Source organism: Hypomesus transpacificus, chromosome 16 (genome assembly GCF_021917145.1).
Source record: "Hypomesus transpacificus isolate Combined female chromosome 16, fHypTra1, whole genome shotgun sequence".
Taxonomy (NCBI): Eukaryota; Metazoa; Chordata; class Actinopteri; order Osmeriformes; family Osmeridae; genus Hypomesus; species Hypomesus transpacificus.
This window is the reverse complement of record NC_061075.1, coordinates 5,873,468-5,945,556: the sequence shown is the minus strand read 5'-3', so window position 1 is coordinate 5,945,556 and position 72,089 is coordinate 5,873,468. Positions and strand designations below refer to the sequence as shown.

The window sequence follows — 72,089 nt, the reverse complement described above, 5'->3', positions numbered from 1 at the left end:
ATCAACAAGTTAGCTGTCGCTGATTTACTAGGCTATGTTACGTTGTTTGTGTGGTCGGATTATAATGAACACACAATAATTCAGATACATCCAGTCAGTCAAACTTGATTGCTGTGTATCGTTTTGTTTTCTCTAGCTGGCTTCCATCTCGTAAACCTACTAAGTTGGCAGCACATCCCGTGTTCACAAAATAAGTAAGGAAAATAAAACGATGCATTACAATCCTAGCAAGTTAGTCTGTCTGGAGGCACCTGCATTATTTCGTTTTAAACTGACCACACAAACAACGTAACATAGCCTTGTAAATATCAACAATGTCAACCAAATTGAGCCATACAGGCGAGGCTGGAAAATTACTTCCAGACCCCTCGACCAAAGGCGATCAAGCAAACTCATGCTGCTTGGATACTTCCCAACCTTTATGGTTGGCCTATACTTTTCCAGGAAAAACCTTTCTGGTGAGTAGATTATTTATACAAGTTATACACATACCTGTGGCAGGATATTGAGATGAAAGCATGACCTGTTGTTGATTTCCACAATCTGATGTTTTTGCTAGCTAGCTCGTAGTAACTTGCTATAGTCTAATTAGAGCAAACACAATAATGCAGACATCCATTCTAAATTGATGGCTATGTTTTTTTTCTCTTGCCACCATCTACTGCCATTCATTTCCTTGTTGATGGAACATTTATTATTCCTCAGGCCACAGTTCAAGTATTGCAAAAATAAGGCAAATGTAATTTGTTAAGAAAATCTAGGTTAGAGCTACTTGATGGACGACATAGAATAAACCAGACTTTATGCTTATTCAATATAACAACCTATTGAAATGACAAGACAGTAATGTATGACTGTAATGTTTCATAGGGTTATGAACACACCTCTTGTCATACCACTTGACTGCCTGCTGTTGACCATTTTCTATCTATTGAACATCTCCCTTTCTAATTTTACAGGTGAATGTGAATGTTGGCCCGCACAGGCCCTGTTCCAAGAGACAGAAAATGTTGAAAGAGGGTTGCACTGCTGTACAAATTGTCCATGTATAGTACTAAATTGCCTTCTCTCAGGTGTGCAGAGCAAGTAAGGTCAGCACAAAGCGACCCATCTCTGCTGAACATCAACTAAACCGTTGCCATCCCACATCTTCACCACATACATAGAGGGACTATAGAGAGCATCCGAGGAGCTGCATCACGGCCTGGTTTGGGAACTGCACCGCTTCAAACCGCAACTCTGCAGAGGATAGTCAGGACAGCCAAGAATATAGTTGGGGTCTCTCTTCCCTCCCTCACAAACATACCTAACGCTGCATCCGCAAAGCCACACGCATTGTTGACAAACCCATGCACCCCACAGACTCCACTCAATATTTTAGCATATGGATGCTACCTCAATAACTGATGTTCACATATAGTGTTAGTATGTTATGTTTACATTCACATATTGTATATTTAGGATGTTCCCTATATTTTTGCTTATCATAGATGTAATCTATGTTCTGTGTACTTATATGTTATCTTATGCCAGGTTGCCTTGCGTTGTCTTGTCCTAAGAATTTCAGTGCCCAGTCTGACCTTGTGGTGTTCTGTACACCTGACAATAAAAGACTTGAACTTGAAGTATCCCCACCTCTTTGTGTCTTGGGGAATTTGTCACAAATTGAATCTCGTCTTGTTGGACCAATTTTATTTACCTAATTTTATTTAGTTGTAGTTCTGGAAGAATGTTGTTTCGTTTCATTTTGTAATGTAAGGGTATGATGATAATAAATGCCAGTTGACTTGCCAAGACAACAGACCCAGATATCCCAAGCCCATCATGATCCTGGATGTCCATAGTGGATCCTGTGTAAAGGTCCTAAATATAGCCAGCACATCACACAACTCAAACATGCTGTACATGTTTGAGTTGTGATATGATATTCCTTGATATGTAACATGAGAGTGACGTGGTTATACCCTTTCCTGGACATGTACCTGAAACGAATTCAAGGATGCTGTGGTAAAGATTAAGAAACGTGTTTCTGTGGGTTTTTTATAGGTTTTTGCGAATTAAGGGTATAAGTTATTACTGTCATTACTGTTCCGAATTTGAAATATTCATACAAGTGAATCCACAGTGATCGAATATGGTATAGGATCGTATGTAGCTGTCGACAAGCTAACTTTGCTATAACCGATAATGTGGGCTGCCATGTTTTTTGTTTTGATCAGTACTCAATGCATTGTGGGTGTCAAAGGGTCAACGAGATAACCTACTCTTCTCATGAGAAAATATTGATGTGTATGGGGTCAAGTGGTACATCCTCAAAGTTCATCTTTGTTGCCGGAACACTAAAACATCCAAGATGGCCGCAAGTAAATACGAGACGGAAGACAGACGAATGTCGGATGATTTAGATGCATATTTGTGAATGTATATCTATTATTTTCGATCTATGGTTGGTTATACAATAGTAAAATATGTTGTAAGTGATAGCCAAGTCAAGGAATACGGATAATATTATGGTTTACTAGGTGGCGTGAGTCAAAGCGTGAGTTATTTTTGGTTAGCTGTTAGCTAAGATTAGCTAAACTACATTGTCTGAGCGTTTACATATAGATAATAAAGGCAAACTTTCTCAAAATATACAGTAAATTGAGTCTTATGTTCATAATATACACGTAGGCTAATGTTGAACTCTCTATTATGACTTTTTTAAGCAAAACTGGACGTTCTAAGGACGCGTTCCTGTCACACCGGTGTGACAGTACGCTGTGGGGCCCAGCCAGCAGCCGTCACACCGGTGTGACGCTACGCGTCAAAGGTTTAAAAGGAAGGAAGGAAGGACGCATTTTAAGAAATTTCGAACACAGCCAGGAGCCTGTAGCCTGGTCCTAACCAGACCCTCGTACATTTCATTTGTACAGAGGGTCTGCTATCTCTCGATTGACAAACGTTAACTTCCTTGAAGGCGGGTCCTCTGTTGAAGTTTAAAACTATTGGATCCGCCCAGAGCCACTCTGATTTGCCATAACCAATCGAAAGCGTTCGCCTTAGCCAACTCCTTCACCACTACTGTAACGGAGCTAGCTGCTGTAGCTGGAAAATCAAACTTTTCCCGAACCCCGTGGGGAGGAGGGCCACAACATCATGGCCACCAACAAAACTCAGCAAGGAATGTTCTTGCTCCGGCTTTAACCTATATTCGGCAGCGTTGCCACAACCGCAGAATAGTTTCGCTCGCATCTTTCTCCGCCGCCATTACTGAACTACTCAAACAAGTGCACGACATTAACGTCATCGTTCTCAGCCACTCCCTCTGTTCGCTGATTGGACCTACAAAAAAATTGTTTCTGGAAACCAACTTCAGAACCGACATCCCAGACCTAGTACAGAAGCAAAATCCAAATTGAGCGGAAGTATGTAGGAGGGCAGAGCCAGGCTAAGGAGCCTGTACAAAGTATCTGAAATAAGTAACCATAACAACAGTGACGGAGTCAATGCCTCCATTTACAATATTGAAAGACTTTAACAAGCTAACTTGTATTTACAACAATGAGTGACTTCAATATTTATTTTAACCTATTTGAAAAAAAATATTTTCTGAATGTAGTGTGTCAGTGTCACGTAACCGCTCATCTCACATCCCATTCGCTATTCACCTCGTTAGTCAATCTACTTCAGACAGTCTGCGGCCAACACGACAGTAGCAGCAACTCTACACATGGCCGATTATTTTCTTCTTAAAAATCTTGATTTTATTTGGGGACAATGACATGGCTCGATAGCTGGCTAGTCTTGTTGTTAAACATACTGTCAAATTATAATCACTGTTTGGAGAAATGGTCAACTTTGATGCGATCATCTCACATCCATTTGCTATTCAACTCGCTCCACAGCAGTAGCGGTTAGAACCGAAACTGTACTGTCCTGTAGCTAGTGGTCCAGGACAGTGTAGCTAGTGGTCCAGAACAGCGCCTCCGCTGGCACAGGACAGCGCCTCCGCTGGCACAGGACAGTAGCTAGTGGTCCAGGACAGTGGTCCAGGACAGCGCCTCTGCTGGCACAGGACAGTAGCTAGTGGTCCAGGACAGCGCCTCCGCTGGCACAGGACAGTGGTACGTGACAGCGCCTCCACTGGTACATGACAGTTACTGTTCTGTTGATAGTGGTATGCAACTGTCTCGTAACAGTTGCATTGGTTGTCTTGCAGCATTTTTGTTGACTGTCGCATAACATTTTAGAATGGGAGAACAGGCTATAAACTTTTATTTTCAAAATATAAGTTAAACTGTCTCTAAACCATACTTAACGTGTCGCTACAAGCTTACCATACAAAGAAGTCAATTTTTACATTGTGTGTAATGTAAAGCAGACTGTTACGTATTGACTTAGTAAAAACGTATTTTACTCAGAGTAACTGAATTTAAACGTCTATTAATTGTATATTACACATAAATCTGTTTATGTAAATATAAAAAAGTAGGCTACAATTGTTTCAGTATCCACTTAACAAAACACACAGGATTCAGAAAGATCCGTCTTATATCTTAGGAACTGTTTTGTTTAAAACGTTAAAGCCTATGGCTATAATGTTAAAGAAGGCTATTTTAACTGTCTCGCAACACTCACATAGCGTATCCTGTTGTCTTGTGACAGTGTGTCTCTAAGTTAATTGGTTTAAACCAGAGCTGGTTTCAACCAGAGTTGGCCCTTACAGTTCTACAAGATGTGGCGATTTGTAAGAGCACAAATCCCCGCTGTCCTGTTACCGTTGTCTCTGCAGACTGCCACTGCTGCGCGACACTCACATGCTATTAAGCCTATCTCATAAAATATATTTTTAGCACAAACTGTATATTAGTCTATTGTAGGCTATAGGCCTATGTATTTGGGTTCGGGTTAGAAGCGTCGATTACCGGTCGTATGTTTACATTGAAGAGTGAAAAATATTTGCACTCGACAAAATTTCAGGAGCCAGCTTTCTTGACTTTTCATAGATATGTGTTTTATCATCCAGTATTTTTCATTTTCAAAATCACACTGGGAAAAGCAGTAGGCAACATGAGTGTATGGCGGCTGACCTGAATGTCTTTGTTTTCCAGAAGCTGGGGACAGAGGGGTAGGAAATGTATTTACTGAGCATATGCCTGCATGAGGGAGTATGTGTTGGTTGTAGGTGTTGTGATTTTCTTATATTTATTCCACCTGCAGTTCACTCTATCCAGAGGTAAAGACTCTCCTCTGGCTACAGTGTGAAGACTGCAAAGGATGGCTGCACACAGATTGTGCTGGTGTCGCAGAGCAATCCATCAGAGATCCCTACTGGTATGGTGCAAGAGACCTTTGCCTTTGAACTTTGATGGGTATGTGGCTGGTTTGGTATACTTTCCTACTTTCACATTACAAATTAAATGGATGTCAATGACTTGTTATTCTTTGTAGGACACTAAGAGTTCTGCAGCAGGATGGAGTACAGGGTCTCATTGGTGACGATGAGCTCCAGGTAAATCTGGTTCACTAAACAATAGTAATCAACAATAATAATAATAAACACACATTATTGTATTGGCTTGGGTGTTTTATGGTCTGCAAAAATATGTCCTCACAGAAAATACATCAAGCACTGGTGTCTGATGAAATTAAGTCGAGCCGGATGTATCTTTGGAGAAATCCCGGAACCTCATTGAAACTGAAGCAGCTTTTAAGACCAAAGCGTTTCCTTTTCAATGAAGAAAATGTAAGTTTAATGCCTATGGTTATTAACAAAATATTCCACAAGTGCCTTGGATTAATTTATTAGTCATTGGATTCTGCTATGACCATTACATATCTTTGAACAAAAATATATACTGCATGCGTTTGCCAAAGTAGCCTATGTGGTCAAATAATGTACATATGTCAAGAAGACAATTAATGATCCGGACATTACATTATATAATCTTCACATATTAATATGAAAACTCATTGTGTGCTTTAGCAAGAAACATGCATTTTTATGATAGACTATTTCTCTCTTTTCTTAACATTTTGTATCCATCCCCAGAGTATCAAACTACTTGACAGAATAAAGGGTACTTTGGAGTTGGATGGTGACCTGGAAACACTTGATTTTCTGTTTGATGTGATGATGCCTGAAGTAAGGAAATATCAAGTGAATTCATTTCACACCTTTTATGTAATGTATATGTCTAAATTGGCCCTGGTCAAAATAATTTTAATAATATATTCTGTTACCGTTGTTTTTGATGAGCATTTCAATTGTTGATGTCTTTGTTAAGGTCACCATCCACATCATCAGAAAGAACGACAGCGTTTGCCGGTACATGGCTGAGATGTGCCTTGCCTCAGGAACTGTGTTTGAGTGAATATAAAGTGTACTACAGTGTTTTGTACATGTACAAAAAGTGTTTTGAATTGTATTATTTATGTTTTCAAATACATCAATTTTTATTGAAAATATTAATGGTATGTGTTGATTTTTATTTTATTGAGAGAAATGCTTGTAAACAAAGAAAACTAATGTAACCTGGCTGTGCTGACTGACAGGGAACTGCAATTTAACAGTGTATTGGAAAATGAAAATACTCAAACCTTGTTATTATAAACACATTCATATTTCATTTTGTCTTTAAAATAATAAAGAAAACATAATTCTTCATTATTTCCATATGAAGAACAATGTCAATAAAACACACCCCTTGACTGCAAAATGTAGGTAACCTATAGCCTATGTTGACTTTAATTATTAAAATTAATGATATACACGCCGTCACTAGGAGGCGCTGATAACAATAATGCAATAATAACGTCTCCGGCGGTGGCTCATATGCATTAAGTTGCTCTGAGTAAAATACGTTTTTACTAAGTCAATACGTAACAGTCTGCTTTACATTACACACAATGTAAAAATTGACTACTTTGTATGGTAAGCTTTTAGCGACACGTCAAGTATGGTTTAGAGACAGTTTAACTTATATTTTGAAAATAAAAGTTTATAGCCTGTTCTCCCATTCTAAAATGTTATGCGACAGTCAACAAAAATGCTGCAAGACAACCAATGCAACTGTTACGAGACAGTTGCGTACCACTATCAACAGAACAGTAACTGTCATGTACCAGTGGAGGCGCTGTCACGTACCACTGTCCTGTGCCAGCGGAGGCGCTGTCCTGGACCACTAGGTACTGTCCTGTGCCAGCGGAGGCGCTGTCCTGGACCACTAGCTACTGTCCTGTGCCAGCGGAGGCGCTGTCCTGGACCACTAGCTACTGTCATGTACCAGTGGAGGCACTGTCCTGGACCACTAGCTACTGTCATGTACCAGTGGAGGCGCTGTCCTGGACCACTAGCTACTGTCCTGTGCCAGCGGAGGCACTGTCCTGGACCACTGGAGGCGCTGTCCTGGACCACTGGAGGCGCTGCCCTGGACCACTGGAGGCGCTGCCCTGGACCACTAGCTACACTGGCCTGGACCACTAGCTACACTGGCCTGGACCACTAGCTACACTGTCCTGGACCACTAGCTACAGGACAATACAGTTTCGGTTCTAACCGCCTCTCCTCCACAGGCTGCGGCCATACTGTAGCCTAGTAGGCCTACTAGTATATGGCCGATATTGTTCGTGAAAATCTTGATATTGATTTTTGGACAGTGACATGGCTGGTTAGCTAGCAAATCTTATTGTCAAACATACTGTAAAATTATATTTACTGTTTGTCAACCGTACACAATGTTATTGCCTTTTAATCCTGCTAGCATAACGTTAGCTTTTGGGCTAATAGCTCAGTCAAGGGAAAGCCGGTGTTGGTTCTATGAGCTGAGCGGACTAGAAATATCAGAATTGGCTAAAGTTGAAAAACGTTAGATTTCTATTGCAAAACGCCTTAAAACATAAATTAATGTTTGTAAAAAAAAATCGTTGGCAAGTGACCATGGTATAAGCAGGATAATTCCCTTCTAGGTGTCCAATAGGGGTTATGTGGAGCGCTCAGCTTTCGAACCGGAAAACAGATTTAATCGTTTCCGCTTCTCACTTCTGTACACATCTGCAGCACTAGGTGATCCAAATAACTTATATTGACAGGGAAGTTCAAGGATTTTATAAGTTGTATTACTCTCTACATTAGGCTAAGTGTGACAGGAATAAAGTGATGAGTTCATATAACGTTATAATAGCCTAACGTTAGACCGTTTCCCAGGAGGTAGCACTAACACTAGCTCTACACATTAACTACAACGTTACAGTAGGCTACATAGCTACACAACTAGTGCTAAGTTATCAATGAAATATATGAATTCAGCAAATTAATTTAAGAAGCTCATTTTAATTTAGTGTCATTTCCATATCATTATTCTGGTTTCTATAGCTAGGACCTATCGTTCCTAGAAGGAATTACGTTTACTAGCCTACTACTAGGCCAAAAAAAAACGTTAAAGTAAGCAGGTGTATAAGATTACGCTACCGACAAAATTGACCTGTAAATAAATACTGTCACACTGGTAGTTGTTGCAGTTGATTGCCAAACACTGCATTCTTTGAGTCCACTTGGACTTCTACAGGTACAGTCTTCGTTTGACTGTTTTAATCGTCTGCGAGACAAAAAAAAGGGTACTCCCCAGGGTACTCGGGGCTCTGGAAGTCAGTTTGGCATCCAGACAGGATTGTCTACATGGGAAATTGTAATTAAGGGTAGCTCCTTTAAAGGGGCAATTGACTGCAAAACCGATTTTACCTTGTCATTGTTGAAAAACGACAGTTCGGAGGGTAAACTGAACATACCGTGAATATCAAAGTCCATTGACACCTCTTTCCTATTCAAATCTCAAAAAGAAAACATTTGGCTGTAAAACGCTAGCTTTTCAACAAAGCCACCGGTCCTACGTAGGACCGGTGATCGCCCTCTTATTGGCTCTGGTCTGTATCTTTGTCACGCCCCAGAATTTACATCCAGACCAGCCAGAGGTAGCGTCTATCTCCGATACTAGTTTAGCTGCGCGCTGCTCTGTGTAGGCTACGTATAAGGAATTACAAAGAAGAACGTTTTGAATTATAACAAGGAAAATGATTATGGACCACGGTCGTAAATGCTGTGTTCCAGGCTGTACAGGGAAGGCTAACACTCACAGTCTTCCCAAGGAGCCAAACATTCAACAGGCATGGCTGCTGTTGTCTATGAGAAGATCCCAGCGAAGTTCGACACTCAATCATTAATTAGCTCTGAACATTTCACCCAACACAGTTTTGACAACCTTGGACAATTTCAAGCAGGATATGCTAGGAAGCTGAACCTGGAAAGAGGTGCTGTTCCAACCGTATGCTCATTGCAACCGCAAGCTATAAGGACAGTATGATGTTGTGCTAACAGTTATTAGCAATGCTAACGTTTCCTGTATATAGCATACCAGGTAGAATGCTAAATACGTTTCTACACATATCAAATGACTCTAGCTAGACTAGCTGTAGTCGGCATTAGAAGGGAAGCTTCCGAAAAATAGCCAGAAAACGAACTGCAGTCGTTTTACAAACTTATTGCTAACGCCTGTCTAGATAATCTATTTGAAAGAACTGGAGAAAGGCAGGTTTTAGATACAGGATACGTTAGCATTGCTAGTAACTGTTACTAGTAACACCTAGACTGTAGGCATGTAAACAAGTATAGCTTGCTAGTTAACGCAAGAGCATAGAATGTGTGATAATTTAGCCTAGTTTATTGGATATGGGGCTAACGTTGATTAATGTTCCTGACTGTGTTTCATTCAAATAAATAACCTGTATAATGAAAATCTACAATTCACGATGCATGTTTGTCCAGATCTTTGTCATGTTATTTTACAGCAAGATATCTAGAGCTAACCTAGCTAGCTAACTGAAGCCGAGTACAATCACGATTGCAACAACGTTTGGTTGCTAAGCTCTAGCCTAAAGTTCTACCCACCTAAGTCAATCCATTTTGCTTCAACAACAGAAGTGGAAACAAGTAATGTTATCATTTCAAATGATATAGTCAATCTGTTGAAAACAGTGTTGTGTAGACACAATAGATTTATTTGCGCGTTTTTATTTTAAGTCTCCAACTTCGGTGTTTCAGCGAGTGCTGCTGTTGGCCTTGTTTTTTGCTCCCAGCTTCACGCGTTGATAACCAACCAATCAGCGCGCAGCTTATCTAAATATTAATGAGCATACCATAAAAGGAGAAGCTAGTGTTTTTTCCCGGGAACATTTCAGAGGATCTGTCAGAGGGCATAGAACAGCACCCGGGCCATTTTCAACCCAACCAATGTTACATACCCTATTCGGAGACCTTAAGGAACAGTGTGAAATACCCAAAAAACCCAGTCAATTGCCCCTTTAAACATCGGCTATAGTAGGTGGCCTTTACTACGCTGTGTTTACCTCAAAAGCGGCCGGCCAGAAGTAGTTACATCTGTTTTGTAGAACCCGGAAGAATGTTGCGCAGAACCCCTATATCACCTCCGCTGCGCGTCGGACGGTTCACGCCTCCGGATCGTCCATTATCAGGTGATATTGGACATCTCGTCGGGCATTATCTCTTACATGTTTGACCAATACACTTTTGTTTCTACTGCTACATCAGGGCCGGACCAAGCCTTTATGGGGCCTTAAGCAGAATTTATTTGGGGGCCCCTCATTTATTAAATTAAACTTTATAAATTTGTTACACATTGTTCATTTGTGGTGCGCCGTTTATTCGAGGGCAGCGTTTATTTGAGGACAACGTTTAATCGAAGAAATACGGTATCATAGGCTAGCTGCGCTAGCATGCTAACGTGTTAGTTCGCTACATTAAATGTTCTTTGATAGTTTGAACAGTACGGTCTTCTAAATCACCGATTTAGCAACGAGCAAATGTCAATGTCAGTTAGACTAGCTAGCTCTATCTCATCTGCTTTTTATTAACGCTGATTTGCAAGGAGTGAACAGCTAGATAGAGAAAACACCAAGACTACCTACCGTAACCTGTTAACTCGTTTAGCTTGCTAACGCAAGAGCACCTGCTTCTCCAGTTCTTTCAATAGATTATCTAGACAGGCGTTAGCAATAGGCTAGACTGCTATTCATTTTCTGGCTATTTTTTCGTAAGCTTCCCTTCCCGACTATGACGACTAACAGCTAGTCTCTAGCTAGCTAAAATAATTTGCTAATAAGTTATGTAGATATAATATTTGAAACGTATTTAGCCAACAGTGGACCCCTAGTGCAACACAAGAGAATGTTCATTGAAATTACATGCTGCTACTAGGTAGGCTATTTCAGGACCGGCTACCCCTACCGTATTTCTGGGCCGGAGTTTAATACACAATGTTCATTTTTGGTGCAGCGTTTAAACGAGAGCAGCGTTTAATTGAAAAAACACGGCACATTTCATGTGCTCTTGGGGGCCCTTTGGTGGCCACGGGGGCCCTAAGCAACCACTAGTTCGCTTATGCCTTGGGCCGCCCTGTGCTACATTGTAGCCTATTTATTTAAATAAGTTTGATTACATTCTATTTTTGATTGGAATCAGTTATTTTTTATAACAAATAAGAATTCAATACATTACACCCATGTTATTTTGTCTTAGTTAGGAAAGTAGTCGTTTTTTAATTGGTGAAACTATCTGACTAACCTGAACTTAAAGGGCCACAGTTAAACTTTGTCAATCTGTTCACGAAGGTCTCCTCTACAGGACTGTGAAAACTTCTATTATTTTCCAGTTGGGATTTATGTCCGAAGAGTGCCCGTTTTAGAGTAGCTAGTACATTCTGAGGGTTACAAACTGCCGTTCAATCTAGCTAGTTAGCTAGCATGGGCATTTCTCTCCCGTCCGCAGTACACAAAAAATATGGACAGATGAGGGATAATTGTGCCTTGTTTTCACTCTCTTAATCCAATCTACCTCATCATTTGTTTCCATATAGTTGAAACGTAGACCTATATCTACGAATGTGTGGACTCAAATACACAAATACCTCATTCGTTTTACAACTTATTAGTTGTAGGGCTATCTATCTTGCTTCCAACTTTTGTTTTCACAATGCAGTCATTCGGGGCAGATGAACATCTAAAAACCTGCAGGGCTACAGTAGACGGAGGGCTACAGTAGACCCAGGGAGCAGGATCATTGGGCCTCATTCACTAATATCTTAAGTTATTTCTTAAATTTGTTCTTAAAAAAGTTCTAAAGAAAAGTCTACGTGTGATTCATGATGTGTTCCTAACCAGTAGAATTGTTTGCAGACTAATGCAGGGGGGGGGGGGGGGTAGTTTGGGCCTATAAATACCGTGATCAGTCACTTATTATTGGATGGCAAGGTTCCCCGTAACATAGGCCTACATAACATCATATATGTGCATTGAAGGCAATGCAAGGCTAGTTCATTAATATAGGCCTAGCCTAGCACAATTCATACCCAATGAAAAGTGCTTTTCAGATGAGCACAAGTGTAAGAGTAGTGTGTATTTATTAAAACAAACAAACAATTGTGTAAAATAATGACAATTATTAGTTGCAAAATTATAAAGGAGAGAAATATTCAATTTTAAATTAGAACGCACGAAAACGGTATAACTACTTACTTTACGCAAACATGTCGGCTCTCAATTGTGTGCAAGAGTGCTCTGGTGTGTGTGTAAATTCTGTTCTTACCCAAGAACAAATCCCAAATAAGAAAACATTGGTGAATGCCAGAATCTCTGTAAAAACTGTGTAAGTGGGGTTTAAGAACAAATTAGTTCTTAAGAACATTTGGTGAATGAGGCCCAATGACCAGGATTGAGAGAGGCTGATATAGAGGGAGTATAAGAAGCTGACAAAGTTGAATGCACTTTTACCGACTTACAACGTGGATAGCCGGTCAAATGACCGTCGAGTCTTCAGACCAGTGATGTTGTTACTGTCAAGTATTGCTTCCAGTAAAGTTGTTATACAAGCCAGTTAAAAAAAAATATAATGTCAATCTTATTTACGTTTTTGGAGGCATATTTTCAGTTTGCAGATGGTAATGTTGGAATAGGGATTCCAGCTGAGATGATGCCAGTGAAAACGTTCAGCTCGTTTCAACGTGGGATCTTAATGAATGAATGCAATATGAGTAAATGCATAAAAATATCACTAGAAGGGAAAAACTTGAAGTTTAAGTCACATAGGTTAGGACCATTTTACACAGGATTGCACAATTCCTTTGTTTTCATGCAACTGTTTCAACTATGTGAAGCTGCCACATAGGCTGTTTATCAATCCACATTTTTTTCCGTTCTTGTGTTCTTGCGAACTCGTTTGACGTCATATTTTATTGCCCAAGTACGGTTCCAATCCAAAGAACACAAGTCACCAAGAACGCCAAAAATACCCGGAAATGTTCCTGATCCGCCCCTTTTATCGAGGATGCATTGGATGGTGACTTGACCAGCGAGAATGCTTGTGATTTCCCAGAAGTCATTGCAAGATGTCAAGCAAGGCGGACAAACCTTACAACTGTATTTTTTCTTTTCATATTTCAGCTAAATGGTACGTGTAAATCAGCATCTGAATTAAAATGTGACGAGAAATAGTCAGTTCAGTCGCTGAAAATGTTCTTATTTTATTGATGAAACGGCTCATTTGTAAATTTGCTCTGATTTGTCGATAACCTAGCTAGCATCTCAGTGCAGACACTAGTTAACAGGTACTGTAAGTTAGCAAGGGCTACAGAAAACTTAAAATTACAGGTAGACGGACCATTTTTTGGCTTTATCTAGTTTTTGTAGTTAGTCAGTGTTATCATAATGCTGCGAGTCCAGGAAAACCCTAACCATCTCAATTCATTCTCCGTCCTTGCAAGACCATTCTCGCAAGGAGGCTTGCCAGAACGTTCTTCAAAAGAATGTACTTGCGTTCTCCGGATTGATAAACAGCCATAGACTATCATCAACTATCACCAGAGGGAGCGCATCTGATTTCCCAGAAGTCATTGCAAGAACACACGCATCTCAATTCATTCTCCGTCCTCGTGCTCTTTCAAGACCGTTTTCGCAAAGATGCAAGTACGTTTTTCGAATTGATAAACAGCCAGTGTTTCAAAAAGGTTCACAAAAATTTACGTCACTTAAACTCTAGGGGGCCCTGCAATAAGAAAAAACGCATTTCAACCAATAACTGTTGATTTGTTTGCCTTAATTAAGTGATTATTTTGTCTGGTGATATCTTTGGAGATCCCATGGGTGACATGTTAACTTGCAATACCGGCCGAATTGATGCCACCGCCATTTTCTATTCATGAAATTGCTCCTCCTACATATTTGATCCCATCTTCAATTGTGGCACAGATCCTTTTCAGACCAAGCCTCACATGGTTTTGTGATTTTCAAAACGGTTTGTCAAAGTTGGCACCAAAGTACAGTCAAAGTCGGCAACAAAGCCGCCAAAAAGGAAGCAAGGTCATATCTCAGCAGATCTTGGCTGCATTGACACCAAACTGTGTGTGTGTGTATATATATGTGGTATATGGACTCGGCACCCCATTCTAAGGACTTCCAAAAAGTTGGTGCAATTTGACCAATAGGGGGTACTGCAATCAGCAAACATTTGGCACATAACTTTTGTGAGGCTTCGGCAAAATGTATCACAGTTTTTGGATTTTCGAAACCGTTTGTCTAGTACAGCCAAATTTGGCGACGACCTGCCAAAACGGGAAGTTGTTTGGTATCTCAGCAAATCTTTGATGGATTCACACTAAACTTGTTATGTGTACTCAAAACCTTGTGCTGTGAATATCAACACCAAAAAAATCGCCATTTGATCTGCTTGGCCCCCTCATTGCTCACTGATTGCAGTTACATATATTTTAACATTTTATCTGATGTGTTTAAAAGAACACATCAGCAACAGCTGGCAGTCTCCTCCCCCTTCACCCAGCAAATCTCTAATCTATAAATGTTCACATAATGAGAAATACAACAAAAAACGCTTTATTCACTACATGTTTACAATTTAATTTCTTTTAACTTAACAAAAATCAGTTTATCACATTTTATTGATGCTGTCATTATCTAATATTTGATCCTTACTGCACATTTTTGAACTACTGGCGTATACAAAAGGAGAAGCTTAACGATTGACGTTCTCTCACAGGGAACAATACTTTTAATAAGAAATGTTTTCTTAATCATAACCTAATCCAAAAATGACTTAATTTGTTTATTATTCTGTAAAACTAAACCACAAATTGTAACTCATGGATATTACATTTACTACAGCAATAACTGACTTCAAAAAGTGATTTTGAATATTTTTCTTTTACTCATTCTTCCACCTACGTCCAAAAACCACCATTGATTCCACCAGAATAAACACAAATATTACAAAGTAAAGATAAATACTTACCTTCAACACGAAAAACAAATTGACCTATGAGCGGAACACTATTCCGCTCATAGGTAAATTCCCCACAGATATTAAGATGGTGGATATACAAACATCTGTTAAGAATATTATAATATTAATACTCACACATGGTGTATCTTGAATCCCCCCAAATCATGTTTGTAAGACCAATATCTTAAGATCATCCTTACTTGACAAATAAAAAAATAAACGTTTGTGTAATTCGCATTTCCCAAATGAATGAGTAGATTAAAATGTGGCACTTCCTTGATAGTATACATTATGTAGATAAAAATTAAGGAAGTAACCTTATAACAGTTTCTCTGAAGTTCCAAACAATAACAAGTTTAATAAGTGGGGACCATTGTGGGGGAGATTTGTTATGCACTGCAAAACTCTGGTAGAGTGAACAGCATAATTACGTTTTTTTTTCTTAAACCACAACATGCATTTATACCAAGAATGAAGTGCCTTGTTTTATGGACCTGCTTTTTACTTATTTCTTTTTTGAACTTGAGCCAGAATGGGAGGATCCAGGTGACTGTCCACGGTTTCTGAAATTAGAAAAAAGACTTGTAATGTAAGAGATATGTGCACTTGACAGGTTAAACCTAAGCTCTAACTGAGACATGGAATTAGAACATACACCTGCAATACCAGGACTATGAAGCAGTCACAATAGCAGTAGTCAGTGTGTTTCCTAAATCTTGATAGAATATCACATTTAAGAGAGTAGATGGCAGGCCAAAAGTCAGTACACCATTGTGGTGTTCCACAGAAACCCAAACCTTTCAGATGATCCTGATCTAGAGCGCCTTTTTTTCCTCCCCCCAGATGAGGACCTTGAGCGACTGCGTTTCTTTCCTCCTTCTGGTGAGGATGAGGATGAGTGAGACCGCTTTTGAGAAGAGCCCTTTCCAGAGCTGGATCTTTTGTGGGGAGGGGATAAACCAAACATTAAAGTCAGTAAGGCATTGTGGCTGAATCTGGTATCTTCACAGACTGGTACCAAATTTTGCCATGGTCAAAACGGTTTCCATTGGGTTTCAAGAAGATTATAATAACACTGTCAATATTTCTTCTTCCAAAAGTATGTATTGTTAGTAAATGTACAAATGTGCACATCTTGTAAATGCATTGAAGGTCATTACTTTCCAACTTTTTCCTGTAACCATCTACATGGGAACATGCCGTCTCTAGCACCACCTGTCCAGCTACATACACTCTCTCCTAGAGGAGTGCATGTTCACCATTCACCTGGAGTGGGACCTGCTTGATCGAGATCTAGATCTGGAACTGGATGAGCTTCTAGATTGGGATCTGAAACACACAAAATACTATTTTTCAATGCTTTTCAAGTGGATGATTACCTTACTCCACAGGTGTAAGATTCAACATGGTAGAAAATACACAATTTGTTTCAACAGGAGATCAGATGAATTCTCTGAGTAGTGAAATGCAGCTTGTTTCTTAAAACTTTTTTAGATGCTGGTAAATATATAAACACTGAAAACCAATATGTTAAACACAAACGCCTGAAAAACAAAAGACATTAGCGGCATTTGTACTTTGTGTACACACAAGCAATGAACAAGAGAATATTAAAACAAACATCTAAGACAGAGTTCATAGATAAATAGGTAGAAAAAAATTGAGCTGATACTGACATTTTGCCTCGAGTTACCCTTGACCTGTACCCTTTTACCTGGACCTGGACCGAGAGCTGGAGCTGGAAGAGCGGGATGAGGATCGGGACGATCCAGAGCGGCTGCTCTTCTTCACTACTGGCTTCGCTTCCCCCTCCTCATCACTGGCATCCAGGTCATACTTGGACAAGTCGGCATCATCATCGTCCTCATCCTCATCATCCTCATCATCCTAGGTTAGCATTAGTTGGTATTTAAGGCATCCTGTGTAAATAAATTGTCTGAAAATCCTAAAAGTGGCAAATAGGCAACCGTTTTCCTTACATCCAATTTGTATTTTGAAAGGTCTCCATCATCATCTTCCTCCTCTTCTTCCTCATTGTCTTCTTTATTAGACTCAACCTTTTTTTCTTCTTTAACTTCTTTTGAGCTTGACTTGCTGTTGGTCTTTCCACGATATTTTTTCTTTTTCCTTCCAAACTAATGTAAAAGTTATTCTTTGTAAGTGTTTCTGAATAAACTGTACATTTCCTCAAGACCATACAAACAAGAAAGTATTTAAAGATCCCATGACATGCTGTTTTTGGATGCTTTTATATAGGCGTTAGTGGTCCCCTAATACTGTATCTTAAGTTTATTTCCCGAAATTAAGCCTTGGTGCAAAATTACAGCCACTACGAGCAGTCCCACAATGAGCTTTTCTCGAGACATGCCATTTCTGTGTCTGTAGCTTGAAATGCTATGACGTAGAAAGAGGCGGCGCTAACTGCCATGCTTTGGTCGTTTGCAAGCCATGATGTCTCGAGGAAAAACCAATATCGCACTCACACGGTCCTAGCTCATTTTCTCATTGGTGGGCCAAATTCTCTGTGCGGGTAAAGCAGAGAAAGGGGAGGTAACCTTCCCTATTATGACGTCACAATAGGGACATTTTGAAAACCGAGCGTTTCAGCTTTCATTTTCTCAAGGCGGAGAAGAATACCCTGTGCTTGGTTTACACATATCAACACTTCTAGCCACTGGGGGACCAAAGGCAGGCTAGGGAGACTCATTAATGTTAAATAACCTCCTGAAGTGAACATTTCATGTCATGGGACCTTTAAGAACTGCTTCAAATGAATTTAAAATAATTGTACCTCATCATATTCTCCATCCGATTCTTCACGTTCTATGTATTCAACATTCTCCCTCTCATTGAACCCTCCACCATAGCCTAATGACAAGAAAACAAGATACCCCTAAGAATAACATTTAACTAAGAACAAATATACATATCGGGGGGAGGGTATAGCTTGGTGGTTAATGCACTTGATTGCAGATCCAGAGGTTGCAGGTTCAAACACCCCCTGTATTGTACGTCTTTGATAGAAGCGTCTGCTAAATTAATACATCACATTAAACAAATACTAAACTCTGTAAATAGAGTTTAACCTGTTCGCTCCTCAAGCTTGGCATATTTGGGAGTGTTGCACATGTTGCACTCTGACCTCCTGGCCCAGTTCACATTGCCGCATCTTTAAAAACAAAAACATAAGATTCAAGTCCAAAGGAGGATGTTCAAGTGCCGATCAGATCAGAATCTACTAATACTAAGTAAAATCGGATAAACTGAAACGGCAGTTTCATTGTAAGAAATACGAACAAGTCACCTACGTTTTACATTGCCAGTCATTTGCACTAAAGAGGCCACGGCTCTTCTCTGCAAGGGTCTTCCCAATCTCGGTACCTCCTGCTTTCATCATTTTTGCCTCAGTCGTTTTCTCTGTTTGGGCAAAAGAAGAATTTGCATTAATATAGTAGTATAGTGGTAGAGCATGTGACGGCAGATCAAGAGAACCCAGGTTCAATACCACACTATATGGCATCAACCTGCACACCATTCAATCACTCTTAACATAGTTTTATCAAACATGACAAGGGTTAAAGGGTTAAACAAGAAGTTTAACCCTTCACGGATACAACCCTCTACGGACACGGACTACGGATCAAATGAAGCTTGAGTCGCCATTGGCTAGTACATTTTTTATTTTACTCGCCAGACTTTTCACATGAAATGCATGAACAATGCAACTGGAAAAAAAAGTACATTGTCTGAAATATTTGCATATGGACTTAATCTACCATTGTTTAGCAAATGGATTTCTCTTGCCACTTGACTTCAGCCACCTCTCCACAGCTGATGATGGATCATACTGCTGAAGCTCTGGGCCTATGTTGAAATGAAGTTTAGGTTGAAAGGTGTGAGGATGTGAGACTGCTGCAGACATCTGATTTTATTCTCGTTGGCAGATTAGCAGAGCAAGAATAATATGAACAAGGAACAGTAATCTTAAATTGTCTTGATAACAAAAATCATTATAACGCGTTTTCTGCTCAGACTGGAATTGTAACTTTTTGCATCCACCTCTTTGTGCGTGACAAATCTAGCGACTTTCCGTTACTTTGTCAATCTCCGTTTTCTTTGTTGAGCAGCAGAAAAATAACTAATTGTACATATGTTGTCATAGCAATGTGAAGTTTCCAGCACAGACCCGCTTACTAGCACTAAGGGCATACTATTGGAGTGTAGCTGGCTAGTAATCTGTTGTCATGGTCTAGCTAAAGCTAACGCTATGTTAGATAATAGTCGCAAAACTGGATTTTAAATAATTACTTATTAGTATTATTAACTACTAGTCAGGTGGCTGAGCGGTTAGGGAATTGGTCTAGTAATCCGAAGGTTGCTGGTTCGATTCCCGGCAGTGCAAAATGACGTTGTGTCCTTGGGCAAGGCACTTCATCCTACTTGCCTAGGGGGAATGTCCCTGTACTTACTGTAAGTGGCTCTGGATAAGAGCGTCTGCTAAATAACTAAATATAAATGTAAATACAAGTAACGCAATCGTGACCAAGACAAACATTTTGACACCGACGTTATCTATGTAGTGCAAAAATTGAGGGACGAGTTAGGGTAGGAAAAAATCATAATAAATGAGAGAATATAGGTTGTGCCTTGACAGGGGCAGAACTAAAATGAGAGAATATAGGTTGTGCCTTGACAGGGGCAAAACTAGAGAGGGTACAATTTCTGGGGAAATTGTGGGGTGTGCTTGCGTCGGTTGCAGATGGGTCAGTAGGCTATATTATTGGGGGTTTTTGTCCTAAAGGGCAACCAGAAGGCCTAGGCTATTTAGCCTACATTTTTCTATGGGCTATACATGACAAACTGTTAGGCTATATTTTGTTCTTGTAATTTCAAAAATTGTCCCATTATACCACCTATTCAACCCAAGACACATTTTTTACTCTACTGCTCCAGAATTTCAATAGGCTACTTGAATGTCCGACTTGAAATTGGCTACCCCTGCATGGCGGCGTTCCATAAATCTTCCATTGCATCACAACATGGCAGTCAGTACAGAAACAGGATTCTTTTTTGTTGTCATAATCCACATTTCCCCCCATGTATTTTATGGGGTGATCTGTAAGCAGTAAATAATGGTGATTTGATTGTAAATTATAAAAAGAGAAAGTTTGTTTACTATCTAGGGTAGACTTGACTACCGTACAGACCTAAATCGAAACGGTCAAGTTTTTATCACACTACCTCAATGAGGTCCTCATATCCATTGATTGCTGTAAGACTTAATATTGTTTTATGCCCCGCTCGTGGTTTATTGCTTTAATAATCTGTCAATCCAACCACTATTGTAGCTGAGCGACAGTAAATAAAAACAAAGAAAGTGTTTAGCTAACTGGCTAGTATGGGCTAAATGGCTACCGCAGCTGGTAGATCCGGTACTGTATTTCTGTGGACAACACTACTAGGATAGGTAGGCTTCCTAGGTAGAGCTACTACAGCTTAGAGTTTTGCATTTCTACCACGTTTCCTGCGATAACGCCAACCTGGGCTATTTTTGTGTCAGCTGTAGATATATGCAGGGAGCAAAATGGTGTTCACCTTCATTTATGTACTGAGTCAGACTTGCATTATTTTACTTGTAATATAATCATAAACCATGCAATGATGCTGCTACAGATCAGAGGAAGAGCAACGCACAACACAAGCTTCAGTTTAAATACATTATTTAATGTGACATTACTTACTGTACATGACAGTCTTAAATTGGTTGAATGTATGACGCGCTTGTCAATCAGTCCAACACCACGGCACGATACTTGCGGAGCACTTGCACAAACACAGTGATGCACTAGCTCGATAACAAAGCGAAATAAGTATTAAGCTGCTCGGCTCCATGACGCCGGACAGTAGAGCTTGTGAGACTGCTAACCAAAATAACGAAGGGGAGCCCACTCTTCTAGCAGATTAAGACATATTAGACAACTAGCGAAAAGTAGCCTCAACTTTCCTAGACTTTCAGCTACGGTAATAATGCTGAGAGCTCGCTGATATCGCTGTCAGTCTTACTAGCATGTTGTATCTATGGGTCGATGCTAACGTGTGCAGATGGCAAGCATACCCAATAATCATAAATATATATGAGGGAATATTGGTTGTGGCTTGCCAAAGGCAAGCACACCTAGTGAGGAACATCTGTAACTAGACTGGAAAACCCTGAGTTGAGTTAACAGGCTGATACCACTGTCATGACACCGCTTATACGCAATTAAAGGTTATTAGGCTTAGGCCAAATCCCAATTCTCTGTCTTAGACCGAATCCCAATACTCCCCCTTACCCCTTCCCCTTAATTTACCCCTAGCCCGTGGCCCTCGAAAGTAAGGGGTAAGGGCTACATAGCCCTAGGAAATGGGACGCCACTTGGTTACAGGTACGTCATCTAGAACGTATCGATATTTCCAAAGCAAGTAGTGTTATGCACTGATATTAAACTAAATTCGCTGCTAATGGAGTTTACTTAGAACTGTAGACATGCTAGTCAAAGAAATGCGGGACTGTTGTGCAATTCAGAACTGTAACATTAGCGTACCAAACTAGCGATTTTTAGAAACGTTTCAATTAGGAAAATGGTTGCAAATATATATGTTCATGACTGTATTTAACACAAAACAAGACTGTCATAATTTTTTATTTTTTATTTTAAATTTATTAAGCCGATATTTAACATTTACCGGACTCTCTGGATGATTTGGTCGCCATTGTTGCCGGTCGCGCAGTTTTCACATAGCCCTAGGTTTCAAGTAAGCTCCCGATCTTACTTGGTTTTAAGGGGTGTCTTAGTCTTAGCCCTTGCCCTGGCTCCAAAAGAGTATTGGGACACCACTAGCTCTCACGGGAACGCGCAAAACTAAGGGGTAAGGGGGAGTATTGGGATTCGGCCTTACCCCTTCCCCTTCGTTTTGCGCGTTCATGTGAGTGTAAGGACTATCCCAAAACTCGTTTTGATCGAGGGGTAGGGCTAAGGGGTAGGGGTACATACTAGGGTTGCACGATAGACAATATGTTATTGAGTATGAATATTGCAATATCGATATTCATTTTGATATTCTTAAACATGTGTGGCGGTCTGCAAGAATTCGTCGGATGTCATTGTTGGCTATAAGCCAAAAAAGATAAAAAATCAGTTTTCTATCAAAATTGAGATTTTTTATGTTTTGTACAGTTAACACCCTAAACGTTGTTTTATTTAAAATAAAACATACCAACATTTTCGCGATCTGACTCAATGGCTGCTGTACATTGCAGATTCAGCCGCTAATAGCCTACTTATAATAAGACTCGTATCCCCAGTCCTGTTGTAACCGAATGCCCTAACCCTGCACCTGTAACTGGCACAGGCACGTCAGCGGACAAGTGTACATTGCTGCTTTTATTGAGCTTGGTCTGCGTGAGTTGCATAGTCAAGAAAAGGAGAGAGGGACACAGGCTCCGCCGCACTCAAGGAGAGGAGACGAGTGTGAAGGCCGTTCTCAGGGTCGGTCGGTCGATTTCGGTGCTGAGTTTGGCTGCTATTCAACATGGCGAGCGACTCTCCTGCTCGTAGTCTGGAAGAGATAGACCTCTCCACTTTGAGGGTATGGGATGTGATTTACATTGTAGTGAATAGCCCCGGCCCATGTCGCTGTAACAGTTTTTTTTGTGTAGCAGTGTGTATGTATTTGGATTTATCTGTGTGTCCTGGGTGCGGGTTATGCATTAGTGTGCTTGGGCGCGTGTGTGGGATTCAGTCCACCTGACAGCTCCTTGAATATTGAGTCTGGCGACCGAGAAGAAACGGATGTGTCCGAGACAGGCTGCTACAATGTGTCAAATTATAGACCGAGCCCCCCCCCCCCCCCTCCCCCTCATCACCACCACCATCCATAGCATTTTCAGTAGCCTAGCAAGAGTTTAAAATGTCTTATTATTAGTAGGCTATTACCGGCTGAATCTGCAATGTACAGCAGCCATTGAGTCAGATCGCGAAAATGTTGGCATGTTTTATTTTAAATTTTGAAGCGTTTCAAATTTCGATTAGTCGAGTCTTGGTCGACCAAAGAAAATCGTAGCCGGGGACAGCCCTACAAGTGACACTAAACAAGAACAGGTCATATGCAAAGAGTGCAGTAAAGTTGTGTTGGCGCCACAAAGCAACACAACCAACCTTTTTAACCACTTAAAAAAAAAACACCATAAAGTTCAATACGATGAATGTATGAGGGCCAGTAAATGTTGACAGGGCTAGTGTTTCTTTTCAAAAAACTGTAAACTAGTCTTTTCTGCATAGTTCTGAAACGTTCTGATTTGGTTACATTATGTTATGGAATATTTGGTTTTTATATATTTAATATTTTGAGTTTTATTCACATCCATTATGCAGGTACAATGCATTGTGACAAAAAAACAACAAATAATCGTGATGATCATTTTGGCCATAATCGTGCAGCCCTTAGAGATGCCATAAACTAACATGTCAGAATACACATTGCTAAAAAGCTACTCATGGAATCTCAAAGCTTAGTACAGAAAGTACCTACCTCTGCCACATCTGTTGCAGCTTGTTCTTCTAGCGAAATTAACATTTCCACACCTAAAAAACAAACAAAAAAAACAGCAGATTAGAAAGCAATGTGTGGTTGTGGTGGGGGCAAAAATGATTCACACGACCAACCCAAAATACACACATTTAACACCCTATACAAAATGCATTCAAGACATATCTGCCAGAAACAGAAGAATCAAAATGTGTTCCCTTATCCTGAGACTTGCTTTCTTACCTGCCTCAGCGAATATGTTCTCAATAGTATGTTTGAAGTGGGCTACAGCCGAACCCTCGTTCTGTTTGAATCAATAGTAATCGAGTTGATAAGCGTGTCTTCTTGTCGGATCTATACGCAACTGTGAGGTGCGCGAATGGACAGAGCAGCCAGTAAACTCTCGTTCTGCTGCGAGTGCCAGCCCGACGTGCACAAATACACCTGTACAAATTTCCACTCAAAATGCTGACAAAAGTTTGATTAACGATTTCCAAAGCAGCCTCCATTGGTATTCTTAACCTGGAATGATAGTGTAAGCACAATGAAAAAATAAAATGAAATTGCAAAACACCTTGGAGCACCGAAGACCCATTTCGACCCAGGAAAAACCTTGCATTCTGAGTGTGATCTACAATGATATTAAAATCATAAGTAAAGGTTATTTACGTCAAACCATTTCGGAGTATGTCTGAAATGCCAGGTTTAATTTTAGCCAGTAAAAAATATTATTGGCTGGTAATTTTTTCCCCCCAATCTACCAGCCATTTTGGCTGGTAATTCAAAAAGTTAATTTCGGGCCCTGGGTGTAGTAGTTACTACACTACTACAGAAGTAGGGCTGTCCCCACTTGGTCGACTAGTCGATTTTCTGGTCGATATGCTCTTGGTCGACTTAGATTGTTTTAGTCGAGCTGCCATACGGCAGTGTGAGATCTGATTCCCGCTTGTGTCATCATTGCTGAATTAACGAAACAGAAATTGTAGATTATATTATTTAAGACAAATAAACCAACTCAAAATATATAATTTAAAAGAAAAGGTGTTACTGTTTTCCCTTTCGTTGATCTGCGCTTTGTTTTGTTTTGGTATTTTGCACACGGCACGAGCACAAGTGGCTGCAGAACTACAAACTCTGCCATAGCCTACTTTGTCGATGTTATTAGTCAAAATGGCAAAGACATCTGTTCATGTGTAAGACATCTGTATGGCGTCATTTCATTAAAGTACTTTTACATTTACAAAGTACCGGGTGACTCGAAAAACGTTGAATGCAAACTCTGCCAACAATGGTTTATTTTTCATAGTTCGACGTCGAAAATGATGGACCACCTGAAAAACGTAAGTTGGTCTAGCCCTACTTCACTCATGCTAACGCGCTGGGTTGAAAAAGGAATATGCCTATTATAAGAATCACATCCAAATCGAATGACATTATCTTCTCCGGCCAAGACAAAATCTTTCTCTGTTGCAACATTCCCCACTCAGCTTCTACGTAACTTTGCATGCTGCAAGTTTTCAGGCAGTGATAAGCGTGCTCTGATGATTCGCATGTTAAACAAACTATATTTTTTATTTGTAGTACATTGTAAGAGATACTGAATACCATCGGCATTCGGTTACAACAGGACTGGTGATACGAGTCTTATTATTCGTAGGCTATTAGCGGCTGAATCTGCAAAGTCCAGCAGCCATTGAGTCAGATCGCGAAAATGTTTGTACGTTTTTTTTTAAGCGTTTCAAAGTTCGATTAGTCGATTCAGACGTTTTAGTTGAGTTTTGGTCGACCAAAGAAAATCTTAGACGGGGACAGCCCTATACAGAAGTGTAGTAGTTACCTAGCTCTACAATTTACCGGGGTGAGGTCTGAATCTAGGAGAAAAACGGAGCTGCCAGCTGTAGGTATGCAGGTATTAACGCTAGTACTAAATAACCATTTAGCTGGTCGGCTCCATGACGCCGGTAAGTAGGGCACGCGAGATTGCTCTGTTGTAGCAGATTAAGAAATGTTCATAGTAGGGATGGGCATTAGACTAAATTGTCTTAATCGATCGTCGGGAGAATTAACGATCGATTTTCGATTAATCATTAACATTTTTATATTAAAATTCACTATTTATAGGCTATATTAAAATGCAGTGAATAGAAAAAACGGCGTGTTTCCGCATTGAGATCTGTGGCTATTACAAGAAAAACAACTATTTCTGTAACTCCTAGAGGCAGCTAGAAGCCTGTGCTCAAACACAATTGACCCTGGTTTTTTTCCCGGCTAATTAACAAAGCTTCATAAAAACCTTTGCCCTCAACAATACTTAAGGGTAGCATATCCATCTCGATGGACTTGCAGATCCGTTGGGTAATTTTCTCTGCTCGTTGTGCATCGCAGCTCCTCCGTGCTAGCACCGAGAGCAGGATGCACCGCCACTAACCAGGGTCGGATTTACGTTCTTCAAGTGGTACATCATTTGAGTCGTGGAGAAGTTGTATTTATACTCAGCTTTGCAGTGTAGGCAGTGAACAAAGTAATTTTTTAGTCAATATGGTCTCACGCTACATTTCGCCGTGAACTCTTCATGTTTACTTTTGAAATACATGGAAACTCGCCGGTAACTGAGTAGGCATATGTGGCATTTTGGTAAAATGTTTACTTGCTGCCACATAGCGAAATCCATTGCATTCTTTCAAGACTCACACTACGCAACAGAACACGCATTAGTTTCATCAAATAATGTCATCGACTAAATTCTTAATGATCGATAATTGATCGTCGATTAATTATGCCCATCCCTAGTTCATAGGTACCTAGCGAAAAGTTCTCTGAGTTGGTGCATGTCAGTTTAAGTTAGATTTGATTGGAACTCTCTTTTATACATTTATAGTTGGATTTGACATTTAATTCATTTAGCAAGTTGTTTAACTCAAACAACCATAACACAGTACCTATGGTAATGTGTTATGGTAGGAGACTCCGAATGCAGGAGACTCCGAAAACTTAGCGCGTCCCGAGCATCTCGTCATATCACGCAGTTGGAGCACAGCTAGATAATCAGCGTCAGCGCTCTTGGGTACCCAGCATGCAGTGCGGCATGCCAAAAAAATAGTTAGGTTACAACGGCCATGCGAGGGATTTCAGTTGTTGTTTTCGTTCAGTTAGATGTTTGTAATGTTACTGTTTGTTAGTTAATATGATCTTGTTGGTCACCCTGAGAGTGAATGTTGTGTAGTTTAATGGGAACATAAGAGTCAATTCAACGTGGACTATGCCCTAGCCCAGTTGCTAACAAGACTGTTCTTGATTGTGGATTGACTGAGGTCCTGGAAAGAGTCTACTCAGGGAGTCAATATATGCTGTTTTCAAGCCATCTTTGAGAAATTCTGTAAGCAGTGTTGCGGTTAATACTTGCTCAAGCAGTGAAACGCCGTAAAAGGGGAAAGCGAGCGGGAGCGCAAGTCCGGCTACGCAGGCGTGGGACCTGAACATACTGATTCCAAGTTTTTTTCCTCTCCAACGTACGTTCACTGTGCAAAAAAAAAAAATGAACGAACTTCAGCTACTGATGGTGAAAAACAGACTTCCTTTCATCTTTCATTTTGTGCTTCACAGACATGGCTGTGTGATTTGATCCCGGAAGCCGCATTACATCTGCCAGATCTCCTGAAAGCTGATCCGGACACAGCACTCTCCCGCAAAACGAAAGGAGGTGGCGTTTATTTTTATATTATCAGTGGCTGGTGCGTAGATGTGACAGTGACATTGTTCCCCGGATCTGGAATCATTTTTTATAAACTGTAAACCATTGTGCTCGCCTCGCGAGTTCGCGTTGCTCATTCTGGTAAGAGTGTACTTGCGGCCGGGTCCTCAGGTTAAAGAGGCCCAACGCATGCTCGCCGACCAGATTTTGAGTGTGGAGCAAGCAAATTTGGATTCTTTGGTTAGCGTACTCTGCGACTTTAACAAAAGGTAATCTCAGCCACAAACTCCCCAAATACAGACAATTAATCAAATGCCCCACCAGAGAAGGGAAGCAGAGAAGCACTAGATCACTGCTACACCACAGTCAGTAGAGCCTACCATGCCGTCCATCGAGCAGCACTGGGTCACTGACCATGCCATGGTCCACCTGATTCCTGCATATAGGCAGAAACTAAAAGGTCTGTAAACCTAAGGACATCAAAAGAGTGGACCAGTGAGGCTATTAGGGCTGTCCCCGACTAATATTGATTAAGACATCTGAAAATCGACTAATCGAAATTTGAAACACTTTTTTCACACAAAAAAAAACGTACAAACATTTTCCCGATCTGACTCAATGGCTGCTGGACATTGCAGATTCAGCCGCTAATAGCCTAATAATAAGACTCGTAACACCAGTCCTGTTGTAAGCGAATGCCGATGGTATTTAGTATCTCTTACAATGTACTACAAATTAAAAATATTATTTGTTCAACATTATCAGACCGCGCTGATCACTGCCTGAAAAAATGTAGCATGCGAACTGTAAGACAAGTGGGGAACGGTTTTGTTGTTGTGGCCGCCGGAGAAGATAATATCATTCGATTTGGATGTGATATCTTTGACGTAGATTATTCAAATAGTAAACTTCAATTTAGGGAATAAACCTGCAATCTTGCTTCACGTCTTTGATTGTACTCACGTATATAGCCTAGCTATTTGACTTGTAACAATATCATTATTTTTATTGGATCATTCCAATTTTGCACATCCCGAAACATAAAAAGCCTATAGGCTTATGCTACACACTGTAAAACAGTGGTTCTCAACCTTTTTTCAGTGATGTACCCCTTGTGAAATATTTTTTCAGCCAAGTACCCCCTAACCAGCGCAGCGCATTTTTGATTGAAAAAAGGATGTAGGCCCTAATACACAGCGCTATGCCATTGTAACGGATGTGTTCAGGCACAACTCATGGGTGGGTTTTTAGATGTATTTGCTCCTGCAGAAGACAATGAAACAACTAATTGCCATCTTATTTTCTCTCTCTTTGCACCTCAGCTTCCCTCAAGCAATACAAAATGTAGTGTTCATTCAACATTACATCACATATTCAATGCACACTACTAGCCAAGAGCTATTCAAATTTGAACAGAAAGCATTTAGCAAATGAATGTTAACATCACGAAAAACTATATCCAGAGGAGATAACAGTGCCACCTAGAGCAGGCGTTCTCAAACATTTCAGCCCATGACCCCTGAAATAATGGTGCCAGTGACTCGCGACCCCCGTATCCAAGGAGGTGGTTTATGTATATGTGGGAGTAAAAATAGGCCCTGGACTTTGATCCACACCCACCCACCCACCCGAACCGGCCCCCGTATACGCCACCACAGCTGCCCTGCCCTGCTAATGCATGCACATTCTGAGTTAGATGTGATGCTAGTTCGGAAGATCAATAGTTAATCAATACAATCTTTTTTTTGCCTTTATTTGAGAATTTTTTTTTAGCTTTGTGTAAAATAAACAAAGCCATTTTTCAATTGGTAAAACTTTGTGCGTAGCAACCCACCTTCTGACTTCAAGTTTCAATGACTTTCCATTACGTTAAATGACCGGACTACTTGCGGAATGATATGAAAGATGTGAATCAGAAGCACAAAACCCGTTGCCAATGACAGTGGTCACAAACATTTCGCAGCGATGAATATCAAGAAATTACATACCTGCGAACGCAGACATTTAACCTACATATGGCCCATACAAATCAACATAACTTTTTTGGAACATTCTGAAGAGCCGTATAATAATAATTTTTAAAGGATTTTTGAATGGATGCTAATAGTTGCTAATCTTTAAAAATCTCACGTACCCCCTGCACTGCCTTCACGTACCCCCAGGGGTACGCGTACCCCCGGTTGAGAACCACTGCTGTAAAATAATGATCCGGTGGTTTGTAACTGTTAAATTTTATTTTTAAACGAAAGACAACATCATTACAACAATAACATTGAACAATAACATTTTAAATTGTGAATATAACAAGGAAGAACTGCTTAATCAACATTGAACCATGAACAATAGGCTGCGGTAAATATTTTTTTGTTAAACCTTAAATATATCATATAGGCAATAATCAAAATTGATTGCACAATTACAAACATTTAGCAGCTTGCTTTGTTCTCTCTATATAGCTATTGGCCTGCTCCTTTGCACATTAGACATTTTTTCTGCAATAGCCCATTGGGCCGTGGTGAGATCAAGACTGCATTCTTTTTCCCTGAGTAGTTTGGGTCTGAGAGCACAGCTGTTATTGGCCATCTCTGTTCTAGCAGACGCTCTAACATTGCGTGAGTTGAGACCCACCGCGTAGAAATGTCTTGGATCAGGAGATGTTCAACCAACTGTTGTTGTTGCCGTTTCTCCTTTAGTCCCTTTTTAGCTTTGGAACCCTTGTTAAAGTGAGTCACTACATGTCTGGCTGCTGCCACAGTGCGACAGATGGGATCAAGTTTGAGAACGGAGTTGACGTTCTTTTTTCAGAGATTGAGAACTTTGTACTGTCCAGTGTGGTTTGTTTTGAACCTGAGCTGGTAGCAGCGTTCTTTAAATACAGGGGATGCACCTTAAAATAAACAACATTTCAAATTAGTCGGGCTATGTATAATAAGACTTTTTATTTGATTAATTTCTTATAATAGGCATATTCAGTATTCAACCCAGCACATGAATGCTGCTAAGCTAAGTAGGCCAATTTACGGTTTTCAGGTGGTACATCATGTTCGACTTGAACTATGAAAAACAAACTTTTGTTTGCAGAGTTTGCGTTCAACGTTTTGAGTCATTCGGAGTCCTTACTTTTATGAAATGCTGCCATACCGCTGATTTCTTTGCCATTTCGTCTCAAAACCGACGGCAGCCAATTGTGCTCGTACCATGAGCAAAAAACGAAACCAAACAAAGCGCAGATTAACGAAAGGGAAAACAGTACCACCTTTTCTTTTAAATTATATATTTTGACAGTTGCTTTATTTGTCTTAAATAATATAATCTACAATTTCTGTAGAACATTTCTTTAATTCAGCAATGGTGACACTAGCGGGAATCAAATCTCACACTGCCGCAAGGCAGCTTGACTAAAAATAATCTTAGTCAACCAAGAGCATATCGACCAGAAAAATCAACTAGCCGACTAAGTGGGGACAGCCCTAGAGGCTATGGAGGATCTGCGGGCATGCTTGGACTCTACTGACTGGGATATGTTCGCGACTGCTACCAATATGGATGAACTCACAGAGACTGACGTCGTACATCAGCTTCTGTGAGGACTGTTGTATTCCAACATGCAGCAGGGTGAACTTCAACAATGACAAGCCCTGGTTCTCAGCAGACCACTGTATTGAACTGCATGTCCCCACCCAAGAGGCTTCCCCTCCCTCCACCACAGAGACGACTCTCTCCATTCAGGAGGGCTAAGTTAACAGACTTTAAGAGCCAGAAACCTCGCAAAGCAGCTGGGCCGGACTGTCTCTTCAGCCACTCTCAAAAGGTGCGCTGACCAGCCGTCTCTGGTGTTAACCACCATCTTCAACACCTCCTTGGAGACTTGCCATGTGCCAGCCTGTCTCAAGTCCTCCACCATCATCCCTGTGCCCAAAAACCAAAGGCCAACAGGACACAATGACTACAGACCTGTCGCCCTGACCTCTGTGATAATGAAGTATTTTAAGCGCCTGGTGCTGGCTCACCTCAAATCCATCACAGACCCTCTCCTGGACCCCCCGCACTTTGCCTACAGAGCCAACAGGTCTGAGGACGACGCAGTTAACATGGGCCTCCACTTCACCCTACAGTTACAACTTATATTTTATATTATTGTATATTTTATTTTAATTCTAAATCTACATTGTATTAATAGTTTATGTACCCTTAGTATAGTTGGACCTCATTTTTTATTCTTATATGTTTAATGTATGCACCTTCCTGCCAAAGCAAATTATTTGTCTGTGCAAACTTTCATGGCGATTAAAACCCATTCTGATTCTGGTCAGATTTGTCTGTCATGTTTATGCATGTGTCAACTCTCTTAGAATGCAATTATTTTTTTATAACATTCAATCTTTAATATTCCAAATAATCCAAAATACCTTTGAAGGTTAATTTCTAAATGTCTGAACTGCGAATAAATCAGATGAATTAACATCTGTTTTTTTATCCTTCATTTACAGCCCAACCAATTTATCAGTCAATTTTATAGGTCAATGTGGGCATATAACAGATATATCTATATAGGTGTATACACCAACTTTATGATATTTAACTTTATGTTATTAACTTTATGAGCAGTGATAGGTGAAATGAATAACACAGATCATCTCATTATCATGGCATTTGTCAATGGGTGGGATGTATTAGGTATGAAGGTGAACACTTTGTCCCAAAAATTGATGTGTTAGAAGTAGGAAAAATTGGCAAGTGTAAGGACTTGAGGTTTAACTAGAGCTAAATTGTGATGGTTGGATGACTGGGTCAGAGCATCTCCAAAAGTGCACTCTTTGGGTGTTGCCAGTCTGCAGTGGTCAGTACTTACCAAAAGTAAGAATTCAATCATTATAGATTGCAATTATAATGCAAATATCACAAGCAATCTTGGCCATCCTCATAACCAGAATTGCACAGATGGAGTAGAGCATAGTTTTCTGACGTTATTGTTCGGTTTTATATGACAACTTTTCGACACCAACGTTTACGTCAAAAAAAGCAGCATGAAGAGTGTAGCTATGCAAGCAAATATGGCAGGTTGGTTAGAATTGTGAAATTTGTATTGTAGGCCAACAGAATTGAGTATTCAACCATGTAATAATTTCTTACAGTTAGCTCACTACAAATATTGAACAGTTTTCTTGTGATCCCATAAACATACTGGTGAAAGCTACATGTTAGCTGTTCTGTGAAAAAAAATAAACTGCTAATTTAATGCTCAACACTTGAACGGGGGCTTATTACTTGAAAGAGGAATAATTGACTAAAATAATAAAAGACTGCGTCTTCTCAGTTACACTATCAGGGCTTGGAAACACTGACTTGCTAAAGTAGGCAAATGGCTAGTAGAACATAACATTTTCATAATATTTCAGTTAATTTCAGTAAATCAAACAGCTAGCAAACTAACCAGGGTTTTTCCTGCATAGAGAACATTTTGGCACGCGCCAAAGCCATTTTCCCGAGCGCCAATGACAAATCCCGAGCGCCAAAGGCAAAAAAAAAGTATGCGATGAAGAAAAGAAAAACCTGTGTTCATCACGCGTGCAATGCATGTCAGCGAATATGTTCTCAATAGTATGATTGAAGTAGGCTACAGCCGAACCCTCGTTCAGTTGTGATCAACAGTAATTGAGTTGATAAGCGTGTCTTCTTGTCTGATCAATACGCAACTGTGAGGTGCGCAAATGGACAGAGTGGACGCTAAACTGTCGTTTCGCTGCGAGAGTCAGCCCAACAACACCTGTACAAATGCAAATGACATTGCCACTCAAAATGTTGAATAAAGTTAGATTTACGATTTCCAACGCAGTCTCCATTGGTATTCTTAACCTGAAATTATAATATATAGTGCAGTGTTTCCTCTATGGCTACATTTTTGCCGTCACGGTATTAGAAATCAGGCTGTACAAAAGTTTAGTCCGTATATCAGCAGTGAGTGCATGTCCGAGAATAGCACGGACACGCGCTTCACACCGCAGTTGAGATTGCGTGTGTGCGTCCTTGAGAACGTATAACTTATGTTGTCAGTTCTTAAGATCGTTATTGTACAAGTCTATAGTTCTTGCAAATTTAAATCAAGTTAACTGGTGATTTTCGTTGTTTGTATTCTTCCCCTGCTAGCTAATTTGCACATGTCTGTTGATTTGATAGCGATTGCTGCCCTTTCTCAGGTTTGTATTTTAGGTGCATTATTATGCTGAAGTAGTTTTAATTAATAAAAAGTGGGTATATTGTTAATATTTGCTACAGAATGCTTAGCCTATCAAGATCAAATGAAGCAGGCAGTGTACATGCTTCAGAGTGGCCTACCTTAATTGATAGGCTAGGCTACTGACCATTTACAATAAGTTGTTACGTCAATTATTAATTGGCAGCATTTATGCCATTTAAAACATAATTTATAACTTTAGTGCTTTAGGGGAAATAGGACGAACATTTGTGTGTGTGTATGTGGGGGGGGGGGGGGGGGGGGGGTGTAAAACACCTGGGAATAAATACATTGATTAGAAAAAAGAATATATATATACATACACGTATATGTGTATGTGTATATATATATATATATATATATATATATATTATTATTATTATTATTTTTTTATTTTATTTTTTTCTTTCTTTTTTTTGGAGCACCTAAGATCCATTTTGACCCAGGAAAAACCCTGGAATGTATTTAATATCTATTTTAATTAATTAATGACACATTTAAGTAATTATTTAATGGTGTATTTATTTATTTAATGGTGTATTTATTTAATTCATTGTGGCACTTTTGATCCTCCATAGGGGGGATGCAAAACACCTTGGAATAAATACATTGATAAAAAAAATAAAAAACATTTTGACCAAGGATAAACCCTGCTACAGGCTAACTCAACTTGGCAGACTATCTTCAGTATTTGCAAGCTGGCCAGTGCAAGTACCATGGCATTTTATTTTGTTTCAGTTTAAACTTGTCCAGGGGGGCAAGTAAATTTCTCTTCCACTTGCCCTGCAAAAAAATCCACCTGTACCAGACAGACAATCATAAGGGCACCACAAATGACTTAATGCATAACCCCCCCAAAAGATGGTGGACATGCTGTAACTTAACTTGTCTACTCTTCCATCATGATTGACAGCCAATACAAGTACCAGCGTATTTTGAAGTCAAAATGCGTATCCGCTACACAAATTGCATACTGGTTGGCAGGTCTGCTTATTGATAGAACGGCATGGACGGACTGGAAGTAAAAATAGGCGTTGAACTTTGATCCAGACCGGCCCACCACACCGAGCGCCCTGCTAATGCATGAAAATTCTGTCTGATGTGATACTAGTTAGGGACTTCCATGGTTAATGCGAGCGTACATAGCTTAGCAGTGCATTTTTTAGCTTGATTTGAGCGAAAAATCGTTTTTGGAGCTTGAAACAAACATAGCCGTTTGTCCAATTGGTAAAACGTTGTCTAGTGAAGGTAATTACGTTTATGTTTCTTAGCCTGGTTTTCCATCTTTATATTGTCTCAAATTAGCTTTTCTATCAGTGTCACTCACTGTTGTGTGTAAGCGGCATTAAGGGCTGCATACGTTGATTTGGAATTTTCCACCGGAGCTTTAGCTAGCTGGCTAACGTTGCGTTCTCTTCTGCTGTGTTCAATGACTCAATTCATCAAGCTGTAGCTAACGTTAGCTAAGTCTATGTCAACAGAGCTCCTGGGTAACTAAACTTAAATATACCAGAAAATATAAAAATGATTGAAACCATCATTCACCAAATTCAGTCCAGGAGTCCCCCCCCCCCCCCTCAAAAAAAAAACAATTTCTCATCGAATCTACACGATTCACGTAGGTCACCTATTTTGGTTTCAAAACTGCGATTTTCGCCGAAAGGTGAGGGATTTTCATGTCCGTAAATATTTTCCCCGACGTTGTAAACACATTTACGATTAAATGTCCGACGTTTTGATGGTACTTGCAGAGCCCATATTAGACATTCTCTGGTTCTAGCCTAGTGTTTATTTCTAATCGATTTCAATGGTCTCAAAGCGGGCTTTGGTCTGCCGTCTCCCCAATGTGACGTAATGCATGCATTGTGGGGGAAAGAAGAATCATGGCAAAAAGAAGGTACTTTTTCATATTATATTCTGTTTTGTGACACTTAACATAGGGCTGGGCGATAAATCGATAAAAATAACTATTGAAGTAATGACATCCCTCGATAAAGATATCGTTACATTAATTCATTTTCAATAATATCGATAATGTCGATAGAGAATAATTAGGAACAGCAGTCCACTTAATTTCTGTGATGCAGCAGGAAGTTGCGGAGAAATGGTAGCCTACACTCACAAAAATATACTGAGCACCTCGAGTGGAGTAGCTAATGTTAGGGCAGGGCGATATGGGAAAAAAATTATTGATATACATATTTATATTTACATTCGATAACGATAATTAAACGATAGACCACAGATCTGTAGTAGTAGCTAAATAAGTCTCCTCCTCAGGTGGTAAAAAAGGTTTCATATATATTACTATTATAATTGGACCAAAACGCTGTTCTTATATGTCCAGAGACGTTATAAGAAATCCACAAAACCGTAAACGATTTACGGACCTAGATTTACGGACCGCGGAAAATGAGTCTTACTGCCGAAAACAGTGGCAGCGAAAGCCATGGCGAGGGAGCAACTTCCAATGAAGAAATTGATCAAATGGGTTCGTCTTCAGTTTTTTGGAAGTTGTTTGGCTTTTTGAAATCTGACAAAGAGCAGAGCCATGTTCGATGCAAATTGGTGTAGTAAACAAACAGGTGACTACCAAGTCTGGTAATATGACAAACTGCAAATGTGGACTTCTTGTTGACTTCGACCTACGGTCTCGGTTAACAAACGTTTTAACAAATCTCTGCTTACAAAGGTGTTGGTAGATCTGTCGAAAGTGCATATTTGTTTTTTTTATATAATATAACAACACGTAGGAAAATCCCAAATCAAACACGACGAATCTGGAGCAGAAGCCATGTTGTCAACATCTCCAAGGCAACCGCTTGCTAGGTCCGTAAATCGTTTACGGACCTCTGGAGAGGTCTGCAAACAGTTTTGCGGATTTCTTAGAACGTTTCTGGACATAAGAACAGTGTTTTGGTCCAATTATAATACTAATATATAAGAAACCTTTTTACCACCTGGAGCAAAATCACTCGCTGGAACATGCAGAAAGTGTGAGTTTGCGCCAAGCTATTGATAAGTAGGCTATTGATAAAAAGCAAGGTTTTAAAAAGCTTAAGTTACTGGACCCCAGGTATGTGCTCCCTGGCCGCAAACATTTCTCTCACACCGCTCTGCCTAAGGCCGAATCCCAATACTCCCCCTTACCCCTTCCCCCTTCCCCTTAACTTACCCCTTCCCCTTAGCCCTCGAAAGTAAGGGGTAAGGGCTACATAGCCCTAGGAAATGGGACGCCACTTGGTTACAGGTACGTCATCTAGCACGTATCGATATCTCCAAAGCAAGTAGCGTTGTGCACTGATATTAAACGAAATTCGCTGCTAATGGAGTTTACTTAGAACTGTAGACATGCTAGTCAAAGAAATGCGGGACTGTTGTGCATTTCAGAACTGTAACATTAACGTACCAAACTAGCGATTTTTTGAAACGTTTCAGTTAGGAAAATGGTTGCAAATATATATGTTCATGACTGTATATAAAACAAAACAAGACTGTCATAATTTTTTATCAATTTATTAAGCCGATAATTTAACATTTACCGGACTCTCTGGATGATTTGGTCGCCATTGTTGCCGGTCGCGCAGTTTTCACATAGCCCTAGGTTTCAAGTAAGCTCCCGATCTTACTTGGTTTTAAGGGGTGTATACCCCTTAGTCTTAGCCCTTCCCCTGGCTCCAAAAGAGTATAAGGACACCACTGCTACCACTAGCTCTCACGGGAACGCGCAAAACTAAGGGGAAGGGGTAAGGGGAAGGGGGAGTATTGGGATTCGGCCTTAGTCTTAGCCCTTGCCCTAGCTCCAAAAGAGTATTGGGACACCACTAGCTCTCATGGGAACGTGCAAAACTAGGGGGAAGGGGTAAGGGGGAGTATTGGGATTCGGCCTAAACCTTATGCCGACTGTAGGGAAAAAATTGAGGAGGAGACTTATTTGGCTACTACTACGGATCTGTGGTCTATCGTTTAATTATCGAATGTCAATATAAATATTTTTCCACAATATTTAGTTTGACGAATGCTAAGTGGAAGAGGTTAACTATTCAGAACGAACGAAAAGACAGGCTACTCTGATAATTCACTGAATAACTACATTGCACGTAACATAACTGAAGTTGCGTTAGCAATCATCCTCCATGAGAAGTTCTGATAATTCACTGATTAACTACATTGCATGTAAAATAACTGAAATAGCGTTAGCAAGCATCCTCCATGAGATGTTCTGTTTTCCAACATGTAAGCGTAAATCTTACGATAAGTTAACAAGGCTTCAAATGTTCATGCATTGCCGTGGTGCTGGAATGAAATGCTAATTCCATTTAACAGATGTTGCATTGTACTTTTTTATTTGGTTTGCTGGTAAAATATTCCCAGACTTTTGAAGCTCTCGGTCTAACTTGTTTCGGTTCTCCCACACTCTGTTCCGCCATGATTCAAAAAAGTTATTCTTCTTTGCCTTGGTGTATGAACGTCTATGCCTTGGTGCGACAGTGTAAGCGACACTACCCCCTGCACACCCGGTAGGCCAGTGCAATGCTGAATGAAAATTACTGGCATCTCTGAATCTTTTTTTATATATATATATATATATATATATATAATATATGACGCGTCGACGATAAAAATCCCTGTCGACAATTTTTCACAATCGACGTAGTCGATTTTGACGACTATTCGTTGCAGCTCTACTTTTCATAAAGTCGATGAGCTTGACAATGTCACTTTTCATTAACCAACCAATGACAGTCAAGTTACTCATCCAGGTTGTGGATAGTAAATCTGTAGTGGACAGATTTAGATTTTATTAAATCTGTAGCGGACAGATTTTGATTTAGCCAGAGTCTAGGTCCATTGTGCCTATATATGCTCCTTTTAGCCAGCCTCTTCCTGAGAGCAACACGTTCCCCTTGTTCTATTTTACATCTGTTTTACTTAAGAAATAGAAAAGTATCGATAGTGGTATCGATAAAGACTCGAATCGTTGAGCAGTCTCGAAAACTGTATCGATATCGATAAATATTTGCGATACCCATCCCTACATAGGACACCGAGTGGTCCAAACTATTTCCGTTCAGTCAATACTAAACAAGATACAAATTTGAAATGCATATTCTCCAAGCACTCAATGTGTGGAAGAGAACGCTGGACAGGTGTCTACATGCAAACTGTCCCACCACATTTCTGCCTGGTAGTGCTAGTTACCAGGCAAAGAAATGTAGGTGCTTTTAAAAATTCCAGTGACATCGCAAGACACAGTTAACGTTCTATGCTGCACTCTGGCCCAAAAATGACACACAATAGGTGCGTTTGACACTGACCGTGGCTGCATTAAACGACTGGCGAAAGTAGCCGCTTGTAGTCGGGAGGAGTTAATAACGGCTCTGTCAAGTAGGACATTCCAGCTTCTTGTGGTTTGCTGCGATAACGTCAGTCGTGACCGATCAAGCGCTGTTTGCTTACTTTACTTATAATTGAATAAAGTAGTGGTGGAATCAACTCCCCACCTCCATCAGAGACACTGATTGTCTCTCCACCTTCAAGAAAAGGCTCAAGACGCACTTGTTCCGGGACTACAACGGCACTTAGGAATGGTTTGCCGGACCCAATGCTAGTTTCCTCAAGGATCACAATGGCTCTTGCTTAGAGATTTGTTGCTCTTGTTGGTTAGTGGTAACTGATGTAAACTGTTGTACTCGCTGCGAAATATTTCACTTTAGTTTCTTTTCTTTTTTTACTGTTGCTTGCTTTTCTACAGGTACACTTGGACTTATAGCGATTCATGTTGTTTAATTGTAACTTGCTTAACTACATGCTCTTATGGTTCTTCCGTTTGGCACTTATTTTTGGTATTTCACAATATATGCTTCATGTTTTGGCTACCCGCAATGTTTTGGGGCAACCTTGTTGTTATCAGTGACCTATGCACTTTGTAAAGCTCTCTCTTGGAATTCGCTTTGGATAAAAGTGTCTACTAAATGAATAAATGTAATGTAAATGTAAATTAAACTTAGTCTTTCCCTTTCTGGAGAGGCGGACAAAACCCCTTCAAAAAAAATATATTCAATTAAACAGTTTGGTCCGGATTTGAGCATTGGCGAAACTTAAGGTGTCAGAATAATTACAAAACGCGCGTCAAAGTTGTCTTGTGTGAGTCTGGCCAATCATGAAATAACTGTGGTCATTAGAACCCGTGCAGTTGCTCTTGAGAAAATGCGCTCGGCTATTCAGCCTGCAGTTCTCGAATCGATCTCACGGTACTTTGATGGCCACGTCACAGTGACCTAGCCTCGGCGCCGTCTCAAGTCGGACAAAAAGTCTAACCAGAATTCCCTCAGTCAGCCGCCTGCTGCGGCGCTGCATGAAGTCAGTACATGTCGAACGCACCTAATATGTTTGCTATAATCTCGCCGTTCCACAATTTAGGATTCATGTTTTTACATGAATTTTCGGTTATTTAAGTTATAATATATTTATTTAAATTCCAAAATCAACAATAAAGTAATTCGCTAACACAACGTTTACGACCATTTTCGGTTATTTAAGTTACAATATATTTATTTAATTTCCAAAATCAACAATAAAGTAATTCGCTAACACAACCACATTGTTGCCAATGATACTAACAATGTGTCACGTTTTCGTTAAGGACAGTCCGGCTAACTAGCTAACTGATAATTGATTATGACACGAAATTAACTTGACTAACAAGGTAGCGTAAATAGAAAGCTCACTTAGAAGGGGTGGCTATGCTATCTAGCCATCTAGCGAAGTTTAATTGGCAAGTAGTAATTTAAATGTAATTGTAATCGGCCAGGAAGATAATATGCCCCATAATCTGTATATAAACAGGCCCCGCAGGTTATGTTAGCCAGCTAGTCTACTACCGTCGTGTAGATGGACAGCAAGTCAGCTAACATGCTTCTTTTAGGCTAGTATAGCTAGCTAACCATATTTCTTCCTCAGCTTCAGCACGGTGTGACAGAAATATGACGATTCCTTGAAATAGTTTAAAATCTAGGCACTGTGATAAGCAAACAACATATTTTAAGGATGGCTACTTGGCCAAGTTACTGTATACAACGGAATAAAACAATTTAGTGCCATCATCGCAGTAATATATTCTACTACTGTAGTGGAACTGTAGCTCGCCATGTCATAAAAGAAGAGTTAGCTCTAGCTAGCTGACTTGTTGCCAAAGAAATGAGTCGATTAGCTAGCTAGATATTTGACCCCCTAAAAATCCCGGATTGTTGGTATCTTACTTTTTGTCTGGACAAATCCAGTCCCCGTCGCTCACGCGGAAACTCTTTCCCGACTTCGTCTCCATGTTTATTGGCTAGCTAACAAGCTAAGGGCTCACACTTGGTCTCCTTTGAGACAGTCAGATAGCTGAACAGAAACTCTTGTGATCAAGGTTGCCAACTATCGCGAGACAAATAAGCGACCGCAGCTTCAGAAAAAAGAATCCCATTAGGGGGAAGTTTTGAAAAAGACCCAAATATAGCCTATTCATACGCCTTTTCATTCTTTTTCTCACGTGAATAGGGTAAAAATATTAACCTTTAGATATCACCACTAAAATTACTGAGTTGATTACTTGCATCAAGACAAACACAAAATGTATTACAAGTTTTTTGAAATTGTTTATTAACGAACGGTGCATAATATAATTAGGTAAGTGCTAATTTGCATAAATACCACAACAAATCTAAATGTTGTTTAGTTGACATACAACAGTAAAATACTTAATCTTAAGGTCTGAATGGAACCCATTTAGGTTTCCCATGAGCATTAATACATAGAGGCAGGAAAAAGTATTTTAAACCAGCATTTATTAATTATTATATCAGAGATGGGTTTTGGGGCTGGGTCGTTTCACCAATAATAGTCGTACCACAGCTCAACACACATCCAGATGTTCCCAATAAATTGTAGTAGATCCGCAGGTACGTTTTATTAGTGTAGGTTGACTAATCCATGTAGGAGAAACAAAATGAAATCTTTCTTACCTGAGTGACAGCTTAGTGACTGTTGAGTGGTCTTTGAATGACTGACAGAATCTCTGCCCCTTATGGTGACATGTTTGCTTATATAATCTTTTACTGTAAGTTGTCAACAAGATTCTTCAAGACATTTTCACTTGGCTAAATCCAATGTTAAGATATGTTGTGGTATTTATGCAAATTAGCTCCTACATTATTATGCATCGTTTGCTTGTGTTACCCAGATCCAATCAGCCCAGCTGAACGCCTCGCTATTTGTCTATGGTAAGCAGAAATAGCTTTTATAGTGAATAGTTGTATGTCTTCTCAAACGAAAATAGTGTAGATATTATTTATATCTCATATCTAGGCCTACTTGTTTTTATGTAGTGATCAAATAAGGCTCACTATTATTCATTGTGTTAAGACAGATTTCATCAAATTGTCCTCATTGTTCATATCAGATAATCTGAAGGATCTCCCAAATTCAGCCTAGGTGCATAATTACAGCCACTACGAGCAGTCCCACAATGAGCTTTCTTCAAAACAAGCTGTTTCTGTAGCTTTAAATGCTAATGAAGAGGAGAGGGGCGGCAACATGCGCTAGTAGGTGCGTTCGACATGACCCAACTTCATGCGGCGCCGCAGCCGGCTGCAGGCTGCTGACTTGAAACATTGAATTCTGGTTAGACTTTTTGTCCGACTTGAGACGGCGCCGAGGATAGTCACTGTGACGTCGCCATCAAAGTAGGCCCTACCGTGAGATCGATTCAAGAACTGCCGGCTGTGTATGGCGTGAAATTAGAGTTAAAAAACTTTTGTTTAACACACATTATTCTTTTTTTGATCGTGTCATCAAGCCAGACTGCTTTTGTGGGATAATGAAGGTCCTCATTGACTCTATGTTTCACCCCCACTTACATCGGATGAAAACGTCTTGTAGCCTATATAGTTCTGCGAATATTCCCCTTTCAAAGGCAAATGTTCAATAAAGTATATTTTAGACACAGTTCTCAAGCTTTTATTTATTACATTATTACCAAGTCTTGTTAGATCACGTTATATCCATTAATAGGCGTTTGGTTTTGTAGGATGAACATATAAAACACAGGCCATATTTCTACAATGATGTTAAATTGAAGGCAGTGTGAATTTCGTGGCATTTCGTTTGAATATAAAGTTGACAGTAAGCTATGGTAAGTCTGCATTATGGAAGATTTCGGTTACCAAAATAACTATTAAGTTATGCTGTTCATGTTAAGTTTATTCAAGTTTTTGCAAGTACACAACTTTTTTTCACAAGCACACAAATCTTTTTTGCATGTTACAAATCGATTTTGCAAGTACACAAATCTTTTTTGCAAGTTACAAATCGTTTTTACAGAGCTCGCTCTCTTGGCACTAATTTCCATAGAGTTAATATAACTAGAGTAAGCTACCTTTGTCTTCCAAGATGGCGTCCCCATTCATTTCTATGAAAAGTGCTCAGTGGCGCAGTGAGGCAAGCGAGAGCGCGAGACTGGACGCGGCCATCTTTCCACTTCCGTGTCTTCCGGTTTAGCTTTAAACAGTGGCTCTTTTTTTCCCTAGCTCCGAGACCTCGTGCACGCTTGCAACTAGCTGTACACGTCATACTTTGCGCAGTCGCGAGCATAGATTTATATGGTTACGAGCGTGTGAGCTAAGGCATTGCAGTGGCAGAATGGGGTACAAGTCCGATAAGAATCAGAGACATGATGCAAACTTAACGGAAATGTATTCTGTCACTGTATAGTATTCCTTTCACTTGTTTTAGAAATAGGCTATAGGCTTAAATATAGGGCTATTCTAGATGGAACTCGTCATCACATATGTTGTTTTTTTCTTCGGGATTTGAGTATGATTTCCAACGCATTGTATCGGATGAAATAAACTTAACATGAACAGCTCCGTCGTTGTTCTCGCCAGGCAAAGAAAGCTTAATAGTTATTTTGGTAACCGAAATCTTCCATAATGCAGACTTACCATAGCTTACTGTCAACTTTATATTCAAACGAAATGCCACGAAATCCACACTGCCTTCAATTTAACATCATTGTAGAAATATGGCCTGTGTTTTATATTTTCATCCTACAAAACCAAACGCCTATTAATGGATATAACGATCTAACAAGATCGTTATATCCATTAGATATAACGATATATCTTGTTAGATCGTATAAAGATCTAACAAGACTTGGTAATAATGTAATAAATAAAAGCTTGAGAACTGTGTCTAAAATATACTTTATTGAACATTTGCCTTTGAAAGGGGAATATTCGCAGAACCATATAGGCTACAAGACGTTTTCATCCGATGTAAGTGGGGGTGAAACATAGAGTCACTGAGGACCTTCATTATCCCACAAAAGCAGTCTGGCTTGATTACACGATCAAAAAAAGAATAATGTGTGTTTAACAAAAGCTTCTGAAGGCAAGACTAATATTATTTAAATATATATCATTTCCTATTGTGGTTAACAGTTAAAGTATTAATCTTCGTCTTTGCTCCAGATAGACATGTCAACAATCTATGCTTGCGCTTAACATAATATATTTGCCATCATGTCATAAACGTTTTAAAGAAAAATCAAATCCGTTTTAAAATAACGGGAATAAACTATATTAACAACATTTCATGTATGTGTGACAACGATGTGCTAAACTTACTACAACAAGGCAGGCAACTCAAGCCATTTCTCCCTATGCTCATTCAATATAAGTATATGGCTCATTCAGCTCAATGTAAATCGGCTATCGGCCAATGTGAACTTCGGTGCTCGTGCCCTGTTAGTATCCGCGAGCACATTTGCAGGCAAATTTTATTGACGTAAGCAAATAAATGGGGTGCTAGTTTACCCATGTCGGATTGGTCTCAAACTTAGCAAAAATCTGGAAAAATGATTCTATGAAAAAGCTAGTAGTATGAGCCAGGTTCGAGAATCGAACAAAAATTATTGCGGGAGATAGTTTTGTAAATGTTGACTGGAGTTAATAGAATAAAAACGATCGGAAGAGTCGGAAACCTAACCGTAATGCAATACCACCTACATCCACCGGGGCCGTTGCTTCAAGCCGAGGGGCGAGGGATGGGGGCTTGGTATGTATTGATAGTAGAAACCTTGATCAGCAACGCTGCTATAGACCAATTATCACCCTACGTCACACAACTGTCAAGCTGGCTCAACTGCGCATGTGGGTTGCAAAAGACGAACTTCTCCCCGTTCTATTACTCTTGGAGTGTCGTTCAGGTCATCATATATCTCTGGCCACTGGATTGCAGGGCTTGATATTAACTTTTTGAGGCTCTTGGCCTTAAGACATACATTTACGTTCACTTGTCTATGCTCAAAAGTCACTTGACCCCGATACCCTTAAATAGCCTGTCCAAGTGATCGGGCAAAACTAGCCTGGCTAACGGAGGTCGCTTTCTCAGGCAAATGACGAATGAAACAGACAGGTTAAAGAAATCCGAGATTCTGGCTATCTTCACCAGACTCGTATCTACATTAGGCAGTCCTCCCTGACGTTTCTGGTGTAGAATGGAGTGAAATACAACATTGTGCACACTGCCAGTGAGCGAGTCTGACTGAGGCCAACGTCAAAACAGTGTAGCTGGGATGTAGTCTCACTCAGATTGCCAGTTTAAACAAATCAGAAAAATAATCGGACCAGCTGACTAAAAGCAGAATTCCGATATCTCTTGAAAGCTGCCCTGCTCGACTTTTTAAATGCAGAATTGACTGTAAAAGTGTAACATTATGAACTTTGTGACATGACGTGAAGACATGGTTGACGCTCGACTATGCGGTCTGTACCGGGCGACATTCTCACTCAAATTTCAAGACTTTCGTGACCCAAATCAAAATTCTGATGCGACAGATCATTGGGTAATCGCTTTCTCTCCTATAGGCATGTCCTCCTCGACGCTTTTGGTCTTTTTAAATCTAACTATTTGTATTATCCGTGAGGTCCTTTTTCCATTTAAAATGCTATCCTTTCCCAGTTTTCTGCAGCCACAGTGCGCGCGCATCCCGATTGTTTACAAACAAATAATTGGTCTATTGGCTGCTCACATAAGTCTATGGATGCTCACCGTGGCCGAAAGGAGCGCCTCGTTTTTTTCCGCAACAGAGCAACAGCTTGCTCGAAGGTTACTCTGAATTTGAAGATTTAATCAGAACGCCAGGGAACACCTCAAAGTCTGCAAAATCCAAGAACGAGGGCAGGCAAAAAGTAGCAGACCAAATTAAATGTATAGTAGTGACCTCGTTAGATGTTTTATCGCTTATTACAGTAAGCTAGGCCTATGTTGTTGTTTTTTTCATACTTTGTTTATCATCTTTAATGTCATATATGTGGTTTCAACAAATTTTGATATAAATGACACCCTCACAAAAAAATATGATAGGCTATCTCTCAAAAAGTATAGGCTAGTACACGGTTTCCCAAAGTTAGGGTCGCGACTCAAAATGGGTCACATACACTTTTGTATTGGGTCACCAAATGGCAAAGAAAAAATGCACATCAATTATATGATATGTTAAATAATTTTCCAAATTAAAATAGAAGATAAGGCGGTTTTTGACAGTGACAGATAAGGCGGTTTTTGACAGTGACATTTCCGCTGTCAAAACACTGTCTGCTGAAAGTCTCTTCTTTGCCCAGGAAAAATTCCTTTGACCTGCCCCGATGCTGAGAATGTCTCGTTTGGATATGTCTGTCCAATTTGTTCATTTTAAGTTCTCTTTACTGGGCACCCCCCCACATAAAACACACTGAGGTCTCTTCTCTGCATTTCGAATGGCTTTGGTGAAGCCAACGTTTATAAACTCTTCTTTATATTTTGACAGTGATATTTTCTCGCAATGCATGCCAAGGGAACCACAGAAGGAACTCTTAATGTTACCTCAGCCCAGACTCCGCGAGAGAACGGGTAAACTGTGGACCAGGATCGTTAAAAGAAAGGGGGAGGGGTACGCATTTGAAATGTTTTGTGTGTCTGTTGCAATGCCAATGGTTATTTTGTGACTAAAATGTATGTTGCTAGCTAACGTTGCTACTAGCTAACGTTACACATAGCTAACATATAGCTAATGGTGACAGACAATGCCTCACAACCTTCCGCCCCCGGCTTGTCCCAATGTGGATTAGGCCGCTGAGTGCATTTATTCAAATTTGTTTTGACAGTGTGGAAGAGTCATTAACGTGTGTGTTATGTTAATATGAAGGCCATTTCACACGACTCGCGTAGGCCTTTGTGCTGCAGATCAAATGCATGGGAATTAATGAAAGATTACAGACCCAACGGCGTCATTGCACTTACAATTAGAAACCAAGTATTTTCTCGCGTCCAAGCGCGCAACTCTGTTCAAATGAGCTGTTACAGAAAACAGAAAATACTTAGTGTGCCCTACGAAGGAAGGAAATTGCATGTCATGCATTTTCTTCAAGACTTGCCGGATTATTTACTTTCAGTTGCATGTCACAGATAGTAAATTTGAGGTGTTTTGTGTATATACGTGTCAGTGATTTTGAATTATATTATTGTCTCATTTACCAGGCATTCAAAGGGAGCAGAGCAGCACTGAAGGCATCATTTCAAGTCAGCCTCCACATTGCCAAGGCAAAGAAGCCCCATTCCATTGGGGAGCAGCTGATAAAACCATGTTTTAAAGATGTGTGTCTCTCTCTCTTGGGTGAGGAAGCAGCGAACAAAGTTGAGTCTGTCCCACTCTCAAATAACACAGTTGCAACTAGAATCCAAGACATGGCAGTGGACATCCAAAAGTCAATTACAGGGGAAATAATGGAACACAAAATATTTTCACTGCAGCTAGATGAGTCTGTTGATGTTGCTGGGATTCCCCGATTAATGATCTTTTCCAGATACATCAGTGGTAAGGATATGAAGGAGGAGTTCCTGTTCTGTGACCGGCTGCATACAACAACAAGGGGAGAGGATATTTTCAGAGTAGTGGACACAAATTTGAAAGATCTCAAATTGGAATGGATTAACTGTATTGGAATTTGCACTGATGGTGCCAGGAACATGACTGGGTGCAGGTCTGGTTTTGTGGCTCATGTTCGTAAAGTGGTACCAAATGTGAAGCTGGCACATTGTATCATCCACAGGGAAGCTTTGGCCAGCAAAGCATTACAGCGTGACCTAGGAGAGGTTTTTGATGTGGTTGTGAGAATTGTGAATCTAATCAAAAAGCGACCATTACAATCAAGGCTCTTCACAGAGCTATGCAGGGAAATGGGAGCAGAGCATCAGCACCTGCTCTTTCACTGTGAGGTGAGGTGGCTCTCCAGGGGAAGAGTTCTGCAAAGAGTATGGGAGCTGAGAGAAGAGGTCATGGCCTACCTCAAAAATGAAGACCCTCACCTTGCCAAGCATTTTCAGGACAAATATTGGCTGGCAAGATTTGCATATCTTGTGGACATTTTCAACAGGTTCAACACACTGAACAAAAGCCTTCAAGGAAAGGAGAACAGCATTTTGGAGCTGGAAGATGGAATTCAAGGATTTGCTGCACGCCTGGCTCTGTGGCAATGCCAGCTGGCTGCGGGAGCACTGGCAATGTTTCCTGTCCTCTCTGCCTACCAAGAGAACACGGGTGTCCCCCTGAGTGACTCTGTGAAGCAGAACATAGTTGAGCACATGTCTGGCCTACAGAAGAACTTTAAGCAATACTTCCCAGACTCAGGGATCTCAAAACCTTCAGTGGGTGAAGTATCCCTTCCAAGCTGTGCCATCACTAGAGTTGGGTCTAAGTCAGACAGAATTAGAAGCATTGGTCACACTGCAGGTCAACAATGGCAGTAAGATGCTATTTGAGACTATCACTCTCTCTCAGTTTTGGATCGCTCATCTCCAGCAGGAAGAGTTCTCTTGCTTGGCTAGGAAAGCTGTAAATGTGTTGATTCAGTTTGGTACCACATACTTATGTGAATCTGGGTTTTCTACTTTAGCATACCTGAAAAACAAATACAGAAACAGACTCAATCCCTAGCATGACCTCAGAATAGCACTTTCACAAACCAAGCCCAGAATAAATCTTCTGGTTGAAAACTTCAACCAGCCACATACTTCTTATTAGATTTAATTGTGCCTTAGATGACATGTCACACCCCTTCTGGCATGTCAGGCCAGTAGTATCATTTTAAAATAAGCCAGTAAAAATGTATCTGAATGTTGCTCATTGTTGGTGTTTAAAGTTGAGGGATGTTGGGAGGGGGAGTTGAGAAAGGGGTGACAAATAGAAAGAGTAGAAAATGTTTGTTCATTTAAAAGCGGTACAACATTGTATGTCCAGTGCCCTCCAAAAGTATTGGAACAGTGAGGCGAATTCCTTTATTTTTGCTGTAGACTGAAAACATTTGGGCTTGACATCAAATAATGAACGTGAGACCAGAGATCAACGTTTCAGCTTTTATTTCCAGGTATTTACATCAGGATCTGATGCACAACTAAGAAAATATCACATTTTGTTTGAATCCACCCATTTGTCATGTGATCAAAAGTATTGGAACAGATATACAGTGCCCTCCAAAAGTATTGGAACAGTGAGGCGAATTCCTTTATTTTTGCTGTAGACTGAAAACATTTGGGCTTGACATCAAATATTGAACGTGAGACCAGAGATCAACGTTTCAGCTTTTATTTCCAGGTATTTACATCAGGATCTGATGCACAACTAAGAAAATATCACATTTTGTTTGAATCCACCCATTTGTCATGTGATCAAAAGTATTGGAACAGATATACTTAAAACATATTTAAGTGAATAAGACTTAATATTTAGTTGCAAATCCTTTGCTTTCAATAACTGCAGCAAGTCTGTGACCCATTGACGTCACCAAACTTTTGCATTCTTCCTTTTTGATGCTTTCCCAGGCTTTCACTGCAGCCTCTTTCAGTTGTTGTTTGTTTTGTGGGGTTCCTCCCTTCAGTCTCCTCTTAAGCAGGTAAAATGCATGCTCTATAGGGTTTAAGTCTGGAGATTGACTTGGCCAGTCTAATACCTTCCATTTCTTGCCCCTGATGAACTCCTTTGTTGTTTTGGCAGTGTGTTTTGGGTCGTTATCTTGCTGCATGATGAAGGCTCTGCCAATCAGTTTGGTTGCATCTTTCCTTAAATTGGCAGACAAAATGTTTCTGTAGACTTCCGAGTTCATTTTGCTGCTGCCATCATGTGTTACATCCTCAATGAAGATTAATGAGCCCGTCCCAGAAGAAGCCATGCAAGCCCAAGCCATGACATTACCTCCACCGTGTTTCACAGATGAGCTTGTGTGTTTGGGATCATGAGCAGTTCCTTTCTTTCTCCAAACTTTAGCCTTTCCATCACTTTGGTAAAAGTTAATCTTTGTCTCATCAGTCCATAAAACTTTGTCCCAGAATTTTTGAGGTTCATCTCTGTACTTTTTGGCAAATTCCAGCCTGGCCTTCCTATTCTTCTTGCTAATGAGTGGTTTGCATCTTCTGGTGTAGCCCTTGTACTTTTGTTCATGAAGTCTTCTGCGAACAGTAGATAGTGATACCTTCACTCCTGCCATCTGGAGGTTGTTGCTGATCTCACTAACAGTTGTTTTAGGGTCTTTCTTTACAGCTCTTACAATGTTTCTGTCATCAACTGCTGATGTTTTCCTTGGTCTACCTGTTCGACGTCTGTTACTTAGTACACCAGTAGTTTTCTTCTTCTTCAGGACATTCCAAATGGTTGTACTGGCTATGGCCAATGTTTCTGCAATGGCTCTGATTGATTTTCCATCTTCTCTAAGACTCACAATTGCTTGTTTTTCACCCAAAGACAGCGCTCTGGTTTTCATGTTGTTTTCACCTCTGAATACAGTCTGCATAGACAAAACCTATCTTACCCAATCTGAACCTGAGTGTAGACATTCAGTGGTATTTATTGATTGAATAATGTATGTAATAGGACACACCTGGGCAACAAAACACACCTGTCAGTCACATGTTCCAATACTTTTGCTCACGTGACAAATGGGTGGGTTCGAACAAAAAGGTGATATTTTCTAATTTGTGCATCAGATCCTGATGTAAATACCTGTAAATAAAAGCTGAAACGTTGATCTCTGGTTTCACATTCATCGTTTGATGTCAAGCCCAAATGTTTTCAGTCTACAGCAAAAATAAAGGAATTGGCCTCACTGTTCCAATACTTTTGGAGGGCACTGTACTTAAAACATATTTAAGTGAATAAGACTTAATATTTAGTTGCAAATCCTTTGCTTTCAATAACTGCAGCAAGTCTGTGACCCATTGATGTCACCAAACTTTTGCATTCTTCCTTTTTGATGCTTTCCCAGGCTTTCACTGCAGCCTCTTTCAGTTGTTGTTTGTTTTGTGGGGTTCCTCCCTTCAGTCTCCTCTTAAGCAGGTAAAATGCATGCTCTATAGGGTTTAAGTCTGGAGATTGACTTGGCCAGTCTAATACCTTCCATTTCTTGCCCCTGATGAACTCCTTTGTTGTTTTGGCAGTGTGTTTTGGGTCGTTATCTTGCTGCATGATGAAGGCTCTGCCAATCAGTTTGGTTGCATCTTTCCTTAAATTGGCAGACAAAATGTTTCTGTAGACTTCCGAGTTCATTTTGCTGCTGCCATCATGTGTTACATCCTCAATGAAGATTAATGAGCCCGTCCCAGAAGAAGCCATGCAAGCCCAAGCCATGACATTACCTCCACCGTGTTTCACAGATGAGCTTGTGTGTTTGGGATCATGAGCAGTTCCTTTCTTTCTCCAAACTTTAGCCTTTCCATCACTTTGGTAAAAGTTAATCTTTGTCTCATCAGTCCATAAAACTTTGTCCCAGAATTTTTGAGGTTCATCTCTGTACTTTTTGGCAAATTCCAGCCTGGCCTTCCTATTCTTCTTGCTAATGAGTGGTTTGCATCTTCTGGTGTAGCCCTTGTACTTTTGTTCATGAAGTCTTCTGCGAACAGTAGATAGTGATACCTTCACTCCTGCCATCTGGAGGTTGTTGCTGATCTCACTAACAGTTGTTTTAGGGTCTTTCTTTACAGCTCTCACAATGTTTCTGTCATCAACTGCTGATGTTTTCCTTGGTCTACCTGTTCGACGTCTGTTACTTAGTACACCAGTAGTTTTCTTCTTCTTCAGGACATTCCAAATGGTTGTACTGGCTATGGCCAATGTTTCTGCAATGGCTCTGATTGATTTTCCATCTTCTCTAAGACTCACAATTGCTTGTTTTTCACCCAAAGACAGCGCTCTGGTTTTCATGTTGTTTTCACCTCTGAATACAGTCTGCATAGACAAAACCTATCTTACCCAATCTGAACCTGAGTGTAGACATTCAGTGGTATTTATTGATTGAATAATGTATGTAATAGGACACACCTGGGCAACAAAACACACCTGTCAGTCACATGTTCCAATACTTTTGCTTACGTGACAAATGGGTGGGTTCGAACAAAAAGGTGATATTTTCTAATTTGTGCATCAGATCCTGATGTAAATACCTGGAAATAAAAGCTGAAACGTTGATCTCTGGTTTCACATTCATCGTTTGATGTCAAGCCCAAATGTTTTCAGTCTACAGCAAAAATAAAGGAATTGGCCTCACTGTTCCAATACTTTTGGAGGGCACTGTACATATGAGGTGGAGATTTTTTTTTCTATTGCACTCAAGACATTTGATTATTGCTGTCATGTGCTTTTATGATTAAATAAATACATTTCATATCCATTTAAAATTCATAGTTTGTTGTGTTTTGTATCAGTACTTAAAAAAATATAGATGTTATGGCAATTTATGTAGTATTTTTATGTTTGGGTCCCAGGGAGACACCATATTTCTCTTTTGGGTCTCGAGCAAAAAAAAGTTTGGGAACCCCTGGGCTAGTAGCATATCGCGCTGTGCTTAAGGATCTAGCCTATCTATCACGCAAGGAACAATTAATTCGGTTTCATGTTCAATTCTGCAAATTATTCTTGCACCTTCCGCAACAGGTTCCTGTAGTAAAAACGGGCAAGACATGGCTGTGACAGACTTCCTGTATCACCTCTGCTTATCCACCTTATAGACCAATAATCACCCTACATCACGGAGGTCGCTTTCTCAGGCAAATGACGAATGAAACAGGCTCGGTTAAAGGAATCCGAGATGCTGGCTATCTTCAGCAGGCTCGTATCTACAACAGGCAGTCCTTCCTGACGTTTTTGGGGTAGAATGGAGTGAATGGGCAAAACTAGGCTGGCTCGGGCAAAACTAGCCTGGCTAACGGAGGTCGCTTCAGGAGGAGCTAAATCTTTTTTGGCGTCATGGACGTCCATCCATAGACTGACGGCGATGGCTGCTGATCTTTGCATGGATGGACGGACGGCGTCATAGCCGTCCATATGGACGGCGATGCTGTTTAGAGTGCCGTCCCTAGAGGGAGCATATATTTTGGACGGCGATGGATTAGCAGGGACGTCCGTCGCTAGGGGGAGCATAGATTATTTACATAATCAGCAGTATAATCTCATGACAATATAGACTTGAAAAACAATATGTTATGGTTAGGGTTTGCCTAGGCTACATATATTTTAATTATTTCGAGAATTGTTAATAAAGACTCATTTAAAATGTTAACATTGTGTTATGACCCTATGAAATACATTGCCCTTTGGGTCTTTTAAGCCGTCAGTTTAGCATCCTCGGTTGCTGTAGCTACATTCATGGTAGCCTTTGACGGCTTTGGTTTGGCTCAACACATCGTATTGTGTTTTGCATTGGTCTCCGCTCAAAGTGAGTGTGTGTTGTTTTGCGTTTGTCTCCGCTCAACATTCATGCGCAAAGTTCGTGCGCAACATTGGAGCTACTGACTGGTGGCTCCAAATCCACTCATAAAACACTTTAAACTGACGGTTTAAAAGACCTAAAGGGCAATGTATTTCATAGGGTCATAACACAATATTAACATTTTAAATGAGTCTTTATTAACAATTCTCGAAATAATTAATCTAAAATAAAATAAAAAGTCACGCTGACTCTGCTTCAGGTGTGGGTGGGGAGGGGGGGAGCTTGGCATGGATTCCGAGTTGCATTTCATACAACCAAACGTATCTTTTAATGTTTTATACCCTAATGTATATACAATGATGTTATGTTTACAGTTGCTTACAATTACAAAATGTAATGTAATTTAGCCATTCATTATCCATAAAATGTCTTGTTTATTCTGTGTTTCACTCATTTCTAAAGGGCACAAAGAGGTTAAGGTGCATTGGTTGCCTTGTCCATCATGGTAAGATACAATTTTTGGACTTTCAAGTATTATTTCATCCTACCAATTTATTTATTCTTCAATTTCTAATTGTGTATTTTATTTTCAGTAAGAAGACTTGGCCACCCACTTGGGAGCCTGAGGGTAATGTCCAGATGACCCTAACTGTCTGTTAATGTGGCATGGATGACTGAAGTTCCAGATGTTACCTTTCTCGTAATAAACTTGGTTTCATGGTTAAGATATGTTGTGACTAACATTACACTGACAAGATAGGGCAACTTAAGAAATAAGAACATTTACCAAAGGAGCAGTCTAGCTAAAGTCTGTTCTTTGATAAAGAATGCAATACCACAATGAACTATCTAGTTTTGTAATGGAGCCAAACATAGTTTTGGCAGAAAACTCAATTGTGCGTCTGTTTACCTGACTTTTACCTGATCATGTGTTACCAACAACATAGGCTTAACTAAAACAGCGACCACTTAAGATGCCAGATCTAATAGCGTATCTTGTCATGTAGTAAAATACAAGTTAAAAAAAAAGGCAATAATCCACACTGCAAGGTTGTTTGTTTTAAGTGCCTAAACCAGGCAAAGGGCCATACAATGTGCTCAAACAATTTAAGACAGTTAACGCCAATATTATTGCGGTTAGATGGAACAGCAGAACCCAGGATGGAGCTTAATCTAGTGCCTCCTGTGTTGAAGAAGTGGACCCGGTCAATGGCTTCCAATACCACATTACTCTTACCATTACATACATGACCACATACTTATATGCTTTTACACTTGCTTGTAAAGTAGACAGACTGTATAGCCTATAACTGCATTGGTAAGGTCTATATTCATAGATCGTAGGAAGCAGTGGGCGCATGTTCAGCAGGGGCCTCAGCTTTGGACACTCAACAACCACTTTCTTCAAGTATGGCCAGTACTTGCAGGCAACATCAGAGCAGAAGAAAGTCACATTTTGCCGAGAGAGGGTGCTTTGCAGGTACAGAGGGTAGGCAAATATTTCCCCTCTGAACATATTGAGGGCCTTGAGAAGTCTTCCATGTCGACAGACTGCTATCTCAAGGCCCTCTTCGTCGATCTTTGAGGCCGACTTCTGGGCTGACTCCTTGGCCGCTTTCCATTTTGAGGAGCCACAAACCCCTTTACCTGGTGCCTAGAAGATGTGAAGTTCATCAAGTCAGAAAATGACAACATGGAAAATTGGAGAGTCAGTCAGTATAATTAATATATGACAGTTACATGTTTTGTCTTTTCATGGACATGTCCCACGAAGGAGGATACATGCTCATCTTCCGCAATGAACATGCCATAAAAATAACCTTTCTCTAGCCTAAGTTTAATAGAGAAAAAAGGCATGTCATTCAAAAATATAGCAAATGTATAGTAAACAACAAAAATAAACCAAATATATAAATAACAATCAGTGCATACCCTGGAGCATTAGAAAATCGGTACAGCTTCCGATTACCATCCACTGAGATAGCATGCATGGATGGACAGCAAGCTGGACATTTAAAGGGCTGGACCCCACACAAGCTCTCAACCTCATGCTGGGCAAAGGTCCACTCTAGGAAAGCTTTTTGGAATGTGTCTCCACATATTTTACCACTCTGTTAAAAGAAATACAAAAAGTAAACCACTTGAAAGAAATATACAGTCGCAGTTCAACATTAAGAAGATAAATGTATAAAGGTATACAATCATGTCACGTGTTTATGTACCACCTACTCACCCTTCCATAGGTCATAGTTCGTTGATCAAGCATCCCTAGGAATGCTTGACGTGAGACTCCTGGAGCCAAAAGCTTTAAGTCCAAGAAAGACCTGAAGAGCCCAGCCTCGTACATGGTCTCAAAATGTACAGACGCTGGCCAGTACCCAGACATAAGGAGATCACTCAGCCCAACTGCCCATGTTGCCAGACAGATGGAGCACTCCATAGCTGGAAGGGTGAGGTTGTAGCGTCCTGATGGAAGAGTTAGAAAATCTTTTAAGTATGCAGCATATACCATACACCATAGACAAGCCTTAAGGAACAACAAGTTGCTTGAAAACAAACACCTTACCATTCATTCCTATCAGAATGATGGACTTGCCACTGATCATCCGGCATGAACTTGCTGGGCAAGCGCAAATGCTCTGGGGCAAAAGTACCGGGAGAAGTCGGACTACAAATAAAACACAATTATCAGTTGCTTTTTACATCCATAAACAAATAATATTTACAGTATGGGAAATGTTCACTTGCAAAGTATGACACACATAAGACCCATACCCTGCTCAGAATAATGATAGGCCTCTGAATGCCTCTTGACTGCAGTGGTTGGACTCAATGGCTTGTAAAACCCACAAACCATGGAGTCCCTGTTGTGGAGAGGTAGGTGATGGTGAGCTTCTCCATCCCATTTGGTGCAGAGATACTGCTTAGGTAGACAGTCTCTGCACCTTATAACAGCCTCTTCAGTTTGGCAGTGTTGGCAGATGCAGTCCTTCACATGCTCAGCTGCCAATAAATGTCCAACCATGGCCTCCCTCGCCATCTGCCATCTCTCATGGCTCATAGCCTGCCTTTTTTGCCAGGTCATGGCTGAAGATAATTCTTCTGGCTCATTGTTTAAAATATGCCCCAGTTCTTCAATGAGTGAAGCTTCATTTAAGGAAAAAACAAGATTAAGATCACAGATATTGTTTTCAATATTTTATAGAACAACTAATGCTGGCTAATAACCAGGATCTCATTTATAGCAATTATTTGTATTTGTATTGCATGCGGCAGAGGGGAGCAAATACACACAGATCAACACACACAGTAAGCTTGGGCACAACAACACACAGTCCACAGCCAGCCTGTTTAAGTATAGTTAGTAGTTACCGGTCTCTGTTTGAAGAATAAAATCTTTCTGAAAGGTGGCCACACTAGTGTCGTAAACTGGAAACAAAATACAATGACAGAAGTACAGTACATTTAGTCAATCTATGAACAATGAGTAGATGTTTTACATCAGGTTCTAATACTATAGGGGTACATCTAATATAGATTATTGCATGAAATTGATTGACTGCTAACCACATGTGTTTTTACTTTGTAATATGTATGTGTTTTAGGGCTGTGTTTTAAAACACATGGAACTTTACACAAAATGTTAATGCCCAAATGACCACCTCACCAGGATTCAAGGCCTGCCTTTCATTCCCAGAAGATTTTGTGGTTCCTTTCCGTTGAGGCCTTCCAACATTTACACTGCTGTCCCTTTCCGTCCACTGGACAGTTGTGCGACATGGTTTGCCCTTTTTAGCAGGCGGGATTTGGTTTTGTTTCTAAAATTATAATAGACTTGATTTAGGTTATGACACACTAACGTTGGTACACATGTACTAGAATGTATCCTTTCATGTTTGGTGAGTGTGTGTACGTGTTGGGGAGTACAATTTTTCAATCTCGCCAAACCCTAAAAATATAATGATATAATATAATGTTTAAAGATGCATTAAGTTTACCTGTATCGGGTTAAGGAACACATCACCAAGAAGAGGTGCCGCTTCTAGCGAGTTATTGGACATTCTAGGTGTTTCTGCAAAAAAGAAAGAAAGTAGGAATTATTTCTAGACTATTTATTTTTAAGTGATTAGAATATCAATTTCTAGGCAGCGAAATAACCAATAACAAAATGACACATTTTGTGTGTGCATAAAATTCACATTGCCAGTTGTGTAATTGTATTTGTAAAATGCATTAAGTTGAGTATACATTATATATAATTTTTATTCATTTGGTTGACATTTTTCAGTGGACCTCATTTGAGAGGTCCGCTTTCACTTAGTGTATCACATGATACATTTGGAAGTAGCTATGTAAGAAGCGGTCATCATCAGAAAACAAGTATTTTCTGGGTGATTCAAAGGGGTGTCTCCTCACCCCGCTGCTTCTAAGGGCTATACCAACATTCGTTAGCCGAAATGGGTGATAAAAGCCCTCGGAACCTAATGGTAGCTTTAGTAGGCCTCTACTAACCCATACACATGGGATATATGTCTTATAATAAATGCCTATTGTCCATAACTCAAAAGGCTAACAGTCAAATTGGGTGAAATATTACAGCAACAGTAACATGGGACAGCATGCATGCATGTAGATGTTTTAAAAAATATATATTGTTAGTCCTTTAGCCAGGTAAAGGGAACTTTAGAAAATGAATTGTTTAGACTACTGCAATAATAAATAAAAACCTGGCCCAGACTCACTCAAAACGATGAGAAAGATGAGGAGATGTTTGGCTCTTAAAAGAGCCGTTGGGTTTTGTATGGGAGGTCAAAGGTAAGGTGTAGGGACAAGGTAAGTGTACTGGAGCTGCAAAGAAAGGTAAAAACAAGGGATTACAAAGTGTGTTGCATGGTTATAGCAAACCAATCTAAAGATCAGACCTTAAGATGTTCTTCACTGATTAAATTGATTTAAAATCTACAAGTTCCATTACTGATTTGCAAGTAAGATATGGTATTATTGAAAAGGAAGGTAAACCCTAGCCTGAATCTGCCAATTGAGATGGCCTACTATTGTATATTCCAGGAGGAGATCAGCCCGCTCAAAAGGAGATTAGCCCGCTCAAATAAACTAAAGGGGAAACTGGCAAGCTAGCTAGACTGGCTAGCACTAGCTAATATCCCATTTTGATTGTAAATAAATATACATAAATGCGAATAATCTTAACATTGACAAACACTCACTGTCCCTTTTGATATTAAAGATAAAACATGCACGATCCTCAAAACACAATTTAGCATGCCAGAATCAGAGCAAGATATTTGTGTTAACTTACCGGGAGAGGGATGAAAACGCACTGAAGAATTACCACGGTAAAATTCACAGGGCAGCCTCTGGGGGTTGTTCCAATACGAATGCGTTGATCCTTTCTCGCATTTCCCCATAACTATAATTCCCCATAATTATATACTTACTACAACTAATCTCTCTCCGGTGCTGTACAGTGCATGCATAAAGGCAAGATTAAAACAGGCAATTATAATCAGCTAGTAAGACTAATTTCTTCACCTTCCGGTCAGGTTCACGTTCATTTTGAGATACAAATTCTTCATATTAACAGTCTACAAGTATAAATAAATACAAGAAAATCCTATTTAATAAATACATAAATCATAGATCGTCTAGCCACGGTGACTGAAGATTTTCCGCTACAAATTCGAAACTTTTCTTTTTTTTTTTCAGAATCTATGCAGAATTTCTAAAAACTGGATGGACATAACATTAACCCATCTTATTGGTGAATTATCAATGATAGGAATCAATGGGGTTGAACAATATTCAAGGATATAAGAAAATTCTTACGCATTCTTACGCATTTTCAGCCGATAGAAATAAATGGGAGGAATTCGCGTATAAACTGCACGCACATCTTCCCATTCATGTCGATCAAGAGAAAATGCGTCTCTATTACACGCAGAACTTTTTACGTCATCACCCAGAGTCGGATTTGACTAAGATCACAAATCGATATTGACGTGTGTGGTGAATATTGAGATGAGTTAAATCAGAAACCTTGTTTTAAATCTCCACAGCCCACTCTTCCATGGCTGGCAAGAACCTGTCCTGTATAGGCTACAGCTTATATTGCCTGTGTGTGCCCATAGGCTATTTTTTCTTATTTATATTTAGGCTACAAGAATGCTGCTTGGCGTTGGTGGCAAATAAAAATTACTGTTTGTTATTTAAAGGTGTTTGAGGTGAAAATTCCCCCACAAAAACGTTTAAAAAATACATTTGGATGCTTCGATATCGTGACTCTGCGTAAAATCCAAGTCTGGATGATGACGTAAAATGGATAAAGAGTTGTTGAAGTTCTGCGTGTGATATAGAAGCATTTTCTGCTGATAGAAATGAATGGGAGGAATTCGCGTATAAACTGCACGCAAAACAGCGATTTGGCGTATCTATGGCACGCGAAATAGATGCGTCAACCCGTGTCATAGATACGCAGAAGTATGAGACTGGGTTGGCATCGCCGTCGTAAGATCAGCAGCCATCGCCGTCGGCGTTCGATATTCTATGGACGTCCATATAGACGGCTACTACGCCGTCCATGATCTATGCTCCCCCTAGTGACGGACGTCCCTGCTAATCCATCGCCGTCCAAAATATATGCTCCCTCTATGGACTGCACTCTGAACAGCATCGCCGTCCGTCCATCCATGCAAAGATCAGCAGCCATCGCCGTCAGTCTATGGCGCAAAAAAAGATTTCGCTGCCTCTCGGTCGATTTCTCAGGCAAATGATGAATGAAACAGGTTTGGTTAAAGAAGTCCGATATGCTGGCTAGCAGGCTCGTATGTACAATAAGGCAGTCCTCCCTGACATTTCGGGTGTAGAATGGAGTGAAATACAAGATTGTGCACACTGCCAGTGAGCGACCCTAGTTTGACTGATGCTAACGTCAAAACGCGGACACAGTCTCACTCAGATTTGCCAGTTTTAAACAAATCACAAAATAATCGGACCACCTGGCTAAAAGCAGAATTCCCATATCACTTGAAAGCTGCCCTGCTCGACTTTTTAGATGTAGAATTTGCACATTAAAACTGTAAAATTATGAACTCTGTGACATGACGTTAAGACATGGCTGCCGCCCGACTATGCGGTCTACCGGGCGACATTCTTACTCAAAATTCTAGACTTTCGTGATCCAAATCAAAATTCTGATGTGACAGATCAATGGGGAATCGCTTTCTCTCTTAAAGACTGTCCTCCTCGACCTTTTTGGCCTTTTTAAATCTAACTGTTTGTATGATCCGTGTTGTCCTTTTGCTGTTTTAAATGCCATCCTTTCCCGGTTTCTGCAACCACATTGCGAGCGCATCCCGAATGTTAACAAACAAATAATTGGTCTATTCCTAGCTCCCATGATCCATTTCCTGAATTATGGGCGCGACTTCCGCAGCCGGCGATTGTCATGGTAACCCTCATAAACAGTCATTGTGGTAAGCTAATTCTGAAGCGATATTAAACATGCGGGAACACAGCCTGTTACACCTGAAACAGGACAATTTGATCATACCTCTGCCTTCTACTATCGAGGGATGGGAGGACAACCTGAAAAAGTGGCCTCAAATAACGTACACTAGCATATTTAGCTACTTTATTAACTGTGTTGGTACGGACCGTGAAGCGATGAATACTGTAGCTAACCTGAAAAGCTCTGAGTCTTATCAGTAGGTACTTCCACAGCAATAAGGTTGGTTGTGTTGCACACTTGAAGAAAGTGATACTCTCAACAGTGTGCGGGGAGAGATTGATGCCATGTGTTAAACTGAGGAAGTCATTGTGCACTACGACAACCATCCATTTACTCCGCTGTGTTCACGGGTAGCTTGTCTTGACTGGAATAGGCCTGACCTTTGACCTGTAGTGTAATCACATCACATAGAATCTCATACTTCAATGATACTAATAGGCTAGTGACAATGCCCCCAATTTTTTTTGATACCCCTACCGGAGGTAGAACTAAACCCAACAATGTTTTTCATCATCTCTAAGGTCTCCCATATATGAAATGGATTATTGGCAACAAATATCTTACTACTAAGACTGTTAAATTAACAGATATTGTTATACACCCCAAAACCAAGGAGTTTAGGCATATAAACTAATGCAGATAAATCACACAAGCTCTGAGAACTTTGAAACTTGGCATGCTTGTAGTTAGGAAGTTGCTTTACCTGCTAAAAAAGACTGGATGTGAATATATATTAATGTATAGAATAAATAAAGACATGCACATACCTAAAATAGGCGAACATGCCAAAAATCAAGATCTATGCAGAATGTTTTCATTTACTTTGTGGTTACTTTTCCAGGGATTATCATAGAAACACATATGATGGCCTGTTGGGAAGGTGGGGTTGTGGTGAATCCAGCAATACCAAATATGTAAATATAGCATTACAAATCAGGGTGTTCTGTCCAGTGGCGATCCTCGCACATTTGCCACCCCGCACTACCTTTTTATGTCAACAGAGGCCGCCAAACACAAAAATGCCTGAAATTGCCGCCCTTCCTTCATGCCGCCCGGTAGGCTAGTGACCCCAAATTTTTTAGATACCCCTACCAAAGGTAGAACTAAACCGAACAATGTTTTTCATCATCTTGTCTTTCTTGATATAATCCTAACCAGACAGGTAAATCATTACAAATATTATGTCAAATGTCAAATATTATTGAGGCTAACCTAGCCTAATACAAGTAGCTAAATAGCTAGCTGTAGAAACTACTTAGCCTAGCTAAGAAAGTACTTAGCCCTCTGACTAATGTTGCAAGGCCGTAATCATAATACATATTGGGGGGGACACATCCCACCCAATATTCAAATCTGGTCAAAATGTCCCCCCGAATATATTTATATAAAAATATAAATGTGCTATGCTATGTGCCATGGCTACGGCCTTGTAATGTTGCATGTGTAATTTAACTTGATTTGCATTTCAATGAAAATTCTGAAATGTATATAATTTTTCCTTTTCACTAGTCTATTGAACTATGGAGAATGCCTTACAGACATTGGATCCAAAGCTTTGTATAATTTGTTGGAAACATTTAGAAAAAGGCAAGAAAAAAGATCCCTAAATCCAAAACCGTACAGTACAAGGCCTCCAAGGCATACTTACCCTTGCTCAGCAGAGAGATGATGACGTCCATAAAACTCTGGCTCCATACACAGATGACATACTTTCATCCAAAATCAAAGTTTCATATCCTGTATCATGTAGAGCAAACTACTGCAGTAAGACAAACATCAGTGAGCAGCAGCAAGTTGCAAATGTTGAGAATGAGAGCACATATGCACCAAGAAGGCTGAGTAGGGCTGATACAACATCATTTGAAATACGGAGAGATTGCTTCATTTGTGGAAAGGCCAGCCATAGACCAGAACCTCTGACAGCCATTTCGACTGGTACAGGCGCAAGTACCAGAGACAAGGTGCTTCGGGCAGCTTCTGAAGGGCTTGATGAAGATGTACATCTCCGAATTATTTCATGCCCAGATCTCTTTGCATATGATGCCAAATACCATAAAATGTGCCTTGCACACTAATCTCTGACCGAAATATAGCAGCTGCCAGACGAAGAAAATTATCAGAAAAGCAGACCAATGTCTATGACAAACCCTTTATTAGGCTCACTGAAGACATTGATAAAACAATATTGTCCAAAGATATGAAAGTGAGGACTCTCAACTCTTCGACTGATAGCTATGACAACATACTAAAGACAATTTCTGAGGAAGAAGGTGTGTCCATTGTTCAATACAAGAAATACAGATCCTGGAAACTAAAGGAAAAGCTGATACAGCATTATAAAGACAGGCTTGTATTTGTTCCACGTTCAGGACAGTCAGATCTGCTCTGCTCAGATAGTATGACCATAGGCTGTGCACTGAGGGAAGCTGCTAAACTCACAGAAATAACAGTAGACTGTGAGACAACACTTCCACGGACAAGTCAGAGTCTTTGTCAAAGCTTCAACTGTGTGGCTACTGATCAGGCACTGGAGCAAACCATCAATCAAGAAGGCAAGAGTCAGGGTGGAGTTGTTGGCTTTACATTACGAAAAGGAGCTCTCACAAGATGGTTGATGACAAGACATGTGACCACAGCATATGTGGATGCCATGATAGAGCTTTGTGACACTGATGATCAGAGCCTGAAAGCACACAAGGAGCATGGAGCCTCCAGAATGGACCGAGACGAAAGAGACATACAGAAGATAATGGAAGCTGTGGAGCAGGGACAGAAACCCTCCAAGATGGTGCAAAGCAGAATGCCATCTTTATTGAACAACGTCTGGCAAAATCAAAAAGAACAAAGAGCTTCTGGGAGCCAGAGAAAAGAAAACAGTGTGCAACCTTCAAGGACATGAAAACATCAGTTGGAGTCAGCATATCTAGAAAGGTTCACATGGACTCAGACGTGCTCTTTCGAAGATTACTGGCTGTCTCCAAGCAAAGAGAGGTGTCCATGGAGACTTTGATGGCTCATGAACTCGCAGCTCTCCCGCCCTCTTTGTTTCCTCATGATGGAAGCATGAGGAAGACAACAACGTTGACAACAATCGTTGAAGAGACACAGCAGCTGCCAAATGTTGAAGAACCATCAGCAAATATCATCGATGGCATGGCTCTTCTACAGAGTCTCAATGATTCAACCTTTCAAACGTTCAACGACCTGGGAGAGTGTGTCTGGAAAAAGATTGCAACTTTATGGGAAAGGAAGGCAACAGCTGTGTCGTTATTGTGTTTGAGAGATATGACCACCAACACTCAGTCAAAGATCTTGAAAGACAAAGAAGAGGCACTATTCAAACCAGCAGACGAACACATATCATCACAGGACAAACAAGTGTTCCAAACTACAGAAAATACCTCAGGATCAGTGGAAACAAGGCTGCTCTATGTAGCTTTGTCAGCACATTCATCGCCAGTACTGGGCCAACGAGAATTTCTTCAGGGAAGACTGTCATCTTAGCAGGTGGCTTTGAAAATGGTCAGGAGGTTAAGAGGGTTAGCAAGTCAGGCATTGACTGCTTGACAGATCTTTACAGTGACCAGGAGGAGGCTGACACGAGGCTGGTGTTACATGTAATACACCTTGCACAGTCACATTCTCGTCTAATTGTCAAATGTGATGATACAGATGTACTAGTTTTGCTTCTGTACTATTCAAGCAAAGGGATGTTTGGATCCTCAGCAGTGTTTATGCACTCTGGACATGGCCTTAAGGAAAGATTTGTCCCTATCGGTTTGATCGCTCAGAAGCTTGGAGCAGTGCTTTGTGAGTGTTTACCTGCATGGCACGCCCTCACAGGTTGTGACACCACAAGCAGTTTGTACCGAATTGGGAAGGCCACTGCCCTCACAAGACTGAAGACCCATCTTTGTGAGTTACAGGAAATGACAACATTTGGACTCTCTGGTAGCATGGAAGAGGCTTTGCCTGTGGCAAGACGGTATGCCCTCCTCCTGTATGGCCAAAAGAGAAAGGTGGATGGGCTTCCTTGCACCAACCTGGATGAGCTGAGGTACACACTAGCATTTACCACAGATTCATCAGCAGCAAATCTACCCCCAACAGAAGATGCCTTCCAGCAACATGTGCTGAGAGCCTTGTACCAAACTGCAGTGTGGCGTCACAGCCACCTGGTCAAACCTCTTCTCTGGAACCCAGTTGGTAGAGGATGAAGGCTCAGAGAAGATGGGTGCATTGAACCTGTGATGTTCCAGAAGGCACCAGCACCTAAAGAAGTTAGAGACATCACCCACCTCTACTGTAAAGACGGGAACAATGCGGATGAGTGACAGTGGTCTATTGCAGTTGTAACATCGTTGGGGGCTGACCTCCCCAAAGTGGCCACTGGAGATGGCCTAACCCTCAGAATGGCTACCAAAAGCAGTTAATGTTCAAAATGGTTGCTGCTAGAAAAAACACCCTTAGAAGAGCTGGAGATTCAGTGAGGAGAGGTCTCATCCCCCCTCAGTGTGATTGTTTTGTTAGCCATGGTTTGATTGCCATTTGTTTGATTTAAGACAGTCATTTAATTTGTATTGTGTAAAGTTATAGTTTTATTAAAAGGCTCATTAAGGTCAAACTGCAATCCTGACTCCTGGTCTCCTGTTTGTGCTATGGTAAGGTGTTATCTTTCAATTTCAATCTTTGTTTCCATATGGACTGTGTAGTACAAGGTGCCATATGAAATGTTTCATTATTAAATGTATCTTATATTTGAATTTCTAAACATTCTTCTCACCACTAATGGGCTTTGGACTTAATACTAAATTATGTTAGTTTTCCGTTTTCTTTCATTTTAGACACCTCATACATTGAGTGATAGGACACCCTGATTTGTGATGCTATATTTACATATTTATTATTGCTGGATTCCCCACAAACCCACCTTCCCAACAGGCCATCATATGTGTTCCTATGATAATCCCTGGAAAAGTAACCACAAAGTAAATGAAAACATTCTGCATAGATCTTGATTTTTGGCATGTTCGCCTATTTTAGGTATGTGTTTACATGTCTTTATTTATTCTATACATCAATATATTCACATCTAGTTTTCTAGCAGGTAAAGCAACTTCCTAACTACAAGCATGCCAAGTTTCAAAGTTCTCAGAGCTTGTGTGATTGATCTGCATTAGTTTATATGCCTAAACTCCCATATGGACAGGCTATATTTTAGTCCTTTCTTGGTTTTGGGGTGTATAACAATATCTGTTAATTTAACAGTCTTAGCAGTAAGATATTTGTTGCCAAGAATCCATTTCATATATGGGAGACCTTAGAGATGATGAAAAACATTGTTGGGTTTAGTTCTACCTCCGGTAGGGGTATCAAAAAAAATTGGGGGCATTGTCACTAGCCTATTAGTATCATTGAAGTATGAGATTCTATGTGATGTGATTACACTACAGGTCAAAGGTCAGGCCTATTCCAGTCAAGACAAGCTACCCGTGAACACAGCGGAGTAAATGGATGGTTGTCGTAGTGCACAATGACTTCCTCTGTTTAACACATGGCATTAAGTTGAGATAGATGTGATGTGAAATCTGTCATCAGATGTGTGTCTTGAATAATGAACTCGAACCTGTAAGTGATCACATGGTTTAAAACAGAAGGAACTGAGCCGGGAAATGTCGGGACGACATTTAGTTAAGCAGGGGAGAGTGAGGCTTTTTGTCTTTTCTTTGGTCCCGTTTCATGATTTTGTGGCCTTTTTATTTTCTTAATTTACTATGCTGTTGCATGTTTTGGCTTTAGATGGCGCTGTTAGTAAGAAATGATACTACAGTTGCATGATGTTTAGGAAGAAGAAAACGCTAAGCTAGACGAGTTGTCGAGGGAAAGAGAAAGGAGCAGTCGTTGTTTGTAAGTGAGATCTTAAAGTTTGAATAAATGGAGACAATCTCTCCCCGCACACTGTTGAGAGAATCACTTTCTTCAAGTGTGCAACACAACCAACCTTATTGCTGTGGAAGTACCTACTGATAAGACTCAGAGCTTTTCAGGTTAGCTACAGTATTCATCGCCTCACCGTCCGTACCAACACAGTTAATAAAGTAGCTAAATATGCCAAGTTTCAAAGCTCTCAGAGCTTGTGTGATTGATCTGCATTAGTTTATATGCCTAAATTCCCATACGGACAGGCTATATTTTAGTCCTTTCTTGGTTTTGGGGTGTGTAACAATATCTGTTTTTATTATTTAACAGTCTTAGCAGTAAAATATTTTTTTGCCAAGAATCCATTTCATATATAGGAGATGATGAAAAACATTGTTGGGTTTAGTTCTACCTCCGGTAGGGGTAGAATTTCTAGTAGATCATTTGTCACTAGCCTATAATAACACATCACTTTTCCTCATATCGTTTTGTTTAAGATTCTTTTCACAGTTGGTCCTTTCAACCATACTCCTGTAAACACCCTATTTTACAACCACCATTTCTTTTTCAATTATCCTTGTGCGATTCTAAGTGTACAAACTGACTGTGTGGGCCTATACAAACTAAAAGTAGCTTTTCTTAACATTTTCTTCACAACAAATTTCCATTTTCGCTCCATCCAATGACTTTGACATGAACAGGAACTTACTAATTGTATCCATCCTAAAACTGGATGGCAAGAACTGGCATCTCTTAACTACATCATATGATCTCATGAACTTAATTCAGTTACGGTGGGCAACCCCAACATATCATAAGTGAATGTTTTGGGAGCATGTCTATTTCTGAAAGGATATTGTCTTGCAGGTGGTGAATATGGTGGAGACACTTCTCCCTCATTGCTTGCTGTCTCCTGCTCAGCATCTTCTATGTCCTCACTCGGGCCTGCTGTCACCGTCACTTCATTTTCCAGTTCAGTCCCAATCTGTTCTTCCTACTCTCTGTCTGCATCTGATGTCCACCGGGTCTGTTCTCCTATCACATCATCTCCCTCAAGTATTGGTGTTGCAGCCTGTAGCTGGAAGGCTGTAGCCTCTGGTCTGAGGTTGCTCCTGGTTTGTGCTGCAGAGTCTCCTTGGGGCCATCCGGACATGCATCGCCAGTCATCCTCTTCAGAGTCAGATGAAGACTCGGGTTCTGCATTCTTCGTTGTTGGTGTCTTTTTGTCTTTGTGTGTTCTCTCACCTCTTTTCTTTTCAAACTTGAGTGACTCAACTGGCAGGAAGTCACAGGGGAGCAGCAGATTCCGATGAAGCACTCTGGTGCGACCCTGGCCATCCTATGATTGTACTTCGTAAACTGGACTCTCTGGGTGTTTTCTCTTGACTACTACATGGACACTATCTTCCCCGAGTGACCTGAGTTTCCCTGGTCCACCTCTTTCGGTCAAGTTCCTTATGAGAACTCTGCAGCCAGGATACAGCTCCTCACCTTGAACCTTCTGGTCATTAGGGCTGTCCCCGACTAAGATTTTCTTTGGTCGACCAAAACTCAACTAAAACGTCTGAAAATCGACTCATCGAACTTTGAAACGCTTAAAAAAAAAAAAACGTACAAATATTTTCACGATGGCTGCTGGACACTGCAGATTCAGCCGCTAATAGCCGACTAATAATAAGACTCGTATCACTTGTCCTGTTGTAACCGAATGCCGATGGTATTTAGTATCACTTACAATGTACTACAAATTAAAAATATTGAATGTTTAACATGCGAATCATCAGAGCGCGCTTATCACTGTCTGAAAACTTAAAACTTGCAGCATGCGAACTTACGTAGAAGCTGAGAGGGGAACGTTGCAACTGGGAAAGATTTTTTCTTGGCCGGAGAAGATAATGTCATTCAATTTGGATGTGATTCTTACAATAGGCATATATTCAGAGCTGCCAACTCTCACGGTTTCGCCGTGTGACACGCATTTCACCCATTTCTCCCGCTCTCACGCCACACCTTGTATATCTCACACTGAAAAGGCAACGCCAAACAAGTAGCCAAACTAACGTTGTAAACATTAACGGACGACGCGCAGGTTAACCGAGTGAAGCAACATTGACGCGCAAACAGCCGTGCATGGCCGCCGGAACTAGGGGTGCTCGAGGGTGCTGCAGCACCCCCTGACAGCACGAGAATTTAAAATGATATGACTTAAAAATCCACCACCGTTGCACAGCTCCGCAGTAGCGGACTGGCATTCGGGAGCACCGGGAAAAGAATAACTATGGAAAACCAGGGTAAGAAACGAAGGGTGGGGCTGAAAAATTGAGACAAAGAAATCACCTTCACTAGACAAGGTTTTACCAATTGAAAAACGGCTGTTTTTTTTACATGAAGCTCAACTATTTTGCGCTCAAATAAAGGCCAAACATTTTTCGGCTAGGGACAAAATAGAGTGTGTGTGCCAGTACCTCAGGTGAAAACTTCCGGTGATCTAACAGCGAGAGTGTTACGTACAATGTTAAAGGTAACAATGTTTGACTGACAGTGGAGAGTGTCAACGGTGTAGCCGGGCACAAACGATGCAGCGGGGTCATACGGGTTATGTACATTTATTAATACAGCTGCAAAAAGGTATCGGCAAACCGCAACAAGTGAACAAATAACAATGACTAATAGACAAGGGACGTACCAGTACATGAAGACACGGAGAAGGGACTATAAGCGATTCCCGATGAGACAAAAAAAGTGCACTACGCTAAGGACCGAAACGGCCCTGTTGAAAAACCACTAACTAACCTAGTATTTCCTAACCTAACTACGCTGAACTCTAAGTTACAAAAGGTGCAGGTGGAACCGCTCCTAAACTACTGTGCATAACATCGGTTATCTACGTGTTGAGGAGTAAACCCATGGGTCTATACACTATCTTCCTTCTCCTCTTACACATCTGGACAAATAAACAGGCGCTCAGCGCGACTCGCCCCTCTCCCTCATACGCCAACCAGAACACGCTTTATCGATGACGACAGTGTCTAATTAGGCCCGATTAGACACAGCCGCCTCAGGTCCGGATCTTGACGTCGGGGCGCGCACTCCGACGTCATCATCAGCACTGTCACAGGAACACCTAAAGACAAGACACAAACAAAACACACACACCCTACAGGCAGGAGTGGGAGCCGTAACAGAGAGCGAAAGACAACAGCGACCGAGTTCCATGACCAGAGATTAAAAAAAATCACAATGGGTGTTTTTAGGATTCAAGAGAGGCGACTTGTCTTTCAGAGGTTGACAGCCTCAGCACTTTATTGTTGTGCGTCGTTATTGACCATTTTGTCACGTTACAACAAAGAAGTCATCTTTCATTCATTCCCCGTTGATGCTGTGTTACGGGCTGAGTGGATGCAAAAGATCCGGAGGGATGACTTCAACCAGACCAAAAACACCCGGGTCTGTAGTCGGCAGCCCGCGGGGTTGAGGAAGCTGAAGAAGGGAGCTGTACTAGTTTACTTTTCATGGAATACGTACAAACTACCTGCGCCCAGGCTGAACGTCTGGGAACAGCGTCCGCTGGCCGAGAATCCTGCACCAGTCCGACTCGCAGACCGAAATGGCTCTAGATCATGACTACTGTGTAGTCCCTAAAATAGGAGAGAGGGCAAGTAATTTGGCTGACGAGAACAAAGCTCTACGTTGCCAGATTAGGGAGCTACAACAGCAGTTGGAAGTCCTCAAGCTTTGCCAGCGTTTTGTATCAGATTAGGACATGCCAGAAAACTAGGCCATGCAGTAAAATCATAAATAAAGTGATGGAGATTAAAAAGACGGCTCTGTAGATGGTTTAATTTAAGTTGGGGGGGGGGCATTTGAAACTTTGCCCGGGGCGCCAAATATGCTAGGACCGCCACTGGTTATGTTGAGTAAGAATATGATAGTTTGGAGAGAAAAAAGTACAAATGTGAATCGATTCGATATCCTTCTCAATTAAACTAAATTGTTAATTTCTTGCTGTGCCAACTAGCACTAAATCCGTCCGTCCGTCATCTGCCGCTTGTCCGGGGATCAGGTCGCGGGGGCAGCGACCTAAGCAGGGAGGCCCAGACTTCCCTCCCCCCGGCCACTTCCACCAGCTCTTCCTGGGGGACCCCGAGGCGTTCCCAGGCCAGCCGAGAGACATAATCCCTCCAGCGTGTCCTGGGTCTTTCCCGGGGCCTCTTCCCAGTGGGACGTGCCCGGAACACCTCACCAGGGAGGCGTCCAGGAGGCATCCTAATCAGAGGCCCGAGCCACCTCAGCTGGCTTCTCGACGCGGAGGAGCAGCGCTTCTACTCTGAGCCCCTCCCGGATGACCGAGCTTCTCACCCTATCTTTAAGGGAGAGCCCGGACACCCTGCGGAGAAAGCTCATTTCGGCTGCTTGTATTCGCGATCTCGTTCTTTCGGTCACTACCCATAGTTCGCGACCATAGATGAGGGTAGGAACGTAGATCGACTGGTAAATAGTCGCCTTTCGACTCAGCTCCTTCTTCACCACGACGGACCGATGGAGAGCCCGCATCACTGCGGACGCCGCACCGATCCGCCTGTCGACCTTGCGCTCCATTCTTCCCTCACTCGTGAACAAGACCCCGAGATACTTGAACTCCTCCGCTTGGTTCAGGATCTCCTCCCCGACCCGGAGATGGCACTCCACCCTTTTCCGGTCGATTACCATGGCCTCAGATTTGGAGGTGCTGATTCGCATCCCAGCCGCTTCACATTCGGTTGCGAACCGCTCCAGTGAGAGCTGAAGGTCACGGCCCGATGAAGCCAACAGGACCACATCATCCGCAAAAAGCAGCGACCCGATCCTGAGGTCACCAAACCGGACCCCCTAAACACCCTGGCTGCGCCTAGAAATTCTGTCCATATAGGTAATGAACAGAATCGGTGACATAGGGAAGCCCTGGCGGAGTCCAACCCTTACCGGAAACAAGTTCGACTTACTACCGGCAATGCGGACCAAACTCATCGTAATCGTCGTACAGGGACCGG

General features: G+C 40.7%; 1 protein-coding gene and 2 long non-coding RNA genes across 3 annotated transcripts; 1 reads left to right on the top strand and 2 right to left on the bottom strand.

Annotated features, from left to right (window-relative positions):
• Positions 1-14,921: 14,921 nt before the first annotated feature.
• Positions 14,922-41,248, bottom strand: zranb2 (zinc finger, RAN-binding domain containing 2). Its single transcript, XM_047036980.1, has 10 exons — positions 41,100-41,248; positions 23,915-23,967; positions 18,652-18,760; positions 18,430-18,512; positions 18,135-18,211; positions 17,323-17,478; positions 17,058-17,230; positions 16,610-16,672; positions 16,141-16,281; positions 14,922-15,906 (listed from the first exon to the last, which is right to left on the bottom strand). The coding sequence occupies exons 1-10, from the start codon at positions 41,162-41,164 to the stop codon at positions 15,849-15,851; spliced, it is 978 nt and encodes a 325-aa protein (XP_046892936.1). The 5' UTR covers positions 41,165-41,248; the 3' UTR covers positions 14,922-15,848.
• Positions 41,249-54,083: 12,835 nt separating this feature from the next.
• On the top strand, positions 54,084-54,342 carry LOC124478637. The gene is made up of 2 exons (XR_006957254.1): positions 54,084-54,120; positions 54,209-54,342. It is a non-coding gene; the product is annotated as an uncharacterized LOC124478637 (long non-coding RNA).
• Positions 54,343-56,025: 1,683 nt separating this feature from the next.
• Positions 56,026-56,481, bottom strand: LOC124478475. The gene is made up of 3 exons (XR_006957241.1): positions 56,391-56,481; positions 56,182-56,283; positions 56,026-56,081 (listed from the first exon to the last, which is right to left on the bottom strand). It is a non-coding gene; the product is annotated as an uncharacterized LOC124478475 (long non-coding RNA).
• Between the last annotated feature and the right edge of the window lie 15,608 nt (positions 56,482-72,089).

Coding starts and splice junctions, on each gene's coding strand:
- zranb2 (XM_047036980.1), bottom strand. CDS start 41,164: ATGGAGACGAAGTCGGGAAAGAGTTTCCGCGTGAGCGACGGGGACTGG. Junction 16,673..17,057: donor AGCTCTCGGTCCAGGTCCAG/GTAAAAGGGTAC, acceptor TGTGTGTTTCAG/ATCCCAATCTAGAAGCTCAT. Junction 16,282..16,609: donor TCAAGCAGGTCCCACTCCAG/GTGAATGGTGAA, acceptor TCCCCACAAAAG/ATCCAGCTCTGGAAAGGGCT.